Below are 72,089 nucleotides of genomic sequence, written 5' to 3' on the forward strand. Positions count from 1 at the left end.
AGATTAAAGTATCATGTTTGCGAGTTTTGTTGAGAATGCTCTGATTCGAGTTTAAAATTATCGAATTAGAGTCGAATTCGAACCTAAAATATTGTGGTAGATTGTTCACGAGCATAGCCGCTCGCATACTTTTATTTAATATTTATATATTTTATTTATCTTTTTATTATATTACACATTATATATATACATCATAATTTCTCTACTAAAGCAATTAAATATATATTTTTTTTAAATATCACACTTTATTTTATAAACTTAACATTTTGTATCGGTGTTTAACTTGGTGATACTCTCTTTTTTGTTTCTTCTTCATGAATCATTATCTCATCATACCTTCTTAGTCTTCACTCTTCAGTCCTCATAACTTAATCAGTGATAAATGGAAGGAAATCTAATATTTGCGCATATAGCAAGTATAAAGTCTCTCATTTCGTTTATCAATCTCTTACCTTATTTTTTCAATTGAAAGATGAAATTAATGTAAACTAGAATTATTGTGATTGTCGATTGAGAGTTTAAATTATTTCAAGCTATTGTTCGAATTAAAGTTTGAATAATTCGAATCAAATTTGAATTCGAACTTTACTTTGAATCGAGCTTGAACCAAATTTTATTAAAATTTTGAATTTTGAATCGAAATCGAATACCGTTTATAGTTTTCGAATTCAAACTCGAATATCAATTCTCGTGTATTATTCGGTTTGTTTGCACTCTTGTAGAGCTCATGAACTTGTTTTTATTAAATAATTATTAATAAAAGTAGATGATATTTAATTTTTATTTGAAACTCATTTAATGTTGGATTTGGTTTAGTTGACCGATCACATCTTAATTGTTTTTAATCAAATTATTTAATTTATTAATTAAGACATCAAAATGATTGTAACTTTAATTTTATTATTTTTTTTGAAAATTATTCATTTAATAAAAAATTGTTTAAATACAAGATAAAAATATGAAAAAAATTATGTACAAATTGATTACGTTATAATAATTAATTGATCAATCGGGTATCTTAGACTTCCATAAACTTTCCCAACAAAGATCAATCGGGATAACCTTATTGAACAAAATGTAAAAATGTTTCACATGAAAGTTATTCAGATCACACTACCGCATAGAATCTTGAGAAAATGGGTTTAACCCCTTATTTATAACCATTAACAAAAGTTTATCATTGAACATGTTTTCTTCATTGTTCAATCTTCTTTTATATCTAATACGATTAGCAAAATCACTAGACCGAATATTAAACATATATTTGACCGATGAATCTCTACAAATAGAGATAGAAGCAAACTTAGGAAAAACCTTCGCCAAACATATACTATCACACCAAGTGTCGTCCCAAAAACTAATCGAACTTCCATCACCCACAATAAAAATTGAATACTCCCGATAAACCTTCCAAATATATAAATACCACCCCAAATGTTACCCACAGATCTAAAAAAAATTTTGATGAACCAATTTTATAAAATTAAAATTTTAAATATAAAAGAACATTATACTAATTAAACCAACTAAAAACTTAGATAACCAACATTTTGAACAAATTTTTTTCTAAAACATTCCAATAAAAATCTCAAATAACCAATTATACAAGAAAAGCTCTTGAGGTTCATCGTCTTTGAATCATGGAAAAATTGCCATGAAATTAACCAAAAAGATAAATTAATATCATAAGTGATCAACATGATAAAATTAAGTGTCAACATGTAAACATTATTTGCTTAGAGTAAAAGGCACCCAACAGAAAAGTTGGGCGACAAAAAAAATCTATTTTCAGTAAAAAAAAAATATTTATAAGATGGGCTGAAAAGAAAATTAAAATGTTTATAAAAGGAAAGTTAGATTTTTTTTTTCTTTCTGAAATTGAAGGAGTTGTTATCATAGGACAAAGACAAACCCCTATAATTGCAACATAGAAATGCGTGATTTGAAATTTCCAAGATGTAATGAAATTAGTGCTTGTTTGATTCAACTTATTCTCTTCCAATAAATTATTAGTTAAATATATGAGATTTAAAAAAAAATTATTCATAATTTTTCTCTCTTTTAAACATTTAAACAAATAAATTATGAAAAAGTTAGAACATGTTAAATATAACTACATAATTAATAAATAAATTACAATGAATAAAACTTAATCAAACTAACCCTAATGATTAGTCAAGGGGAATTATATAGGGTTTAGAGTTGGTTTGATATGTGTGGTTATATGACTACAATTAAATTAATTTTTTGTTTGGTGAAAAATATCTTATTATATTTTAATTTTTATAAGAGTTAAATAAGAATAATTTAATTGATAAATTAAGTGTGACATTTAAAAAATATAGATGCAATATTTTTTTTTATATAAATAAAATTTAACCACACATAAAAACATTGAATTTTATTTAAATTCTTCAATCATAACATTAGCATAAATCAATTAATCATATCACGAAAGATAGAAGAATTCAAGATTATAAATAAAATTAATAATAGACTCGATACTCGAGTGGAGGCGAGATATTAGGTAAACAAAATCCTACAAAAATAAGGTTATAAAAACTTATCTCAAATGAAGAAAATAAATTTTTTTATAGTCGAATTCTTGCTCGTACCTATTGCAAAACAATGCTTAAAAATGACATTTCTTTCTATTAAACACATTTTTTTAAGGAAAAGAGTGAAAAAAAAAGTTCTTAAAGGGCAGTGTTAGATGTATTTTTTTTTTTAAATAATAAAATATTTATATTAAAATTAACCAATGCTTTGTTAATTTGGAGAAGAAATTGATGTAGAGAATACCATTTAGTATTTAAAATCATTTTTTTGTTATTTGGGTATCCATGTACACAACTTAGTCCAAATTAGAATTTGAATATTTTAATTAATTGAAGAGTTGGATAATTGTAGATAAGATTTTATGAGTTGAATAATATGAAACTTGTTTTATTTATTGTATATTTTTTTTAGAATCATTCTGGCCTAGGAATGGTAGTTGGTTGGGAACACCTTGTTGGAATGGTTGTCTTATTTTCCCATCACTTTGTTTTACATTGGAATATATTCACCTAGAGCTAGTTTGATTTGGATTATTTGTTAATTTTATCCAAATTTAGTAAAAAAAATTAACTATTAAATCGTTTAATTTATCAACTAAAATATTAAATTCTTATTTTACTTTTATAAATTTAATTTAAAAAATATATAAAAAAATATTATAAAATTTAACCAATTAAAAATTCAAATAACTACTCTTTCATTTAAAAAAACACAATAATAACATACTATTAACTATGTTATTAAATACACAAATATCAAATTATTTGATGCTTATATTTATTGAGAAATTAAAAAGAAAAAATTGGTGAGGAAAGAGGATGAAGAGATATGTATAGTCATACCTATCCAGATTGGTCCAACCAAAAGGGGTAACACTTCGAGGTAAATACTATTCAACTTTCATTTTTCTTTCAATAGTTTTTATAATTAAAAAAAAAATTAAAATATATAATATTTTAACGTTAAAATTAATAAATAGATTCAAACTTCAATGTATACATATGTTTCTAGAAGAAGCATTGTATCTCATATCTTAGTATGGTTAATTTATAGAAACCGGATTTTTCATATGTTATTTATTATACCACTTATGTTGGTGTCTAATGAGATTAATCGATTTCTTGAGAAACTCCGAGAACCGAAAGGTGAGGATTAAAGACCATGTTAAAAGCGATATGATTATGATAACATAAAATTAGTTAAATTTTGTTTTCATGGCTTTGAATGATATGCATCATGATCAACTATTTTTTCTAACATTTGTTGTTTTGTTTGTAGTTTATAGAATTGTAAATGTAGCTACATTGCAGATATGTATGTTCATCCAATTCATCGATAAAATTTATCTAACATGTTTTTCTCAAACTAATGGTCCATCACATTTTCCATATCCTTTCTTAGTTCTTCCCACAGTTTTTAGTATAAAAGCTTCAACAAAATCTTTGAAAATAGAATTGAGTATACAACCTACCTTATTTAAACACTTTCTCGAGTTGGATTTGAGATGCAAAATGACCTAATATAAAGACACTTAAGAGATCTCAATCTTTCAAATTCAAGACTCTTATTTACCACTTGAAGGTATCCTAAATGGTTCGAGCACATCTAAAATTTACATAATAAATATCATTTTCAAATGGGCCTCATTGTAAATTATTTCAAAATCAGCATATATGTGGATTCATATAAGATGGAATCCAAATCAACTAGAGAGCTTTGCCATGATGAAACCAACAAACAATAACATACAAAATTAAGAAGCTTGGTGAAATGAAAGCCTACTTGGTGAATCAATCATGATGATAAGCTCATCCTCCGGACCAGAGTCATCACTCGATGAATCTTTTTTTCTAATTGAACTTTGTTGCCCCGGAGCAGGACTTGGTCGTTTCATCTTTCGAACCTCAAGATTCCTTCTCACCGTCGAGGACCCCTCTGACTTAACTGAAACTATAGTTTGTTCTTCATTCGAAGAGACCATAGGATAGGAATGACTGTGAGAGGGATGGCGACCAAAGCTTCTGTCAACCTATTAAACAAGAAATATGAATTAATCGAGCAGGTCTTAAAAGTTGATAACATATGTCTGTTTCAAAGATTGGTAAATTTCTACACACCATGCTTCCATATATGCTTAGTTGCATTGCCCGGGCAGATAAGTGATGTTCTTGAGCAGTTTCTTGGCCGTGTGCATGTTGCTTTGGCTTGTAGAAATGTTCGGGCCAACTCATGAGACCACTGTGCTCTCTAGTGAAGGATCTCGAGGAATGGTGATCGAGCGAGTGTGATATCCTTGACGATGACCTTCTCTGGACCGTTCTGCTGGCTAATTCGTATGCAGCGATGTCGAATGTGATTAATCTTGTTCTGCTTTCCGCTTGATAGTTGCATCCTTGGTGAGAAAAACTTGCTTGATTGTTTCCTGTAATCAGAACAGTTTAGTAAATGGAACAGACGAAGTTATTAATTCGCTCATATGTGTATTCAATGGTTTTGTCATAGAACTGGATCATGATTCACAAATAATCCAAACAAGTGAAACACAAAATTACATTATAATTTGGATCATTACACAAATCAAGGAAAAAAACTTTGTTAAATTTTACAGTTAGAATCAATGACCTGATGATTCTGATCCTAGGAAGCTTGTATCACCATTTGAAGGCAACAATACTGCAGGAGATGAAATAAGGTCTTGAGCTTTCAAGAATCCTTCTAGTAGTATACCAATGGAGTGATGAGGAACTTCTACATTTTCTCCCCTCAAATATATGGTCATTTTAGACCTTTCTGCAATAAGACTTCTCAGATCTTGCATTGTTAGTTTCTCAAAGATCTGGGGAAGCAATATTTTGGCAAGAGAAATTGCACTTTCCTACAAGAAAGAGTGTGTCAGATTGGTCACAAACAAAATACAATCTGATATTTAAAAGGCATTACTTGAATGGATTTTATATGCATGCAAGATCATGATGTTCCTCAACAAACAATACCTGCCACAGGAAATCTTCTAATGTTGGATGAGATTTAAGCATTCCATGTATCCTTTCAGCTTCTATATAGAAACAAAGTAACACTGAATCCGTAATCATATCGCACATGTATGGTTTTCCAGTCAGAGTTTCGTATAGGCCTAGAGTGCTTCCATGGGTAAATGTTGGATGCAACAAATGCTTATGCCTTAGACTCTTAGTCGTCCACTGGTCCAGAAAGATTATCATTCATTAGAAATCCTTGATAAAACTGAAAATTAAGTGTTAGAATACTGAATTGTTGAATTAGAAGTGTTTGAGAAAAAAATGTTGAATAAACTAAAATTAAAGTACTTAATATGTGTACGTTGATTTGATAATCAATCAAATATTTAGATTAAGAGATAAGTTGTGTTAATACTCGTAACAATAGTTATAATTTACCTTGACCACTCCATTGGATATGAGCCAAATACCATTTGGTTTGGAACCCTCCTTATAAAGAGTCATGCCATGTAGTTTCATTGTCTGCTTTGTGGAATCAGCAAGTGGCTCACGGATTGTAGAAGGAAGAGCCCCAAGGAAAGGATGCACATTAATCAGATCACGCAGTTTAGGAACTTTTACCAAAGGAGGATTTCTTAGGAGCCTTTTCATGTCAGCCTAGGAAGTTGCTGGTTAGTGAGACATTAGTTACTTGGTTAAAAGGCATGAAAACGAAAAAAATCATCAATTTACCTGTACAGTGTCATGAAGATGAATCATTTCCTTTTCTTCCAATAACCCAACTTTTTCAAGATTCTCAACATACTTAATTAAATGATTTAGCACTGAATATGTTACTTGCTTTGTTTTCACAATGCGGAGAACCTGGAAATACCCCGGTTTCAGATCCCATCAATTTTCATGGACAAAAAACTATATAAACCATGCAAATTCGTAGCCACAATAAAACAGCTGATGCAGAACATTCACACAAGAAGCATTTTTTTAATAAAGATGCAAACCTGAGGAAATGAAATACGAACATCCTCCAAAAACTTTTTTGCTTCCTCTCCCTCTGCCTCACTTTCACTGATTACACTAGAGGCAATATCACTATCACCTGAAAGAAAAAGAAAAAGAAAAAAGGGAAGCATCTCCCAGATGTAAATGATATTCATGAGAAGCAGTTTAATGAATTATTAGGAAAGTGATTGATCAATGAGTAAAAAAAACATGATAGAACAGAGAAACAAGTTTTCTGTATCATTCATATAGCATCGATAACCAGAAAATGAATAAAAATATAACCAACATGAGTTAGCTATATAAACAGTCGTACAAAATATAGATAACTGTTGATTGCTCATTGAAATAAAGTATCGTGTTTTGCAGCCTGCATAAAGTTACCAAGTCAAATGGGCTGTTTTGATATTAAAAAAATCATGTTGATCATTATCCTAAAAAAATCTATATTTGTTATGTTTGTCAAAAATCACAATAATCTAAAATATAATTTGATTAAGATTAAAAAAATATATTTGAAGCAAGAAGTTCCACTATAATTAATGATCTCAAAAATGATTTATATACAAAATGAAGCAACAAAAATCAGACTATAATCTGGATCATGATCCAAAAATTAAGAAGATCCTGATTGAGAAAATAATCTTTATACGAAAAAAATCACAATGAGTTTTAACTTTGACGATTTGTTAATGAGATTTGATAATGAAATCATGAATGTGACAATGATTGTAACAAATGCTAGTTTCCAAATAAGCTCAATTTATGTGATAAAATTTCAAGCGATCAAATATACTCATAATCTAATATTCAGATCAAGCTTTATTAAAGGAAAACATGTTATACAATCACACACATGCCTGATTAAAGTGAAACAAAGAATGCAAACATATAGAATTTTCGTTACCAATGAAGTCAACTAGTTGTTGTCTAGCAATCCTGTGTGCACGGAGAAATGCAGCACATATGTAACAAGAAGATTCCAGTCTTTCAACAGTGAAGTACGTGACCACTTTTGGGGGGACAACACTTGTTTGGAGAAGCTTGTAATGGTCTGGAAAATTAACATGGGATTTTAACCCTCTCCAATCACATAGAGGCTCATCAGACACCAAGTCAATAGCTTCATCAACAGATTGCATCAAAATATTAGCTGTCCATTGCGTGATCCTTCCCTCATCAAGCATTTCCCAGTAAGCAGCTTGAACACCTAAATCACAATATCAATAACATAACTAAGTTTCCATATCTAATCTCTGGACATAGCCAAAATATGTTAATGATAAAAAGTCACTGAGTTTTTTCAGCTTTAGTCTAAACTTCAGATTAAGACAGTGTTTGATAATACAACTTAATCGGTAAATCTAAATGATTACAAGCTTATTTGTTATTATTTAAAATACCTTAATTATTTAGATCAACTTGCATACTAAGTACTTAAAATTTAGATATTTTCATTTGGTTTATTCATCATTTATTTTTCAGACTTGAATCATTCGGCACTTAAAAATCCATTATTTAGCACTTAATTTTCAGTTTTATAAAAGCACACTAATTTCTTTGACGTGTATGGAAATACATGTGATGTCTAGAAACAAATAGCTTCCTTGTACAATTTTTTATCGCTACTAGACGATCCTTATCAATATTCTTTTGTAGTCTAAAACATGGAAGGATAATATAAACTCTTTGAAGTAGAGTATATGTACACAATCATTTGTTACTGAAAGAGGAGAAAATCAGCACTTACCATTTAAAAGGCGTACCCGAATATCTTTTAAGTTCATGGAGTTCACAAGATTATCATTCTCAGAACCATCATGTGGATGCACACATTCCCCTTCTGCATCATTCAAACATTTAATATATCTTTTCACCGTAGGCCAATCAACAGGTCCTAGTTCTTCATCATCTCCAAGATCACCAAATGCCTCTAATGCTTTGTTCAACATTTCATACTTTGTGTACTCTAGTATACGTTTCTGTGGTAATACAAAACAAAAGATGGTAACGTTATATTGTTGTGGCTGGTGAAGAAGACCAAATACATAATAAGATCAGAAGAAAATTATGTCAAAGGTCGCGAGTTCGATTCCACTTAAAACGCCTTAAGTTAAAGTGAAAGTAATGACGGTGGGGGATCAGACTAGACTAACATTCTTAAAAGGAAAAAAAAAAGTCTTATGAAATAGTACTGCTGTATATAACTCTTTCACAATAACTTTGAAATATTAGAAAAATTCTCAACTAATAAAATAAAAAAATCAGAAAAAAGTTCAAGGGCAATATTCTGATTTTAGAAGAAAGAAAAGTTAGGGGCATATTTGATATTTTCCCATAAAATTGTGTGATATGCTCTTCAATAAAATCTATATATTATGACCTTTATAGAAAATTAATTACCATACCTTTGGCTGTGATAACTTATCCATGCCAAGAAAATGTAGAATGAATTGAGTGGTAGATCCATTAACAATGAGACTCAGAAATACAATCCCACCTGTGTAAAAAACAAACTGGAAAAGAAAATAATCAAGTATAGTCATAAAATTGACAAACAATGCAATAACTGGTTAATCATAAGGTGCATCTTGTTAAGATATATTGATAGGTTTATTAAGTTTGGTTCTTTTACTCACATAGCATTCAATAATTTTATAATTTCATAATTCTCAATTCCAATTTTTTTTTAATCGAAATTTTAATTCAATTTTTTTTTTTATATTTTCCAAAAAAAAATATCTTATTATTTTATCATATGCAACACGATCAAATCAACGTCTTCAATATATATATTTTTTAATTAAGATGTTAAAATGTCGAACCAAAATATTTTTTCTTTTTAATTTAGTATGTTAACATTTTAAACCAGTATATATTTTTTAATTTAAATTTAAAATATCTAGTCGATATTTTATTTTTTTAATTTAGAAAACTAAAATGTCAAACTAATATTTTTTTTGAATTTATGAAGTTAAAATTTCTGAACATGATATTTTTTTTTAATGAGAATCTAACCCTAAACAAAAACACTTAGCTATCATAATTGGTTTTGCCAAATCAATATTTTAATAAAATAAATAATTATATTAAAATTATTTTTATTATATTATTATTTTACACATAATAATTTAAATTAAATTTTTATAATTTTCTCAAATATAAGAATTTGTATTAAATTACAATTTTATAATTTTTCCAAAATAAAATTTTGAATAATAAGTTACTATCCACACTTATGGAATTGTAATTAAAATTCTAATTTCACTCTTCTAAACCTACTCTAAAAAAATAATAAAATAATATGACAAAAAGTTGTCAAGATATCTCATTACTTAAATAAATTAAAATTTTAAAAATTCTCTAACAAATCATTCATATTATTTTGTTTCATATCATTTCTCTTTCAATAATTTTTTTTTTTTAAGAATCTATGTAGACTGTTCTGAACTTAATAAGAAAATAATTTATTATCTACTATAATTTTATCCATCTAAATATTTTAAATTTTATAATAGACTAGTTAGTTTAGTGGTTTTAAGATAAACAATTGTATGTTTTGCCCTTAGGTTCGATTCTTCCCAATGCATTTTTTTGGAAAATTTTTATTTTAAGTGAAGACCCCTAAATTTTATTTTAGTCTCTCTAACTCTAATTCCCCTTAACTGGCTCCGTCCTTTTAATTCGGATGTTTCATTGAACAACTTATCCATCATACCACCTTGAATTGGTCCCTATAATTTAATTATTAACTCAGCCTTTACAGGAGAAAATCAATTGATCTATCTAATATCACTTAGGATAGAGTTAATTTAGGTACTAATGAAGTACATACTATAAATTCAGTTTCCTTGAGTAAAAAGAAATTTATCATGCCAGATTAGAAATTTAAATAACATGATTTTAACATACCAGTGTTCCTGTTTCAGGACTGATGAACGAGTTGCCGCTAGATTGCTGACAACATTCCAAAGAAGGAAAAGAAATTAGTATGATACAAGCAGGGGAAAAATGTTTGCTCTATTTTTGCTAAGGGGAAAAAATGATTTAAATCTTTAAACAGAGGATTTAAACCTTAAATTTCCCATCCATGTATTGACCCCATTTGGAAAAATTATAATTTCTCATTTTGTAATTCAATCCAGATAAGAAATAAATAACCAATAAAATTTTGAATTTGTCTATGACTAAGTTAGTTTACAAATCTGGATCAATAAAAAGTGTTTAAATGAGGTTATTTTCTAGCATGTTCATACTGTGCTTCTTAAAGCTTATTCCCAAAAGATGCTAGCAAAGAAACTTACCTTCACTGATAATGAAAGTGCCAATGCAACAGCCCCTCGCAAGCCAGACCATATGAGAATAATAGCTTCCTTCCAGTCAAGACCATATCCAAGAAATCGTAGAAAGGGATATAATGCTACAACAACTATCACACGGGACACTTGGAGGAAAACATACAGAAGAATGAGGTATCCCCACGAACTTCCTGACTCAAATTAAGAATAGTTTGATAATTGAATCATTTTTGCCAATCTCATAATTATACTAAACAAGTGCATAATGCAAAACAACCAATGATCTAGGATTTGTATGAGTAATGAACAATTTAATTATATTGTAGAGAACAAACACGGCATTATATAAGAAAAAGATAGTCAACCCAACAATCATAGGCATGCAATCACATTAAAAAGTGTAGACAAATGCTGAGCAAGAAGAAACATTTGGTCTAAAGGTTTACCTTGGCTTTTAACAATGCTGTCACTGCTGAGTACTCCTTCAGCTATTACAACTCCACTGCAAAAGGCAAAGAATACTTGCAAAATTTTCAGCATGCATGAAGAAACAGTATTTCCATTATAAGAAGAGTGATGGTAATTGAATTCGTGAAGCTGAAAATATGTTACATGTAGCCCCATTTGGAAACACATTTTATTGAAATCATGGGGCCAGAGTTATGATCATATTAACTTATCTTCAAGAAGGTGTGTTGAAGGGTACTGGAACATTGTAGCTATGCTTCTAGACTTGTGCCTTTGTATTCAAAATTGTATTTTTGAGGGAAAAAGATATATAACGTTCCGATTATGCTATTAAAGGAGATTTTGTTTTGACCTGGCTATTTTACAAAATCGATGACAAAGGCAGAACTACAGACTCAAACTCCAAAGAATGATCAATGAGGCAAGAAAATAATTTTCTTATTGAATAGTGCGTCTTAATGGAAAATTGTTGTCATCACACCAAAAACAAAGAGGCTGAAGATGAATTATTCTACTGGTGTGGATGTATCATTTCCTTGAGCAATATAAAATGGAAAAACTGACAACAATAATTTGTGATGGAAAAAGTCTAAGAGTATGTTGCACCTTAATATGAAGATAAGTGTATTGGCAATATAAGATACCATTTCCCTGGTGCAAAAAACAAGAGAAAACATAAACCAGTGAGGGCAATGGTTAAAAGCTAAAAAGTAATTAAATTATAAGGCCATCTGAGAGGATAAGACCAAACCCTCTTTCCTGTAACTTGTCTTATGGAAACCAGGAAGAGTTGTACACTAACCAAAAGTGATGCAAGCTCTGTTGACCATTACTCTTAAAAGCAGTCCTGGCAAATGCAGCAAAAAACCTGAAAAAAGGTATGATCGTGATAAGAAGAATCTCCGACAAGCACAGACCATGTAAGCACTTGTACTAACATTCCTAGAGTCATCACAGCCAATACACCCGAAACATCAGCTCCTTCCTGTGCCTATAAAGTTGGACACAGAAAGTAAAAGAAATGGATGAAGACAGTATTCCATAATATGTCAAAATAAATAATTGCTCAAGAAAGAATTTCTTAAAGTTAGGAGAAAGAGATCGATCAAAAAATTGTGGTTGTAAAGAGGAGTATGAAAAAATTACTAACTAAACAAAAATTCCACAATAGAACAATGGAAACACTTTTTTGGAGCTGGATCTAGGTCTGAGTTTGGACTAGATCATCCACAAATTTATGATTATATGTCTTTCAAAACCTTATCTCATCTAAATTAACATCCACTAATGAAACACTTGACATAAAAAATGTTTTCAAGAAAAAAAAAATTAAATTCTCGTCCAAACACAGCTCAAACGGTTGGGGAAAGAAAGGGTGAAGGGCTTCTTTCGGCACAAGTTCGCTTCAATCAAGAAAGGAGGTGTGCAAAATGGGACTATTTGGATCATATAGGAATGTAACGTCCTTATTTTGTTATTTTCCTTTTTCCCATAAAAGAATTTCACCTAGAATTCATAATCTTTTTTAATACAAAGTTAACCCCTTTTTTTTATGCTCAAAGACTAACTTTTAGAGGTTACAGCTACATCAGTACTATTAAGACTATCCCAGAAACTCATAAATATCTGAATTTATAATCTCAAGTTTCCCAGTTGGAATGGGTACATACTGTATAATATGCTATGTAGCTCATCATCAATGTCAGCGAAATTTCTATTATTGTATCATTGAAGATAAATCCAAGCCACAACACTGACACTATTCCAAGAGCAAGACCAATGCCTACACTGGACCAAGAAAAGCCTCTTGACAATCATCAATCGAAAAATCATATACGTTTGAAACAATGTTACTTACGCCCCAAGAGAAACTTCTGCAAGAAACTTTATTACAGTTCCCGAGTTAAACCTCTGGCCAAAAATCATTCGATAAAACAGCTGATAGACCACAATCGCCGTCCTGAAAGAATAAATACCCTTAAAAACTAACAGAGATGGGCATTTTCTTCCAGTTGAGCTATAACAAATATTATAGAAAACGATGAGAAAATTGATACCCATCATTCATCAAGGACTCTCCTTCAATTATGGTACTCAGTTTTTTGCTTGCACCAAGCTCTTTCAACAGAGCCACAACAGCTACGGGATCAGTAGCACTCAGAAGGCTGCCAAGCAACAAAGCTGTTTTCCATGTCCAGTCATATGGAAATGTAAGCTGCATCGTGTACAAACATATATGGGTTCTAAGTAACACATATTTTAGGAAAACTGTTGATAGATTAATAATGACCATTAAACTCCCTCCCAAAAACCTTCAAAGCAGCCCCAAGGAAAAAGGTTGAAATAAGAACGCCTGGTCCTGCAAGTAGTACCATTTGTGCCATACATCTCTGCAACATTAAATATGAAGACAGAAAGATGGAGTCACTGCTTTGATAATACACAACTCTAACACTGAGAAAAGGACTTAGGAAAACTAAAAATTAAGTGCCAAATGTCTCTCCGAACGGAGAATAAAAGGATAATCGGACATGAATAAATCAAATGAAAATATTTAAAGATTAAGTTGATTTGATAAAATGTGGAACTTATATCGGAAAAGTTATTAAAGATTATTTTACCTTTATATTGACACAATTTGATTAATTTTCAAGGGAAAAAGTTGTCTTTGAATGCTTTTACTATGTTACCGACTTAAGGCATGCATATTTTACCGAATTAAGCCAAATCATTTAACTTAGTTTGAGCTGAATCTAAATAATAAGTGATTTTAAATAACAATTATCAAATTAACTTAATTTAAATCATTTAGATTAAGTGATAAGTTGTACCAAAGACCACATTATTTCACAATGAACCAACAAATACAGATAGAAATTTGAAATATAAGTTTGTATCATTTTCTTTGTAATCGTTAACATGCGAGTTAGATTTGTATTATGTAGAAGTCAAAATTCCGATGATGGAATAATTCAAGTTGATTAAGAAGAGGGAATCTAGAAGGTATTGCTTCTGCAGAAGAAGTCTGAAGTGAAGTGCACAGGTCTAGATGAGAAGGTTTATTGATTTCAAATATTGTTGATTAGAAAATATTACAAATAGGGATATTTCTGGCATCACGTATGTTAAGATTGATTCATTTGATCACATAAAGTTTCCTCGAATTTCCCATTGACCTCAACAATTAACAAAGTTTAACAGTTCTATCGACAAGTTTTTGGAAAGAATAAGGGGAGAAGTTCATGAAACAGGAAAAATAAATCATCCATTTAACAAAGAAATAGTTGATCAAGAATAGGCACTCAAGTGCAAAAGACAAACTAAAATTAGTACAGAAAGGACCTTTATCTGATGAATTTCCATTGAAAATGAACTCTCAAAAAGAAGAGCAGGTAGAAAAACAGCCAACAATAGATCAGGATTTATGTTTGCCCCTGCACGAACACAAAATATCAACACATAGCTTGAAGTATAGACAAATTGCAGCAGAATGAATACTGTATCAAGTAAAAACAATAAGTAAACCTCACTTACAAATACGAATTCCATTGCCAAACTTCCCCAACTGATGACTAGTACTGTATTCTGTAAGTAGATAATGCCTGAATCTATCAATATTTCGATGAATAACCACATGTGTAATGCAATTTATGAAAAGCTAGTGGAGTTAACAGAATCTATAATCAATTAATCCATTATCAGATAGAACAACAGTCTCAGCAAAGGAGATCAGAAATTCAACAAAACAGATAGAAATGATAATACTGACCTAATGAACCGAGACCGATACCGATAATGAGCAAAGCGATTGTGTAAGGCACTTTAGTACCTCGAAGCAAATGCCTAGAAGCAATTCCTAAAGCCAAACTTACTCCAAAGAAAATCACGGCGTCTGTTGGACTGGAAGGTTTGAACTCCTCCGACGAGAGCTTAGTGGTCAATTGCACTTCCGGCAAGGATTCCATGCCTTTCCAAATCCGAATCCTACCTTGCAGCTGAATCTTCCTTCAAATTTGAACAAACGAAACGGAGTCAGTGATTAGAGAACGATCATCAGAGAGATAACATTGCATTAAGCAAGGTGACAAACAGATAATGAATATAATAGTACTGAGAAGACATAAGTGGGCTCGCTGTGCAGAGTTCATGAAGAACAAGCTTTTATTTCTTTCAACTTTTGTTAAAGTGAATAAAAATCACGGAAAAAATATGCATTTTTTAAACATTTTGTAATTTTCTTTTATACTTTATTAATGTTCACAATAATAATAATAATAATAACAATAATAATAATAATAATAAAATTTAGCTCAACAATTAATACAAAATTTCAACCTCATTCATTCGGAGGGAAATTTGATGCTAATAGCCTTAATTTAAAAAAAAAATCTGCCTGATAATGTTGATAAAATAGGTCTTTTTGCCTTACGAAAAGTCTATAATACCCCTCGCGCCCCTGTTTTACCACTCAATTACGAGAAATGTTATTCACGCATTTTAATCTAAAAAGCGTGAGTTGATTAATGCATTTTAGATGAAAATGCGTGAATTGTATATTTCTCGCATTTGGTATTTCTCGCATTTGGTATATTTCTCGCATTTTATGTGTTTCCTTCCTCTTTTCCTTGGCTTCCTATCGTCTGGATTTAGTAAAGACGACGATAACTCGTCCTGCTCGTGATCTACTCTGCCGGTAACGATCTCCGACGAGAAAACAGAGTCGTCTTCTACCTTAGGCAAAAAGCTGATCGTGGTCGGAAGAATTGATTTCCCAAGGGTTAGATCTTGTCCGAATATTTTCGGCGAAGCTTTTCCCTGGGCAGCGTGATAAGCTTTGAATTGAGATTTAACAATTGAATGATACTTTGATCTTCTGGAAATGATCTCATCGAACAACCCAATTCAACTACACCCGATTTGACAGGAACGAAAGCCACGGTCTGAAACTGCGCCATTTTGGCTAAGAATGATCTGGTTTGATAATGTTCAAAACAACCCTTAAGATCAGAAACCCAAATGGGTCGACCAGTATTAAACGATTGAAAAGGAATCGATGGTTTATCGAATGGAAAACAATAATACATGGAAATCAGATAGAACATCTGCAAATCAGAAATAGAATCAAAACTCAATAAAGATCTATTATTATTATTATCTTGTCTTCCTTCCCCTCCAAAGCAAATCTGTAACTTCTGAAGAACTTGTCTCCTTCGATGATTCAGATCTCCAATTTCACCTCCAAATGCGAGTAATACCAAATGCGAAAAATACAAAATGCGATAAATATATCATTCACGCATTTTTACCTAAACGCGTTAATCAACTCACACATTTTAGATAAAAATGCGTGAATTGCATTTCTCGTAAATAAACGACAAATCAGGCGCGCAAGGGGTATTTCAGATTTTTCGCAGCGCAAAAAGGCCATTTTTGCCAACTTTATGAGACGCGGGCCTTTTTTGGAATTAAGACACTCATGAGGGCCATTTTATCAAATTTCCCCATTCGAATTACCATATATAACACAAAATTTCTCTTTTCATTGTAAACAAACTTCAAAATCTGTCATTAGTTAGAAAAAATTACAATTCTCATTTCACCTAAAATTTTAGAAATTTGTTGATAGTTAGAAAATTTGAAATTTTAGAAATCTGTTTTAAATTTAAAATATTTCTGTAACTCCTTCCCTATCTTTTTATGTTGCAAGATTGCAATCAATAAATATTTGTTGTTTTTAGGTGTTTATTGACATTTTATATGGGTTCTAATTTGTAGGTTTGGTAGATTATTAAGGAGTAAGAATTAAAATTTTGATATAATTCAATCAAATATTATTTTATAATTCTCAATTCTAGTTTGTTTAGTTCAAGATTAAAATTTTAATATTTAATTTTTTATATTTATCTAAACAAAATATTATATTATTTTATTATTTACAAAATATTAACGTGTAGTTTAAGATATTAAAATATTGAATTAATACTTTTTTTTTTTAGTTTAATACATTTTTTTAACTAATTTATTATATTTTTAATTAAAAAAATTAATAGGTTGATATTTTATCTTTTAAATTTTGAAAGTTAATGTGTTATTTATTTTATTCTCAATCAATATTTTAATATTATAAATAATATATATTAAAATTATTTTTGTTGTATTTTTATTTAAACATATAAATCAAAATTAAATTATAATTTTTTATTTTTTAAAATATATAAATTAAATTATAATTTAATGTCAATTATTTTAAAGTTGAAATTAGAATTTAATATTATAAGCATTAAAAATATACATTATAATTTATAATATTTAAAATAATTAACCTATGACTAAAAAAATCATTTTAAACAATTAATTAGGATTAATTATTGTAGTAATTAATTAAATTAATTAAGAGTTAATGAGAAAACAAAAAAATAAAATTATTTGGAATAAATATTATACTCATTTATCTAAAAAAATAATTTTAGAAAAAAAAATTAGAATAAATTGTTATATCCAATTCATCTAAAACAATTATTTATTTAACCTTAAAAATATATTTTTAAAAAATTTGATAAAATATTTATCATATTTATTTTAATATTTTGTATATTTAAAAATATCAAAATTAAAACTAAAATTTGGAAAAAAAAATTAATTTAAAATAAACTCTAAGGATTTAATAAATATACATATATGTGATCCTACGTGGCCAAAACTAAAAGAATTAGTTGCATCGCACGATAGAACCATCGGATGAGCACTAGATTTTCATCCAGCGCCTAGGAAGGAGCCGCGTAGATGGTTGTAGCCAAAGCAACGCGCGCCCGAGGCATAGTGGAACGACTAAATGCCCTATTAGCCAGGACGCTAACGGATCGCAACGCAACGACGCTGGACGGAACGCCCAAAGATGTTCAAAACAACGTCGTTTTGAGCGTCACCTTCGTCTCCAATGCGACGCCAGAGTGGATAAGCTCTGAAGATTTGTGTTGATTTTTTCTTTTTAGAACTCGACCATTGGTCCACCAAATTGACTAATTCAAAGTCTAGAATGATCACCCTATGATGGTGATCATTCCCCCTACAAGAATACAAATGAATCATCCATATTCCGGCCAGTTGACTAAAGAATAGCCAAAACGCCATTAATGGCATTTGGCTGATTCAGTCCACTTGAAACCATCAACCGACTTTGGAATATTATAAATAGCTTCCCTAAGTAATTCCGAAACAAAGAAACCAACTCATAACCTCCAAATCAAAGAAAGTCAAAAATCCGCCAATAAAATGTGAAGCTTTTAGATTTTTCAAAATTTCTGTTTAAGGCTTTAAAGCTTGAATTTGTGCATCCCAAAAAGTTTCTCTAAGGATCAAAGAGTGTTCTTCAGTCTTTGATAAGGTTTCAATCATCCTCTAATTCATATTTACAGTTTGAATTTGAAATTTTTATATTTCAATCTGCACAAGCTTGTATGCTTGTTGTTTATGGTGTTTTATGGATGAAAATCGATTATAGAATCATTTAAAAACTATATGGATATGATAGAACCGATCAATAGATCTAAATAACAAAAACCAAAATTTGAAATTCAAAAATCAAAAAAACGGGTTTGCTATTCTTGGGTTAATTCTGTTGAATCACAGCCCATAAAGTTTTCCAACATGATTGTAATGATGTTGGACAACTATTTGGATCATGTTTTATCTATTTCGATCATGTTTGATAAAAATCAAAATTTTCAAAATAAATTGAAAACTTTAAATTTTTTATTTGGTAAAAACGAACATCTAGTGTTCTTATTTTGATACCAATCAAATATATGTAGTATAAATAAGTTATTGGATAGCTCCTTACACTTCAAAACAACTTTAAAATCAAAAACTCGATTTTTGATCACAAACTGTTGGTCGATCGATAACTTGAGATAATGATCAACATGTTTCCAGGAGCTTTGTGAAGCTACTCAAGCTCTTAGATAAAAAAATTATAGCTAAAATACGAATTAAAAAACCTACACTTAAGTGTTCTTGAGGACCAATTCTTGTTAGCCTAGGACCTAGAATCCTCGGTCCAAACTAAAACTTAGGACCAAGAAATCTGACCAAAGATTTTCACATAGGACCGAGAGGTCCGACCTTGAGACCGAGAATCCCAAACCCTAGGACCGATAGGTCCGACCTTGGGACCGAGAATCCCAAACCCTAGGACTAAGAGGTCCGATCTTGGGACCGAGAATCTCAAACCCTAGGACCGAGAGGTTTAACCTTTGTACCAAGAATCCTAAGCCCGGGATCGAGAGCTCCCATACCTAAGACAAAGGGAATTAGCCTAGAGTTGGCCTAAGACCGAGAGGTTTATACACCTCGACTGAGAAACTTAGTCCTAGGCTAACCTAGGACCAATAGGTTTATACACCTAGATTGGTAAAATCTGCCAAGGACCGAGAGTCCTTAACACCTCGACTGAGGGACTTCGTCACCTAGACTAAAGATCCTCAACCTCGACCGAGAGGCTCTTCGACCCAAACTGAGAGTCTTTTGACCTCGACCGATAAAAACAAACCCCAAGCTTAGGACTCCGGTCCTAAGGCCTTTTGGTTCCCCTTTTTAAAATTTAAAATTATTTTTGTAATTTTGGGACTTCAAATTATTTTTTAAAAATCTCAAAAAATTAGAAAATGCATTTTAAATATTTTTGGGATATTTCCACAAAATTATTTCGACAAAGGCTCATTTGGTGTTTATTTCTAAACCCTAATGCCTTTAAAAATAACTGATATTCTTCAGGTATTTCCTCCTAGTTATCATTCGCAACAGGTACCAGCATTTTAAATATTGTTGTTTCAATATTTTAAATAACGCTAAAATCTAGAAGCATGACTAAGACTGGAAGAATAATCGGTTAAAACTCAAAACGTTATACAACCGATTTTCAAAAGCCAACATTATAAGTAGAGACCGTTTTTAACACAAGTACGGAGGATGAAACGTGAAAATCTTTTCTCGAGTATTACCAAACTACGAGCTAAAAGAAAACTCTAATCAATACGTCTGTATACACATGCCAAATTTTATTGATTTTCAAAAATTAAATTGACGACTTTGTTTCAAAACAAATAATCTTTTAAATTAATTATGTTTAATTAATGTAAACAAATGATTTTCTAAAAATCAAATTGTAATTTGATTATCATAATTCTCAGATTATTTAAAATTGAATCCTGAAGTCAATTATTTTTAAATAATTTCAAAAGTTTTAGAAAATAATGAAATCTTTTAAAAATAATGTTTTATTTTAAAAAAAATCCTGACACGCAAAACGATGTTAAATTTCTCGAACCTCAAACTTTATAGGGAACTTATGCAAAGTTTTTTTTTTGGTTACAAATATCAATTCTAGTTCAATTTGACATAAGAGATTAAAAATTAAGTACATAGATTTGGATTACTTATTTTCTTGTATTCAAAAATTAAAAAATATTGATTTTAAAATAAAATTATGATATGATTTAATCTTAAAGTAACTTTGGAAAAAAAAAAAGGCGCAATTATTGGCACCCAAGGACATTATTGACCGTTCGTGACCGCTAAAAATACCTTTATTTTTTTCTTTTTCGAATGATCAATATCTTCCTTTAACTAAATTGAGGACTTTTTTCTTAGATTAGTATGGGTTGTTTGGATAAGTTTTGTTTGAATAAAATTTAAATTTGATTATGTTAAGTGAGTTATATTTTATTATTAAATTCAATAATTAATATTTCACATATTTATAAACTAATTTTAAAATAAATAATTAAACAAAATCAACTACAAAATATTAATATAATAACATTTTTAAACATTTTTTTTTACTAAACATATAAGAAAAAACAAGTTGTCAATCTATAACACCAAAAAGGAATCAGTCAATAAATCATTTTTTAATCAAATTAACTAATACATAATAATATACTCACGTTTTGAATTATTTAAAATTAATATTACATCACTTATATCTTTGAATTGATTGATAGTTTAAACAATTCAAACCTATCGATTAAAATATATCATCATTTTATTATATAATCATTACAGATATATTTGTGCTTTTTTTTTTTTAACTTAAATAACTAAATTTTCAATAATTTATTTGAAAATAACCTATTATTCAAACTAAGGGAAACATGAGCTTGTTTAATTTTTATTCAAAGAAATAATTGTTAAGTTATAATAAGAAAAAATTGATATTCTTAGTCAAATATATAATTTCTCATAAAATTATAATAAATAATAATTTAAATTTCATTAAAAAATATAGTGTAAATTCGAATTATTTTAAATACAGTAAACTAAATGATAGTTTATTTGCATAAATAATTCAAAAGGTATGATTAAACAAAATATTATCGGATTATTTAAATAATTATATAATTAATTTTAATATTTTAAAATAATATATGCTTTGACATTATTTTTTTATTTTTTATTAATTATAACCATATGATCATTTAAAAGTAAGATTTTTAAAAAAATAATTAGATTATAATAATAAAATAAAAATATTATAATATATATATATATATATGATATAGTTCAAAATTATAACAAAATAATTAAACTACTTAGCCCCCTTCATTAAAAAAAATAAATCAAAATCAAAAATCAAAATAAAATTTTGAATGATTAATTTTTATGAAATCAAACAAGAAGTTATAAATAAAACATTAATATGCCGATAATAAAAAATAACAAATGTTAAATAATATAAATTTACAAATATTAAAATTTTAATAAAAATTATCCAATAATCACTTGACTTCTTTAGAGTGACTTAAAAATGTGAGGTTTATAATAATGAGGGATAAAAAAAACAATCCAAATAAACCAATTAAGCTAGGTCGAAATTAAAATCAGTGAAATTTGTATTTGCACAAATGTTGAAATTTTTTTTGTCAAATTATAATTGACTATTTACAAATATAATCAAAATAATAAGAAATTCATATAAATTATTAGAGGATATCTACCTATAATAAAAAAAAAAGTTCTATATGAAAAATTAATTTTAAAAACTCTTTATTAAAGGATAAAAATAACAAACAAGTTTATACTATATAAATCAACTATTCTTATATATTATAAGATATCATTGAGTTCAAATAATAAAATAAATAAGGTAACCAAAATAATTAAATATAAAATATGTTATTATCATTTTCATTTAGCTTAATGTAGTTAAATAAAAATAAGAGTATTAATATAAACTTTTTTAAGAAAATCATATAATTGTGGTAGAATTAAGTATTAATTCGATTTCTTATCTTCAATTTGAATATTGTGGTGTATATTAATATGTATATTGATCCACCAATTATCATACTCATTTATACTGATATAAAATTAAAAAATAAGTCATATAATAATAAATAATTAATTAAGTATTATATATATATATAAATAAACAACAAAGATGCAACGAAGAAAGTATGTATTATCCTTAAAATAATTCAAAATCATCATTTACTTGTTATAACATTTAAAACATTAGATACTGATCATTTTTTTATCATTTCAAATACACATTTTGTTTACAATTAAGTTTACTAATATATATTTTTTAAATCCCTACCTCAAACAACCTCTAGGACACATTTGTCCTTGCTAAATTATGAAAGGAAGACTTATTGTAAAAAACATCTTCAAAATCAATATTCATTAAGCATAAATAAAATTATTGTTTGAAATGAGTTTATTCTTAAAAACTCAATACTAACTCAAGTGGATATTAATCATTAGTTTTTTATTCAAATTAAATGAGTGTCAAACTTTTGATTATATGTTTTTTTATTTTGTAGGCTTTTCATGAATAAAATTATATGTGTAGATATTCTCTTGGTTAATGCTACCATTACATGTAGTACTTATATCCCACTAATAAAGTGACACATACATAAAAGTGAAGTATTATCTTCTTCATTTGTTGATTTTTTCTCTTTGTACAGTGAATACATGCACTATATATAAACTAACCATATTCTCTTAAATAGTGATAGGATAACCAAAACAAAGTCACCAATCTGGTTAATTCAATGCTATCAGGACATGTAGTGCATGTATCCATTAAGAAAGCGACACATGTATAAAGAAAAAAAATTAACAAATGAGAGAGATAATATTTCACTTTTGTGTATAGGTGCAACTTTATTAGTGACATACAAGTAGTGTTATCACTTCTATAGGAGAGAGAAATAAAAAAATTCACCAATCTTATGTGTCTTATCACTTCTATAGGAGAGAAATAAAAAAATTCTTTAACATTGCCATTTTCCTTGTAAAAAAATTATTTTTTTTCTCTGTCTTGCATCATGATAAAAATCTCCCAAACATTGATCATTTCCCCCCAAAAAAAACTTCCCTAAATAAAAATTGCCCGAACATTGACCATTTTAATGAAATATATATATATATATATATAATTAATTAGTTTTTTCTTCTGTGGCAAATTACGTCGCATTCATAATCTTATTTTCGTTATAATTTTATTGCACCAAATCATATTTATTAAAGATAAAGGGTGAGAGAGAAAAAATGAGAGAAATTTTGTTATTTTGTGCCATATTATTCTTTCCCATATTTCCTCTCTCAAATTCCATTTTCAATCATTTCTCTATATTTATTTACCATGATTTTAGGTGTAGCATTAAAATTTGTAACTTGTAAGTCAACAAACATTTATAAATTTAAATAAATAGGGACACAAAAAAAGCATTTTTTATATTATTATTTTTAAAAATGATATATTTTTAAATATAATATATATATATCTTGGAATATAACACTTCATCCAAAGAACGAGATATTGAATGAAATTTTTGACTCCCAAAATTTTTCCAACAAAAATTATATAAAATTATCTTAACGAACAAATTATAACAAATGCCCCACAGGGAAATTATCCATATCTTGTTAACGTATAACGTCTTGTTCAGACGGTGACACTTACTTACGTCCTACCAAAAATATAACTCCATTATGGGACGAACTGTCCTTAATGTTTAATCTCCTTCTATATCTAATTCGGCTAGCGAAATCACTAGACCGATGATCAAACATGTCATTAACTGTGACATTTTTACACATAACAATAGAAGCAAGCTCATAATACGACGTAGCTAGATTTTTGACACTACACCAATTGTTGTCCCAAAAACTAATCGAATAATCATCTCATAATGAATCTAGACTGTTCTCGAAAACTTTTCCACATATAATAAATTTCCCTCCAAATGTTTCACCCCTCTAGATAATTAGACATTTTGGTGAATTAACTAGATCAATCATGATTATACTTACATTTGATTATTGATGCTCAAAGACTATTCGATTATGTTGCAAATCTACTATACTATTTTGATGAAGAATCTTATTAAATAAAATAAGATCTCGAATATCCAGACATACTAGATCTTTAAAACATTTAACATTATCACAACTAACTAATTGACCCTACGACGAGTTTGAAGAACCCCATAGAAATTTACACATTATTTTCTTTATTTTCACTGACACACTCTTGGGAAGAATGAATAAAGATATCATATATGTGTGCATAAATGACAACACACTCTTAATGATGATTAACTGACCCCCTTTCAGGATTATTTTACTTTTCTACCTAGACAGTTTACATTTCATTTTAATGATAATCGGGTCTCAAGAGACCTTGGATCGTAATTTAGCACACAATGACATACATATGTCGATGGAATACTACTGATTATAAACCCAACACATTTGTCAACCTCATCATTCTTCTATTCGAAACAAAATATGAGAAAAAAGATATTTAACTTATTAAGATTAACTCGAAAACCAAAACATATACCGAATTACCATAAAATATCTCGAAGGTATTTAAAATCCATGTAGTCAATACCTTCTTTTAATCATATGAAAAGTATGTCAATATGATATAATATAATTTCATGTGATCCATTATTATAATTGAACATAAAATATATCACTATGTTAGATTATATGGTGACCAGAATGAGTTTTGATTGGGGCCTGGACCTAGAATCGCAATATAATAAAAAAACACACACGAAATATTTGTCATTATTCTTCTCTCTTTAAGTTGTAATTTTCTACTTTAATCATAGTGAATTTTTCCTCCTCTACTCGTGGTTTTTCCTGTCTTGGGTTTCTACATAAATCTTGTGTTATTTATGTGTTTTCTTGATTGATATTCATCTCTTCTTTATCTTGATTAGTCTCAAATCCATATCATGTTTTTCAACAATTGGTATCAGAGTCTTGATCTTTTTTTTTTAATTCTGAGATTATATCTATTTTCGGAGGTTTCAAGTATGAAGTACAATATTCCGTTATTGGATCACAACACTATATTTTCTTTATGGCAGATAAAGATGCGAGATTTGCTCACTCAGATGGATTTGGATGAAACTCTATTAAGGTTTGATAAAATGCCCAGTTCGTGGATAGTAGAAGAGAAAAAGAGAAAGGATATCAAGGCCATGTCTCATATATATCTACATCTATCAAACTATATTCTACAAGATGTTCTGAAGAAGAAGAGTATTGTTGGGTTATGCCTGAAGCTATAAAAACTATGTTTAACAAAAAAAGTCTTACTAGTAAGCTACATCTAAAGTAGAATTTATATTTTCATTGTATATTTGAAGGTACAAACAGCTCTATAAGAGCATTTATCAGCATTTAAAGAAATTATTGTTGATCTGAAGGCCTTAGAAGTCAAGTATAACGATGAAGATCTAACTTTAATTTTATTGTGTTCGTTGCCCCCATCATATATATCACATTTTGTGATACTGAAAAGTGAGAAAGTGTGACGTGGGGTACTAACAAAGTATTCGTAGATCTTACTTAGGGGTAAAAGTAGGAACATTTATTAGTCCGTATCGTGGGTCTACTTGTTACAAAAGGCGAACATCCCCATTCCAAAACATTCACACATATCCTCAAGAAGAGATCAAAAGGGGGAGTTGTTAGTCATCAGACTTATCCACCAAGGGATTCGTGGAATTTCTATGGATTGTATTGGGGAAAATCTACCAAATCTAGGCAGATAGATAGACTCCTTTCCTGCTTCTAATGGAAAAAAAGAAATAAAATAAAATGTTTTCTAACTATCAAACTTTTTGATGAACTAAGTATTAGTAAATTGAAGTTTTGTAAACATTACGTCATCAACAATTAGAAAAGAGTTAGGTTCTCTAAAGTAATCCACAACACTAAAGGAACATTAGATTATATCCACTCTGATCTTTGGGGACCGTCTAGGGTGCTTTCTATGGGAGGTGCTTATTATATGTTGACGATTATCGATGATTTCTCTAAAAAAGTTTGGGCTTTCTTCTTGAAACAAAAAAGTGACGTGTTCTCCAATTTTAAGGAGTGGAAGACTATGATTAAGAAATAGACAGAGAAACTAATAACACGTTTACGTACTCATAATGGTTTAGAGTTATGTTCTAAAGAATTTAATTCTCTATGCAGAACTAAAGGAATGGTAAAGCACCACACAATGTCTAAGAATCCACAATAGAATGGTGTAATAGAGAGGATGACTAGAAATTTGATGGAGAATGTGAGTTGTATGCTCCTTAATGTTGATTTATCAAAGTTTTTTTAGGTTGAAGTTGTAGATTTAACATGTTGTCTCGTTAACACTTCTCCGTCAACTACAATTAATAAACAGACTCCGCAAGAAGTATGGTATGATATTTCTTCTAGTTATTCTAATTTGAGAATTTTTGGTTGTTCGGAGTATGCTCATGTTGATGAAGGAAAATTGGAGGTTCGATCTATGTAGTGTATGTTCATAGGCTACAAGTCCGGTGTAAAAGAGTATAAGTTATGGTGTCTTGAAACCAGAAAGATTATAATTAGTCAAAATGTTGTTTTTGATGAGACACATATGTTACATGCGACACCTCTTATATATTCTTGTGAGCAGATTGAGCAAAAATTTAACCAATTTTGAGAAAAAATTTAACAAGAATTTAGCAAGCAAGTGGAGTTTAAGAGTAGATCAGAATATGAACCTGCAACGTTACCGTCAACTATACCAGAGTTGTCAAATACTTTACCACTTGCACCACAATATCATATTGCTAGAAATAAGCCCATATATGAAACTAGACCTCCTCGGAGACTCGATGAGGAAGGTTATAGTCAAATTTCAGAGATTGATTTTACTAACATATTTTTTTCAGTTATGAAACATATTTTGATTCGAGTATTACTTGGCATCGTGATGATGTATATTTTAGAGTTTGAGCAACTAGATGTGAAGACAATATTTATACATGGAGTTTTAGATGAAGACATTTATATGCATCAACCTAAAGGATTTACAGTCTTAAGAGAAGATGATTGTATTTGTTATTTGAAGAAATTCATTCATGGTTTAAAAAATTCGTAAGGCATTGGTATAAAATTTTCGACTCTCTTATGACCACTTATGACTTCAAGAGAAGTGATTTTGATAGTTTTGTCTACTTCAAAATCCTTTATGTGTTCAACTTTTTTTTATACTAGTTTTGTGAGTTCTCCATTTATAACTCACTTTAATCTCTCTTCAACTATGTCACCTCTGTTTGATGAGGATATCGAGTATTTGTTACGAGCTCCATATGTCATTGCAATTGGTTCACTTATCTATGCAATGGTTTGTACTCAATTAAATTTGACATCTTTAGTAAATGTAGTTAGAATTAGTAGATACTTGATAAATTCAAGTAAAGAGCATTAGAGAGCAGTTTAGTGGATCTTACGTTATTTAAAAGGTTCAACGGATGTTCACCTATAATTTGATAGGACTAGAGATGAAATTGTCGGTTATATCGACTCTAATTATCCCAACGATCTTGACAAAAGAAGATCGCTTACATGTTTTGTTTTCTGTATTGATGGTTGTGTGATTAATTGGAAAGGTACTCTACAAGGTATACTTGCGCTGTCTACTGTAGAGGCATAATACATAGTCATTACATAAGCTTGTAAATAAGCTATTTAGCTAAGAGGACTATTCGGGGAACTCAAGAAGGATTTACAGATGACGATAGTCTTTTTTATAGTCAAAGTGCTATTTTTGGCGAAAGATCAGATGTTTCATTAAAGAACTAAGCACATTGATGTACAATATCATTTTGTACGTGATGTTATTGCTCGTGGTGATATTGATGTGAGCAAAATTAATATTGTTGATAATCATGTTGATATGATGACGAAAACGCTCTCTATTGCTAAGTTTGAGCATTGCTCGAACTTAGTTGATCTTGGTTGTTGACGCGCATAGAGTTTTTAGAAGAGGTGGAGACAGTTATGGTTATTGTCTATATCTTGAAAATCAAATTTTCTTTTAACATACTGGATTTGTGTCAAGATGGAGATTGTTAGATTATGGTGACCCAAATGAGTTTTGATCGGGGCATGGACCTAGGCTCGCGATATAATAAAAAAAACACACACGTAATATTTTTCATTATTCTTCTTTCTCTCTAAGTTGTAATATTTTACTTTAACCATAGTGAATTTTTTCTTCTATGCCTGTGGTTTTCCCGTCTTAGGTTTCCACGCAAATATTTTGTTACTTACGTGCTTTCTTGTTAATATTTATCTCTTTTTTTTTATCTTATTAGTCTCATTTCTATATATATCATGCTTTTCAACCCACTCATAATTATTTGTAGAAAATTGAACTCATATTCATCATTTGAAAAAAAAAAATTCAAAGTGTGTTAGTGCTCCTTACCAAAAAGCTCCTTTTGATTCTTCTCTTTTATAATGTTCCTTTTCCTTGTGTCCAAATCTCTCATTATCAAATTTTGAAACAATGTAACCTAATTGTTATTTTAAATTATGCTAGTTAAATTTAATAATTAATTCAGATTTTATCTGATCAAACAAAACTTCATATATAGGATTATTGCTGAATTATACATAATATCAAAGTCAACAAGTTATTATTGCGGTAATTTGACTTATAAACGCAAATAAATCCTGATTTTGAAATAAGTTATTACAAGTTTGAGCGAATAAGTTAACTCATATAAATAATATCAACCATTCTTAAACGAGTAATTAAATAATTTAAAATAAATAAGAATGATAGGTTAAAACGATTAAGCCTAATCAAAGTATCAAACTATATTCATGCGTATATTTAAATATTTAATTAATAAACTGAAACAGATAAGTTATGAATAAACACAATCAAACTAACTTAATCTTGAACACTTAATTTATTTCAAGCTGAAATTAAATGTTTTTAAAGTCATTTTCAAACATCAATCAATTTGACAAAGTAATTCAATTTTATTAATAATAAAGTTTAATAATAATAAAAATACAGATGGTTAAATGCAATAGTCAAATAATAATTATTAGGTTAGGTTGTGATTAAGATACAAAATATTGATTAAAAATACAACCTCTTGTCATGTGACGCCTTGGAAGGAATTTTTAATTATTTTCTCCAATAGTTTTGTACTTTTGTTGACATCAGGGTGCATGCTTATTAAAATTTAATAAAAATTAATAAATAAGGTTCTTCTTCATATTAAAATGTCTAATTTCTTAATAATGTTTTTCTATGTAATTAAAAAATATAGAAACCAGCCGTACAATAAGATTAGCCAAGTGGCAGAGGGTGATTGGGTGCCAGAGATCTAACAATTGATCATATGAAAAGTATGGCTTATGGAGATATTTTAATCTCTTTTAAGAATTATTAAATATTAAAGTATGGTTGTTGGAATATTTTAATCTCTTTTAAGTTAAAAATTAACCTGTCATATTCTCATTTTCCCTTTTAAGTTCTTTAATCAAGACTAGACAATTGGTATCAAAAGACTTGATTTAAAGAGTTTATCAATTATAAGTAACCATTCAATTATGAATGAAGATATCTTCTTTGAAATGAAATGAGATAAAAGTTAATTATTAATGTGTTATTTATGAACTGACCCAAACACATCTTCAAAAAAATAAAATCAATCTATTTTTGAAATCAGACAAGATTTAAAGAGAATTAATGTTACACCACCGATATGGACAGATCTAGAAATTCGTATTAGGGTGGACTTACAAATATTTGGGGTGAGTTTAAAAATATAACGAGAAAATTATGGATAAAACGAAAGTAGATAAAAATAAGTTTTTCTTTTTCTTAAAAAAATTAGATAAAAAAAGTAACGTATTATATAAAAAAAATTAAGAAATTAGAGTAATGTCATATTTGAATCGTAAAAAAATTATTATTTTTATTTTTTTTTGGTGGACTGCCCCCTTAAAACTAAACTAAAAAGTTTAAGTTTTAAAAAATTATTATTTGATTTTTGTTAAAAATATCTTAAATTGAAATGGCAATATAAACTTAACGCATTTAAATTGAAGTTATTGTCCTGTAATGTTACTACGTTGTAGTTTAGAAAAAATAAATAGATTATGAGAAGAATTAACTTTTGAAATAAAAATAGTAATAATTTATTAACTTAACTAATTAGAATAACTCTATAGTGACTCATGTACCGATTAAATGCCTCTTGTATGATTTTCAAGTAAGAAGTCTTAAACTGAAATGAGAGGATAATTCTATTTTATTGAATAAAACAAAAAATAAAATAATTTAAAAGTTAACAAAGTGATTCTTTATTAATAGGCAACTTTATGCAGATCACAAACATAAATAGAAATATGCTTAAATTTTTAGATGCTAAATGTGAAGAAGCCATTATATATATCCCTTTTCTATCTTTTTTTCATCGGTCCATGTTATAGAATATGTGAAGAAAGGAGAAGGGTTGAGAATTTAACCAAGATTGAGAATATATGGAGACGAAATTCTTAGGTCATATGATAATATAGCTAGCTATGGTGTGAGAATTATTGAATGGTTGTTAATTGTACAAAGCACTCTTTTTTTTTTAAATAAAGTTTCTTTTTAATTTATGAAGCTAAAACAACCCTACATAATAATGATAACAATTTAAAAAATAGAATCTTATATGTTAAACATGTTATCTTATCTTTTGCACAATAATCAAATTGCCGTTGCATTGCCAAAATGATTTGTTATTATTTTAATATTGGAAGTTATTTAGACTCACAATCATAATATTCACTTCAACTTAAAAGATGTTTTAATGAATATATTTGTGATTTTGATTTCTTAAAAATCATTATTGTCACTTGAGTTATCTTAATAAATTTCATGTTCGGATGGTTTTAATAGTACATTAATAAAAAAAAAAAATATATAAATTGTTTCCACCAATTTAAACACATTATATTATGTTTTGGGGAAGATATATGGTTTGTTATATATATTATTATTATTAAGATGGAGAGACACACATTTATTGAAAAACATATTGTGTATTAAACCTGTTATATAAAAATTAATTTTATAAATATTTAATTCTTAATAAATGAATTTTCAAATTGAGTATATCTGATTTTTTTAAACAAAAAAAAGTCAATGAGTGTAGTAAGATATCAAGTCATAAATTAAATAATATTATAATATTTAAATTATGACAGAATCATTATTCTTATATTATATAAATTAAAACTAGATAAATTGTAATAATTTTCAAATAAATTATAAGATCAATTAAAAAAAATAATAAAAAAATTTAAATGAATTCAAAATAAAACACTACAAGTCTAATTAAAAAATGTTTTATTGAGAGATGTGTTAGATCTAAAATGAGTTATTTAAATAATAATAATAATAATAATAATGTAGGATGATAGGAAGGAGTGAATATTTTTTTTAAGTAATTAAAAATATTTACAAAATGTATTAATATATATTAATAAAATAATTTATTTTATAAAATATAAGATAATTTAGTATTTTGGTTAATAAATTAAATAATATTATAAATAAGAGTTAAATTATGTATAATTAATTAATTTTAAATTATTTAAATAATTTCAGCCTATCTTTATGAGTTCTAAACCAAATCCAATTTTGATGGAAAATCAACTGTGTTATTCTCGATTCCAAACAAGTCTTATATTTTTGTTTTGTAATTGGGTTTAAAATATTTAAAATCGAGAATTTACGTAAAAACGTTACACCATTGTAAACTTGAATCGTAAATTATTAAAATTTATCTACAAATAATATTTAACTATAAAATAATAAATTTTCAAAATATTTTAAACTTTATAAATAAAAATCATTCTTTGTAATAATCCTTCCAAATATATTAAAATTTATTTAATATTTCAATTAATATATAAAATATAAATAGATAATTTAAATCAAATTAATATTAATTATAACTGTATAATATATTATTAATTATAATTAAATTCAATATACTAACAATTATATAATCAAATTATATATTTGAAAGGATTCATCTTAAAAGATTATAATAGTTAATAAGTTAATAGTAGTATATAAATAAATTAGATTTTATTATTAATAAAAAATCTGTAGAAAAAATACTACAAAATCACTACAGCAAGTATTATAGACATTAATTATAGACGGTGGAGACGTCTAAAGAAGGCAAGTTTCTCTATTTTTCAACCAAGAACATCATCAAAGTCTGTCTAAAAAGTTGTAAAGTTTACAAATCTTTTATAATTTCAAACAATGAATATGAAATGATTTTAAAGAAGTTGAATTAATCTTTTTAAATTCTGATATATGAATTTTATTTTTATTTTTTAGAAATAAGCAAAATTTTAGGTTTAGTTCGATTATAAAAAATTTAGCGAGTTGACCGAGTCAACTCACTAATTAACAACGATTTTACACTACTACGACTTTTTAACACTAGTTAATCAATTTCCTTATCTTGAATCGCAAGCTCGAACAATTTTGTGAGTTGACTCACGAGTTTAACCGCGTTGATTGGGTTGATGTCTATTACTATCTTTAACATTGAAAATGGGCCTGATATGTGAATTGGGTTGATGTCTATGAAATCTGTAACTATCTATATCAATGGAGTAAAATAATATTGCAGTTCAAGTATAACATTTTCAATATGTTGTTTTACAATTCTAAAAGATTAAATATTACCCAAAAAACACAATATGGCAAAGAACTTCTTAGAATTCGAAAAAATCATATTATTATCGTAATGACAAAGATAAACTAGAGGCAACATGATGGGAAGAAGTGTAGCCTTTGGCCGAACTACGAGATTTCACAATGTTATGGCAAAGAACTTCTTAGAATTCGAAAAAATCATATTATTATCATAATAACAAAGATAAGCTAGAGACAACATAATGGGAAGAAGTGTAGCCTTTGACCGAACTACCGGATTTCACAATGTTAAACCAATTAAATTAAACTATTTATGTCAAATATAATATAAAATTAAACCTAAAAAAATATGAACAATTTTTTTCTTATTTAGGGTCACCCAAACTTAGGGGTGGCCCTGAATATGTTTACCCTTTCTTTGGTCATATTTAGCTAGGTCTATTTAGGGTTTCTGAAATCAAGTATCGAATAGGATAATTTTGTCTTGCTAGAAGAATATTTGTTGAATCAAATCAAAGGAATGATGGTTAATAAGTATTGTCTAGCTAGATTAATCCTTAATAGCTTTAGCAACTCTAATCTAAGGTTAATATCTACACAAACTCTTTCTTTTTATTTGGTCATCAACTTTCAAAATGAGCTATAATTTTATAAAAAAGAGTTTAATTTCTGTAACCCGAGGACTCCTCATATGTAGTTAGCACGTGTCGTGGACACATGACTCGAGGTTCGATGTGTTTCAACCTTGGTTTACGTGTCAGGCTTCTTTTAAAAGAAAACATTATTTTAATTTTTTTTTTAAATGATACCTGAGCTTTGGATTAATTATGTAAAAATAATTAATTATGTTCAAATATTTTAATAATTTGGGTTCGGGAGGCTCGGTCCAAGACTTGGGAGGCTCGGTCCCAAGTCAAGTTCATCGGTCCTAGTCCTCGGTCCTAATGTTAGAGGTACTCGATCATATGTTATGATGGAACTCGGTCCTAGGGTTAGAAACATCGGTCCTAGGGTTAAGAGAGGGCTCAGTTCTAGGTTAGAAAACTCGGTCATAGGTCTTGGGTATCGGTCCTAGGACTCGGTACTTCCTCAAGAACACTAGTCGTCGTCCTCAGTCCTAGTTCAAGAACATCGGTCTCGGTCTTAGTCCTAACTCAAGAACACCGGTCATTGGTCTCAGTCTGGACTGAGGATTCTCGGTCCTATTTCTCGGTCCCGATCTCATAGGACTCGGTCCTAGGACCAGGTGTTCTTCATTTGGTATGAAGAAGTTGCATGTGCTATAACTTTTGATTCAGATCACGGAATAATGATATGTAAGCTACAATTAGTTCATATGATCATGAAGAACAAAAACCCTAACATAAATCACGATTATTGGATCTTTACAAAGATCAATTTCTAAAATCATTTCTAGGTCAAAATTTGAGATCTTTCAAATTAGGCCATTTCAATGTCTGATTTTTGTTTCATTAGCTTTAAAATGATGAATATAGTTGAACACAATCAAAATAAGAATATCGTTCAAACATTAAAATGGTTTTTGAAGATTAAATCAAAATCTAAAAAATTTTAAAAACTCAGTTTGATCAAACATGATCAAAACGATGTTACAGTCATTGGGAATTCATCCTAACATGCTTACAAACATGTTTCACAACTAATTGAATAAAAAACTAGATTAAACTCAATGACACAAGTTTTTAAAAAATCTAGTTTTTAAACTTAATTTTTCAAAAAATTTGATTCAAGTTGATTTGATCTGATTTCCTTTAACAGAAAGTTCATACATGATATATGGATTATTTTATACAAAGAAATCACATAACAAGACCTATAAAGATCAAACCGATCAAACTAAAATAATGAAAAAAAAATCAAACTTTTAATTATAAATCGAAATTTAAAGCTTCTGGATTCATACCAACAGCTGGAGAACATTCCTTGGATGTGTTGGAGGCTATCTAGAAGCCTGGATCGAAGTTGTGATGACCGAAGCAAGTCTGCACAGAAACTGTTCTTGGCCGGAGTCTTCAATCTTCGATTCAAAGTGTAATTTGATGTAATTGTTTGATGTTGTTCGATGATTCGGTGTACAAAGCATTATGAACTATTTATAGTAGAGGCAAGTCAGTTGAGGAGGGGTAATTTAAGTCGAAATTGGCCTCCGATTAACTTATCCCTAATTTATTATTCATTCGTGACAGCCTGAGGCTAAGGTGGCCTTCTTAGCTATAAGGGTTTTGTTGGCGGAGATAAGGCGAACACGTAGACGAAATTTGGAGGGATAAGGATGGTGAGCTAGAGCTTCTGAAAGAAACTCCCGGTGACGATAGCGAATACGGCGAGCGCTCCGTTCCTACAAAGAAGAAGATCGAAATAGTGTCATTTCACTTAACGGGGCGTGAAGTTTCGTTGCATTCCGTCTGTGGTCAGCGTCTTTGACTAACAGGGTTAGTCCATCCTATTAATTGTTCCGGTGTGGACAGCGCACGACTTCGTTATAGCGGACTGCGTGGCGCGTTCATGAACGTCGGATGATGCATGTGCGCTCATATGATGGCCTAGGTTCCTACTACACTTAATTATTATATTTAATTTGTATAAAAGAATTATTTGAAATCGATTTTTAATCCCTTTTTCACGTTTTTCTTCACTAAAAATTTCACAAAAAATATTTTTATCAACATAATAAAAATTATGTTTATATTTTTATTTTTTTGGTACTTTTGGAAATTTGAGGGTATTTATTTAATTGTTTTTAAATTATAAATCATGATTCATAATTAAATATTTTTAACCCCTTCTTTGGCTTAATTTGGGTAAAATAAATATAATATTTTAACCTCAAATTATTTTTGTATTTTTAAATATTTTTTTAATTAGAGTTTAATTATCACAATAATTAACTCTTAATAAGGTTTTAATTTTTCTTTTGAATTATTTTGAATTTAAAATTCAAAATATTATTTTAATATTATTAAAAATAATAATAATTTTTATAAAATAGGGTAGGTCAAATTTTTATTTTTACACTTTTATTTTTGTATGTCTTTTACCATTAAAAACACTTTTATTTTATTTTTATAATTTTAAAAAATAATTGGGGTGGTATAAAATAAAGCTTATAAAACACTATCAACATGAATTTGCCCTTCCTACTTCCTCAACATTTACTTACTTATAGTAAGGATGTTAATTTAAAACCACTATGTGTAATCTAAAAGAAATGTTCTATTTGTGACAGTTTTTTCCGGATTTGACCGGTAGTTGATCGGGAATGAGGCAGGGATGTTATTTGTGTTTTTCGTCCCGATTTCATCATGATTTTATCCTGAACATTATAAACACAATTAAATATATAAAATATTAAATATATATTTATTCATTATATTTTATAAGAGTTTTAAATTTATTTCTTTAAAATAATATAAATTTTTAATATATTATAATATATATTATATTAAAAAATCCGTTTTAGAAAATATATGATATAAACGGTGTCCCGGCATTCCCCGCTTCGAACCGTTTCATTGTCCCCTAACTTATTATAACATCAACAAAATTCTTACTTAATCTTATAGTGTTTCTTACCTATAACTTAAGCTCAACTTAAGCTCCTTAATTATCATTTATAATTCTTGTGAGAATCTAATTAATATGAAGAAAACGAGAACGAAGTTAAAGAGAAAAAAAGTGCCAATTTTTTTTTAACAAAAGTGAAAATTAAATAAAACACATTATAATATGCAATATAGAGTTAGCATAACCTAAAGTTTTCAGCCAAGACCAAAGAGATTATAAAGAGTGAACTCATAAATATTTAACTGTCTCAAGTGACAAATCTAACAAATAAAAAAAGAAAAGAAAAATAAAGGGTTAGAAATTGAATAATGTACATCCAAGTCATTCAAAGAGCAAACAAACTCTAATTGACAGGACCATTTTTCATACTAGAATTGACTATATTACCCCTATTAAATAAATGCATGGGTGTGCTACTCTTATATCTCTTTTGGCTGATATTTTTGTGAAGGGTTATTTTAGACAAATTAGATACCAACTATCATCATCCTATGGCGGAGTTGATGTTTCCAAATTGTTGCACCTTCTAACTCTCAACCGAACGACTTCTGTTGTCTCTCCATCTTTTTCGTCGATTCCCTCGCAACATTGACGTCTTGGCGCCTAAAACATAATATTATCGATTTTCAAATAAAATTCGTTACAACAAACAATTCAATAACAAAAATACTTACCTTTCTCCACACGTTATCTCCAAGGATCGCGGACGATACCTCCACAAACTGAATCTTCGAAGCTTCAACATAGCTCTTCTCTTTGCATACTTTACCTCGTTTCATCACAAACTTCTTGTACATAGACCGAGTCATATTCTTCTCGGTCCCTTCAACCGGGCCATCTAGAAAATAAATCACGGGCCTTTTACATGGATCCGCACTTATAGGTCGAGTTTCAAATGTAAATGGTCCTCGACTTTGGCTGCTCCATGTCCTGAAAGTTTGGAATGGTTTAATTAAGTCCCTTGGAGCTACTGAAAACGGGTATAATTGTATTGTATAGCCCCATGAAATCGAGAAAGTCCAGTTTTTTCTCTTGTTGTAGTAGAAGCTTTGTTGTAGAGCCCGGTTTGGATCGGATTGATAGGCTTGCATTAATCTTTTTATCGAGTCGGATCGGTCCATGCCTGGAAAAATAGGCTTGACATAATCCAAATGGTGCAATGATACCAATGGTGTCAAAGGGTGTGCTGCTAGCATACCATATGGTTCACCTTTTATGTCTACCTGTGAAGAAAAGAGAGAAGTTAAAGAATTTCTAGTTATGGTTGTTTTTTTGAAAATTAGGTCATTCAATTGAAACTTGTTTTTTCTTATGTATATAGATATATTTTTCGTTACAATATATATTTGTCTCACTAAAATAAAACTTCATAAAAAAACTATCTATCGACGTTAAACTAAAACGGGAGAAACATACAAATAGAGTAAAGTTTGATGTAACCGGAAAAGTTCAATTCCACCATGACCTAACTCGAGTAATAATTTGTATCTTGTGAAGTAACTTATAATTATAGTTATCCTTTTGCTAAAAATTTAATCAAACCCACAACACGAAATATATTGATATTGGATGAGTAATTGTATTGTAACTTCTTCTTTTTTTCATTGCATGCCATTTAAAGACTTTAATGGTAAAATATTATAAGATCAAAGAAAAAATGTTAATATTGGGTGATTATAACTTATAAGCAACCTAAATCTATTTGATTTGTATACATAATTTAAAAATAAGTTTCTATAAATATAGGTTAGAAGATATTCTCAAACATTATTACTAGTGTTAATTAATATCTAAATTTTAAATTAAAGTCTAAAATCACAATATTAACTTCCTAAAAACAAAAATAAATAAACAAATCTCAATGGAACTGTTCAAATAAAAAAATATATATTCATTAATATCCTCACCAAAAATAGCCTCATTAAATTCTGAATTGACTCAATATTAATTTCAGATTTTTCATTAATTCATTCTCCATAAATATCACATATAATTAAGATTCAGTCTTTCTTTATTTTCTTTTATATAGTAAGTTATTTTTTTTTCTTAAACCCAAGTAAAAACAATTATAAAGTAAAAATCAATTAAACTACTTTCCTTAAATTCAATACAAATCCCATCATAATAAGGAAAAAATAATTATAATATTGGAAACAAAATATTAACTTTACTTTTCTTTAATCACTAAAATCTCATAATTATCAACTTTAATATTATATTTTTCTTAATTTTTTTTCTTTTCCTATTCCTACGATATTGTAACGGGTTTGTGTTGATTTTATTCAATATTCAATATTTTATTTTATAAAAATAAAATAAAAAAAAAAACAAAAACAAAAACAAACCTGATGAAAACCCTTTTCTCTAGTAACAGGAACACCAATCTCCGCCATACAACCTGCAATTTTCTGATCAGAACCATAAGAAGCTGAATATCTATCAATACAACCATCAAGAACCCTAATTAGCTCCTTCGCAAGTGGATAACTAATAGCAAATCCACCACCTCCATACGCCATTTCATAAGAATGAACCATATTTTGTTCAACACTTTCTGAATTTCCACCAACATAATACATTTCACGATGATCATACTTTCTTAAAATAGTAATCAAATTCTCCACAAAAAAAACAGTATCATCATCACCCATTACAAACCAACGAATACCCTTCATTCCAAACTCGAAACTTTCCTTCACAATTCTCGCAATTCGAACAGCCGATCTCGACCCATATTTACACGTGTATTTTAAATGGGTTGTGTTTGATGAAACCCGATACGGTGGTGATGATTTGGGCCATGATTTCGGGTTTTCATCTAACCAGATGAAACCTTTAGTGATGTTGTTTTTCCAATAGAGGTTTGAGTAATGTTGACGGTTTACCCATGATTTGATTGATGATCCGATTCCGAATTGAATGTGGGATATGTTGGTTTCGATTATATTGATGTTTTTGGGTTTTGATGTTTGGGTTAAGAGACGAAGGAATGGGGTTTTTGGTGGGTTGAAATGTACGGCGTTGTGACCCGATAGAATTGCATAGAAAACTAGAGAGAGAGAGATAAGTGCAGAGATTGAGAGAAGGGTTTTAATGGAGGAAGAAGAGTAAAGCTCGAGTTTTGGAATTGGAAGTAAAAGCTTCCGCCGATAAATGGACATTCTTGATTTCTATTTCTCTCTCTATATTTGAGTTACTCTCTCTCTATATATACATCAAAAGAATTGATCACAAGGATTATTTATATATATGTATATGTGTATATGTTATGTGATATTATATATTTATATCCTATTTGAAATGAAGATAATAAAAAAGGAAAAAAAAAGAAAGAAAAGGGAAATAGATCAATTCATTAATTAATACTATGAAACTGACTACTAATTAATTCTAATAAAGGATAACTAACTCACCATTTAAACTCTTACTTTCCTTAATTTCCTCAACTATTTAAAATAGTTATTAATTATTATTATCATTATACAATTTATTAATAACATTCAAATTTAATCAAATACAATTTGCTATTATTTTTATATTTTAATACATTATTTTTTAAAAGGTAAAACGAGTTTATGAAAAATATATATAATAAAAATACTTTTACTGTTATGTTTTGTTTTTGTTATGTAAAGAACACAAATGATTAGTTTGGATATTGTAGTTTAGAAATTAGTATGGATTGGGCCTAACCAAAACTTTTGGTTCTGGTTTGAGTTTGGGTCCTATCCAGAAGTAATATTATACCGTAATAATAATGTTAAAACCTCAATTAAATTATTTTGAAATAAACTCATAAATTAGTTTTTTTTTTTAATTATAATTTTACTTGTTTATAAATTTAAAATAAATATTATTTATTCAAATAAATGAATTAATGTGATGTATTTGATAACAATGAAATTGAATTTGGAATTTGGATGTGTAGTTTTAATTATTAAGTTTGAAAGAATATTTAAGATTAAAAATTGCAATTATATTAGAATTTGAATGGAATTCAATTTTTTTTCTAAATAAAAATATTTTAATATTTTATTATTTACAATAATGTTGAAGAAATATTTATGTTTTGAAGAAATATTTATGTTTTGAATTTTAACGATAAATTAACTGGTCCTTTAATTACTCATATATTTTAGCCCTAAAATTATTTTTGGAAGACAAATAGTCCTTTAAACTTTTCAGAAATATCACGAATGCCTTCATGTGAACTTTTTCGTTCTAACTAAATATTAAATATATATATAAAATATATTTATTATCTTTAATAATTAATTTTGTATTTATATATATAATTATTAAATCTATTTTATATATATATATATATATATATATATATATATATATATATATATATATATATATATATATATATATATATATATATATAATTATTAAATCTCAAAGCAAATTATCTAAGTGACTTTTCAATTTACTCACTTCATTCTCAAATTATGTTTTAAAATATATATTATATATATATATATATTATATATATATATATTATATATATATATAATAGATTTAATAATTATATATATAAATGTTTAGATAAATTATGTTTAACAAAAAAAAAAAATTATAATTTTTTCAAATATAAAAGTTAAATTGTAATTTAAGATCAATTTCATTTGTGCAAACATATTCTAATTGATTTTATAATTATAATATTTTTTATCACTTATTTATTTATTATTATTAAATTAATTATATATGTAAATAATAATAATAATAATAATATTCTTTTAAAATAATTCTTACCATTTCAAATGATTCTTTATTTTACAAATTTATAAATGCTCAACCATAAACTTTCAATTTTAATGCATGGATAGTAATAACTAATTTTTTATATTTTATTTTTAATTTAATTGTCATATTATTATCTAATCAATTTGACAATAGTCTATTTGTTTAATTTTTTTCTTACTTATAGATTACACAATATATCTCAAGCTTATGACATTTTATGATTCATTAATAGACTAAATTTATTGTTAATCATACTAATATATAGTTTGCAAATTAATTATCAAGAAAAAGTCAAAGTAAGTGCATGGATCATTGTACAAGCTGATACTGAAACAAGAAATCAATTCATATTATTGCAGAAATCAACTAGTACAGGTAATCAACCAACAATAACATTGTTTCTTGCTCACAAACAGTAAGAAGATTGAGTGAGATATGAATCGGGTTGGTACCTGATTGGATTATTCATCTTCAGATTTAGAGACCGTGATGATGATCATTCTCCATAGACCATTGCATTCTAGAATTCATTGATGAAGATTGTTGATTCTTCTGCGAACTTATCGATGCATGTTGAGATCCAGGGTGTCCAAGCTGGATCACTTCTAAAGCAGCAGTCAGATTAACATTAGGAAACGGTGCAGTAATTCCATGTACAGCAATCTTCAAATTATACAACAAATCAAGTCTCGCCATCTGCACGTAATTGATTCTCATTGGCGTATGTTGAATTCCTCCATTAGTAGTCACCATAAGATTATGTCCATTATGCATTGTTGGAAGAATTGTACCAGCAGGTAAATGCTCAAGTTCTTCAGCCAACAACAATCTATTCGGTACAACATGGAATCTAAAATCAGTAACAAACGATTGTCCACTTGAAAACACAGACGGATCATCCAAAGCAAACACAGTGAATGAACTGAAATCCATCAACTCTGCATACTTCACTTTCAATGCGATTGCTAGTACTGTATAACCGCTGATACGTAGACGAAGCATAGCGTCTCGTAACATTAATCGCATGACAAACGCTTCCGCTTGAGGCGGTGGAGGAAGGAATGTTAGCGATGTCATCCGTTCAATACTGCACGAGAATGGAGAGAGATGAGAAACATAACCTTGTAGTCCATGAACTACAACTAAACCGTTATTGAATAGATCTGGATGCGTGACTTCAACGCCACCGACGAATATACGAGAGGAGTTGTTTGTTGAAGTTATAGTGAGGCAACGACCGGGAGCTAGGGTTTCGATTTTGGTACCGAAGGCTAATGTGCTGAGATAATGAATCGGAAATAGTCCAGGAACAGTGTGTTCCTGGAGAAGGAGAGGAACAGAACAAGAAGGACATGTTAGGACTGATGAATCTGTAGCGGCGAAGACAGTAATCGGTCCTCTCCATACGGTGGATGTAGATAGAGATGGAGCAGCAGCGGCGAAATCGGCGAAACCTAGATCTGCTAGAATTGGTCCGAAGAGAGACATTGGAAGTGTATTTTCTTGTAGCAACGTCATTGGTGAACTAGCTGGTGATGGAGAAAGCGTTGAGAAGGCGGATTCGCTGTCGGAGAAGCTAGTGCCGGCGGCGACGGTAGAAAATGAAGCTAATATTGAGATGAGAATCATGATTCGAAGAAGAGTCGCCATTGATTGATCGGAGAAGAAAGAAACTGGTTTCTAGAGAGAGAGAGAGAGAGGATTTAGTTTCTGGAGGGAGATGAAGAAATGAGTATTTTGCCGCCTGCTGTTAATATAACTAATTTTGAGCGCGATAACTGCCAAAGTTTGTTATACAGCTCATCTAAGTAATATGACGAGGCTATCCTTCAATTTCAAGATGAATTACATATTTGACACTGATGACGTGTGTCTTTTTAAATATTCTTATAAATGAAAACTTTTCTCATTTGTTAGTTATTTAATTATTAAAGCATCGTTTGTTATTTCACTTATTATTGTCAACAATAATATATGTTATTCTAGTTCAGGCTTCTTAAGAAATGTGAATTAACTTGTTTTGTGGTGATTCGTCTAGTCTTTTGAAATCCACTTACCTTATTTTAATAATTTATGGTGTATTCATGTGAATTAATTATTTGAAATGTGAAAAATTATGATTGATTAGAAAATAAGATGTAATTAGGATGTTTGAACTTTGAAGAGTATTCTTTGAATAATTTAATAAATTAGTTTAATTGAGATCGGATTTCACTCAGCATCTTTAGGTATGAATTCAATTCTCGTGAAAGATAGGTTGTTTTGTGGAAAGAATTTAAGACAATGTTTATTATGTCTGTTAATAAGTGTATTAGACATTTAATTGAGAAAGGAATATGACGACTCATTGATGGTCGATCAGTTAATATTGAAAATCATGTTGTAGAGACCAAACATAACATAAGAACGCTCGTAGATAGGGAATGTACATGGATTCGATTGTTTGGGATGACAACAGATATGTGGAATCATGATCTTCTTAGTCGGGTCGGTAATAATCTTGGGAGATTTATTGAACTCGATGAGGAAAAGTAATTAGTAAAGGAGAACGGTTGTGTTAGAATTAAGGTGTGTCATTTTGATCTACATAGTCGCTACCCTGAATATATTTAGGTTGATAACGGGACACATGTATATAAAGTGATGGTGTGGCTTGAACGTCTTATTATCGTGTCTCCTTCTCTGAGATCTTCTTCATCATCAAATATGCTTATGTTGGAGGCGTCAATTTCGTTTGGACTAACAAGTGATCCAATTATTACACATTTTTACGTTGATCGGATCTGTATGACTAGCCTTGTTGATGTTGAAATATTAGTTGTTGAGATAACAAATTCGGGGAGATTTAATATGGTTGGGAGGGTGGTTGAGCAAGATGAGGATGGATTAAATGATTCAATAGTTTCTCGTGAGGATGAGATGAAGCATCCGTCTTCACACACCTCGTGTTGCGATGATTCCCCGAATGTCAAAAGAATGGAGAATATGGAGGTGGTGGTATATCAAGAGGTGAGTTCATCAACTCCTCGTCATATTTCAAATTTGTTATCCGAGAAAAACGATTGAAGATGTAGAAAATAAATTTTGGTCTCCTGTATAATATAAATTTCAATTCAATCTTATTAGAACAATTTATCCTATGATTAATGTTCTTAAATCATCAGTTTTCATTAATGATGTGTCTGATGAGGATTCAGTGGATTTTGAGTCAGATTATGATGTCAACGAGAATATACAAGTAGAATTCTCAACACATAATATGAAGATGGATGAAAACAAATCTCCCATGATAAAGATCCTTGAATTAGAGACTGAAGTGTGGCCAATGACCACGAGATTTCACCCCTCCCGTATACTTTCCACACAAGTCTTTCTTCATCGAAAAACTACCAACATTTCCAGTTGAAGAAGTTAAATGATCTATTGTAGGGTTATATACAAATAGGAAAGTGTGTCTCGAAGCCGAGAAAGGGTTATTCCTAAGGATGGCAATTTAAAACCGCCCCGCTAAAACCGAACCGAATTGCCCCGTTTGGGACGGTTTTTCCCCGAAACCGAACGGAGATGGGGCGGGGATGGTATTTGTGTCCCCCTCCCCGAACCGCCCCGAACCGCCCCGATCTCACCCCGACTATACCCCGAACACTATAAAACATAATTAAATATATTAAATTTCCAATATATTTATTTTTTCACTATATTTTATAATAGTTGTAAGTTTATTTCTTTATAATAATATAAAATTTCAATATATTATATTAAAATTTTTTTATAAAATTTTTTTTTTATTTTTTTTTATTCTTTTTTAATTTTTTTAAAAAATATTTTATTAAAACGGTGCCCCGCGGGGATCCCCGAAACCGAATAAAACCGAACGGGGCGGGGATGGTATTAAAAAAATCCCCGAAATAGAAACGGTGCGGGGATGGTAAATGTATTCCCCGCCCCGAACCGCCCCATTGCCATCCCTAGTTATTCCGACTAGGTTTTATCAATGATTGGAATGCTTGGAACGTTTATGGATTATATAATGGTGTGAAGAGAGGTATCATTAAGTAACTAATGGGAACTCTTGGTTGTGGTATATATTGTTTTAATGAGACAAAAATTTAGAAGATGGATTAGTGAGTCGTTAAAAATTTATGTAATTAACGGTTGTGTGGTTGAGAAACTCTTGATTCTATAGGGGCATCATGTAGAATTATTGTTAAATGAAATGAAGATATATATGAGAAAATAAATGTTAATTTTGGTAGATACTCGGTTAACGTTCAATTAAGAAATTGGGAGGATAATTTTCGATAGATAATTTATGTAGTCTATGGACCTGCTCTTACACAATTTAAAACATAATTCTTTAATGAGATGAAGAACGTGGCTAGTCTCTAGGACTTACTAATTATTTTTGTGGGCGACATGAACAGAGTGAGATTCTTATCTGAAAGAAAAGGGCCAATAAACATATTAGCCTAATGCACGAATTCTCAGAGACAATTGAAGAACTTGAACTTATCGATTTACCTTTGGAAGGTGGTCAATTAACCTTTAGGAGAAGAAATAACAATGATGGTCACATTTATCCTCGTATTGACATATTTCTAATTAGTGAATCAATTTTTCGATGATTTTCTAATATATTTTAAAAGGTCATTCCATGAATTTGTTTAGATTACCAACTGATCTTGATGGAACGCCGAAAGATAGAGAGAACATGTCAATCATTTAGATTCGAAAATAAATGGTTGATCAAAGAGGACTTTATATCGCGTGTGCAATCATGGTGGGTGAATTAGTCATCGGGTGGTTCTTCATCGAGTAATCTCTTTATAAACTTAAGGAATCTGCGTAAAATTCTCAAAAGTTAGTTTGTGGGAGATCGTGCTTTATTTTGTGCTAAAATCAATGATTTATGTAATGAAATTAATGTCATTGACGAGAATGAGGAGATTTGTGAACTTTCCGCTGAGGAGGTTAATTCTCGGATTCACATTGTTAACAAATTACTCGATATGTGTAAGGAGGAAAAAATTGGGACACGCCAGCAAAGTAGAGCTACATGGTTAAGAGTCAGAGATAGAAACACCAAGTTTTTCCATGGAATCTATAATACGCAAACAATAAATAATGTGATTAATTTGATCTCGATCGAGGGGGAAGTTTATGATAGTGAACCTAAAATCTCTACGAGTATTGTCAAATTTTATAAGGGTTTGTTTAAGGAGTAATTTAAGGTCAGACCTAAATTGAATGGTATAATTTTTTATTCAATTAGTACAACGCAAAAAATATGTTGGAAGCTCGTTTTACATTGGAGGAGGTTGATGAGGCCATTAAGGGGTGTAGAAGTGATAAAATGTCAGTATGCGACGAGTTTACTTTTGCGCTTTTTAAGAAAACGTGACATTTCCTTAGAACTGAAATTATGGAAGTATTTGATCATTTTTATCGATTTTCATCATTAGATAAGAGTTAGAACTCTATTTTGATATGTCTCATTTGTAAAGCTTCATGAACTATTGATGTAAAGAATTTTAGGCCAATTAGTCTCGTTTCGTCATTCTATAAGATTGTCTCAAAATATTTGGTCAGTAGATTGCAAAAGGTGTTAAAGACGGTCATATCTAGTAATCAAATGACATTCATCAAATGTCGTCAAATCTATGACACCGTATTAATAGTCAATGAGTGCACTGACTCGATTAATTTAAGAGGTGCAAAATGTGCTTTGTCAGGTTAGACATCGAAAAAGTTTGTGATTGTATCAGTTGGGAGTTTTTATTTGATGTAATGAACAAAATGAGAATGGGTGCGAAATAGATTGGTTGGATTAGATTTGCCTCTCGACGGTTAAATTTTTTGTCATTGTTAATGGAAGTCTAGAGGATTTTCCGAGAGCTCTAGAGGAATTAGACATGGTAATTCACTCTCTCTCCTTTTTTGTCATTATTATAGAAGCTCTCTAAAAAATGATGACTTTCGCAGAAAACTCGGGACTTATCCATAGAGTGAGTTATGGGTCAAGTCGATATCCTTTTGCCATATCACATTTGCTTTTCATAAATGGCACGCTCTACATGGTTCAGACTACTTATAGAAATTTTAAACACATTCGGAATGTTTTATGATTATTTAGTGCATGTTTCAGTCTTCGAGTTAATCTTAATAAGTCATACAACTTTTTTTCAAATTATTTTTTGCATAGAAGAAGGATAAGGTTGGAAAATGTGTCGAGGTTCAAAATTTGTGATCTTACATCAACATATCTTAGTATGCCATTAAGTTCTAAATTACGATCCAAAGTATCTTGAGACCCAATTATCACTAAAATGGAATGTAAATTGTCTAGATGGAAAAGTAAATAATTTCGAAACGGGGTCGACTAATCATCATTAAGAGTGTGTTGTCATCTATGCCCACATATATGATGTCATTATTCATTCTCCCCAAGAGTGGCGGTAAAAATGTAGAGAATAATGTGTAAATTTCTATGGGGATCCTAACTCATCGTTTTGTCATCAAATTAGTTGGGATAATGTTAAATATTTTAAAGATCAAGGATGTTTAAATATTCAAGATCTTATTTCTTTTAATAAAGCTCTTCTATCAAAATTGTGTAGTAGATTTGCAATGGAGCATCGATAATCAGATGTAAGTATGATAATGATTGGTCTTGTTGGTTCACCAAAATATCTAATTATCCAGCGGGGTGTAGCATTTGGATGAAATTTATTCTATGTGGAAAAAAATTTGTAAAGAGTCTAGATTCATTATGAGGGATGGTTCTTCGATTAGATTTGGGGATGGCATTTGGTGTAGTGTCAAATGTCTAGCTACGACGTACCATGAGCTTGCTTCCATTGTTATATGTAGAAATGTCATAGTTAAGGACATATTTGATTCTCGATCTAGTGATTTTACTAGCCAAATTAGATATAGAAAGAAATTAAACATTATGGAGACTTCGTCCCATAATAGAATTTTACTTTTGGTAGGACACAAAAAAGTGTCACTGTCTAAACAAGGCATTATGCGTTGACAAGATATGGATAGTTTCCATATGGGGAATTGCTACAAGTTGTTCGCTAAGATGATTCCATGTAATTTTTGTTGGGAAAAACTTTGAGAGTCAAAGATTTTATCCAAAATCTCGTTATTTGGATGGAGCGTTATTTATTATGAAATTCTAATCGATGATATGTGCATGAAAAAATGTTGTATTATGGCTAGTCGTATGTGTCAAGAAAAGGTTGAATCGACAACTCGCTTACTTTTGCATTGTCGAGGGGTGACTAGTATTTGAAGTATTTCGTAAAGTATTATAGGGATTCATTGGGTGATGTCCGAGTTTTTAGGTAGTTATTGGAAAGTTTAGATTGATGCGACTGATATAACATACCTATGTATTTGAGTTACCATCATAATTATTCTTTGGTGAACTATCTGGTTGGAAAGAATTCGTCGAACTTTCAATAATCTCAATCGTCTGATGTGTATCATTCATAATATTATTATTATAATGATTTTGAGATTTGTTAAGGAAAAAACTAATAGAGTCTGTCGGGAAGTTAATCGTTCTTCTCAATAATTTACGAGTCCAATAACTTATTAAGTACTGTTTTTTTGTTTTTTTTTTATTTTCATGTCATGTTTTGTTGTTGTGCTTAAACGATTATTTTTCATTTTTAATATATATAACATTTTTTCAAAAAATATAAAAATAAATTAGTTTATTTAAAAAATATTTTACTTAATAAATTATTCAAATATTTTAAACTAAAGTAAGAGAATTTAATTCTCACTAAAAAAATAATATTTTAAATTAAAACTCTTCAAACCAATAAATTATAATTTCAAAAATAATGTATATATATTTTTTTCAAAGTCAGTCATCAATTTTTCATTTATATTTATTATCACTAGGTGTTGCGAATTCTAGTTTTTTTTTTGTATAATATTTTTGTTCCTCACCTATTTTTTTTATTTGAAAAAATAATTATATTTCATTTATATTTAAGATTTAAGTAGTTTAAGTTTTATAAATTTTAAAATTTAAATTTGGTTTATACTAAAAGTTGAGTTAGAGTGAGTTATACTAGTGAACTCTAAATTAATTTTAAATAAAATAATTAAATAAGTAGTTGAACTCTTAAGCATTATTGTATACATTAGTAATAACACTGCACTTTTAATAACTTAACTAGCATAATGTCTCGCTATGTAAGGATAAATAAAAATTATATTTAATACTTAGCTCTTTTTGGTCGTTATCATCATCGTTTTATCGTCTTCATTATCTCCTTTATCATTAACATCTATGGTCTAAACATGAGGGGACTTCAATGATTGAGACAACTTAGTGATCAATTTTCTCATTTCATTCATCGTTATTTTCGTTATTCATAAAAAATAATAACAAATTTGACATGACATTCATTTAACTTTTTTTTCACCAGCACTAATTTTTTCTTCTTCGACCTCTTACTCTCATTACTCGATTAACCAACAATATCATTTCTAACTTAATAGACCTCTCATATTACTATTCTCGTGACCTCACTTCTGCACTCAACCATATCAATAGTGTCAACATCTTTTACCATCACTTTTGACAAACCAACCATCTCATCATATAATGTATATGCAAAAAATTAGCATGTAAAACTATTTCTTTAAGTATTTTAGTAAATCACATTATAAGTCTTTACTACGGTTTATATTATTGTGTAATTAGTTTTACATAAGGGTATAAATGGTTTTACATAAATGAGTATGATTTTATATGACAATTAGTTGCATATATTACTGTTTTCAAACACTTCGGGTCATATTTCTTGTACATAATTCAGTTTCAAGCATTAAAAATCGTATTTGAACATTAAATCAAGCATTATAAATGAGTTTAACAAGTTTTGCTATCATATTTTATTTTTTAAGCACTTCGGTAAATCACATTACAAGTTTATACTACGATTTACATGAATGTACAAAGGATTTTACATTAAGGTATAAATGATTTTACATGGATGTATAAATGATTTTTTATGACAAATAAGTGCATATATTTCAATTTTCAAACATTTCAAATAGTATTTCCTATAAATGATTCAATTTTCAAGCATTTCCAGTAGTATTTCTTGTATTTATTCAGTTTTCAATCATTATAAATCGAATTATAAACTTGTTCATATAAATCAAGTGCCATAGTAATAAGTCTTTTCAAACATTTCAAGTAGTATTTCCAGTGAATCACATTATAGATTCATATAAACCAACTACAATATTAATCAATTTGCGTTTTACATGAAAACTAACTACAATAGTAAATATAAATATGTACATTATCTACTTTAAATGAATATTATATAAATAAATGAGTTACCTCGTAGTTTTATCTGTCAGTGTCGAATTCTTCTTCGATTTAGTAAATTAAACTATTTATGTATGTGATTTATGATTATCAAATTAGAGATTAACGTAAAGCTTCAAAATAAATAAGAAATAAAACGTAAAACTTGAAAAATTAAAATGAGAAATAAAATTGGGCTTCAGAAAACTCTTTCTTACCATTTTGACTTCACAATACCCGAGTTTCAGAAAACTTTTTTTAAAAATGTTTGATATCGAGCAAACGGAGAGCAATCAAAAGAGAAGCAACAGAAGAAACGAGAGCAAACGAAAGAGACGCAAAATGTAAAGAAAGGTGACATGACGCGTTGGATACGCTACTTTGTTCCTTGGCTAAGTAGTGTATGAGGGTATAGACTAGATTCGTTACGTTTTGTTAATTTATTTATATTATTTAATACTTTAACTATACTTCAATTTTGTCGCCCTTCTCATAAGAAACGGTCCAGCATTTCACCTCCATTCTCTCTTTTCTACAGGTTTCCATTTCATAGTAAAATTGGTTTCTCTCCCTCCATCTCTCTCTCTTTCTCTCTCAACGATGATGAAGAAACGAAGGACGCTTCTCTTGATCGTCGTATTCATCTTGTATCGTATAAGCCAAGTGCGATCAGATGCCTCCGATCACCGCTACCAACAGAGCGACTCCGTTCCGCTCTATGCTAACAAGGTCGGACCATTCCACAATCCTAGGTAGGTCTTTTTCTTCATCACTCTGAGTTGCATTTAGCAATTTGTTGCTGTTCTGTTTACTAGTAATGATTGGAAAACGAATTTGTTTGATTGAATTATCGATAGGATTGGTAATGTGGATCCGAATGTTGATCTGAATGAATTCAATAGAGGATCTAGTATTGATTATTGTGTAGCTTAACCGCACGATCTAGTATTTGACTGTTTCTGGTTGCGTCAATGCATAAGTGTAACACGATTGTTTGGCATTGTCAGAAATATGAGTGTTAGATAATCTTCTTTTTTTTCCTTTCATTCAATCCAGATATGTCTGCTAACTTTGTTTGTTTTGATTATTTATAGCGAGACGTATCGGTATTTTGACCTTCCTTTCTGCTTACCAGGTACTTTTCGCATTTCTTATTGGATTTCACTGCATGCTCTTCCATTCTTTCAGTTTACTCTAAGGGTGTGTTTGATAGCCCTGGAATTGGCATTGGAATTGGAATTGGAGGGTCCAATTCCAATTCTTATGTTTGTTAGACACTTTAATATTAAGAATTGGAATTGGAATTAGAATTCCAATGGAATTCAATGTAGTGTAATTTGATAGTTCTCAATTCCTATCTTTTTAGGTCGGAATTGTAATTCCAAATTAACACGTTTTTCATGTTTTTGACATATTTAACACGTTTTTCACACATTAAACACGTTTTACACGTTTTTAACACGTTTTTTACACGCTTAATATATTTTCATATTTTAGCACGTTTAACACGTTTTTGGCACGTTTAATACGTTTTTGGCACGTTTAACACGTTTTTGGCACGTTTAACACGTTTTTCACGTTCTTGACACGTCTAACACGTTTAACATGATTTTCACGTTTTTAACACGTTTAACACGTTTTTGGCACGTTTAACACGTTTTTGTCATGTTTAACACGTTTTGACACATTTAACACGTTTTTCACGTCATTGACATGTTTAACACGTTTTTAACATATTTAACACGTTTTTCACGCCTTTGACACGTTTAACACGTTTTTGACACGTTTAACATGATTTTCACGTTTTTAACACGTTTAACACGTTTTTGACACGTTTGACACGTTTTTTACGTTTTGGCACATTTTGCACGTTTTGGCACGTTTAACAAGTTTTTCACATATTTAACACGTTTTTGACGCGTTTAACACGTTTTCACGTTTTTGACACATGTAACACGTTTTTTTTACGTTTTTGACACATTTAACACGTTTTTTTACGTTTTTGACACGTTTACCACATTTTTGACATGTTTTACACGTTTTTCACGTTTTGGCACGTTTAACAAGTTTTTCACATATTTAACACGTTTTTGACACGTTTAACACGTTTTCACGTTTTTGACATATTTAACACATTTTTTTACGTTTTTGACACGTTTACCACATTTTTTACACGTTTAACACGTTTTGACACGTTTAACAAGATTTTCACATGTTTAACACGTTTTTGACACGTTTAACACGTTTTCACGTTTTTGACACATTAAACACATTTTATACGTTTTTGACACGTTTAACATGTTTTCACGTTTTTAACACATTTAACATTTTTTTTACGTTTTTCACCCGTTTACCACATTTTTGACACGTTTAACACGTTTTTCACGTTTTGGCATGTTTAACACGTTTTTCACATGTTTGGAACGTTTAACACGTTTTTGACACGTTTTCATGTTTTTAACACGTTTAAAACGTTTTTAACACGTTGTTGACACGTTTCACATGTTTTTTACGTTTTTCACGTTTTCACGTTTTTCACACGTTTTAACACGTTTAACACGTTTTAACACGTTTAACACGTGAAAAACGTGAAAAACGTGTTAAAACGTGTGAAAAACGTGAAAACGTGAAAACGTGTGAAAAACGTGAAAAACATGTGAAAACGTGTTAAAACGTGTAAAAAACGTGAAAACGTTTGAAAACGTGAAAAACGTGAAAAACGTTTGAAAAACGTGAAAAACGTGAAAAACGTGAAAACGTGAAAAACGTGTAAAACGTGTTAAAACGTGTGAAAAACGTGAAAACATGAAAAACGTGTGAAAAACGTGTGAATAATGTGTGAAAAACGTGAAAAAACGTGTGAAAATGTGAAAAACGTGTTGTAATGTGTGAAAAACGTGAAAACGTATTAAAACGTGTAAAAAACGTGAAAACGTGTGAAAACGTGAAAAACGTGAAAAACGTGTGAAAAACGTGAAAACGTGTGGAAAACGTGAAAAACATGTGAAAAACGTTTGAAAAACGTGAAAAACGTGAAAAACGTGAAAAACGTGTTAAAACGTGTGAAAAACGTAAAAAATGTGTGAAAATGTGAAAAACGTGTTAAAACGTGTGGAAAACGTGAAAAACGTGTGAAAATGTGAAAAAATGTCAAAAACGTATAAACGTGCCAAAACGCCAAAACATATTTTAAAAGTTAACATTTTGAACCGATATTTTATTTTACAAACATTGGAATTAGAATTGAATTACAATTCTATCATTTTCCCAAACATAGGAATTGGAATTGAATTATAATTCTATCATTTTTCCAAACATAGGAATTGAATTGTAATTCAATGCCAATTCTCATGGAATTGGAATTAGAATTCCAATGCCAATTCCAATTCCAATTCCCCATCATCAAACACACCCTAATGGAAATGCAGTTTTGTGTGCACAATTTCATTAAACTGAGCTCAATTTCAGTCTGGTGTTATTTATGTTATTGTGTTTCTGAGTTTATGATGTTAATATACGGTCTAGTATATATTGTGTTTACTTTTATTTTTGACAGCTCATTTGAAAGAGAAAAAGGAGGATTTGGGTGAGGTGTTGAATGGTGATCGTCTTGTCAGTGCTCCTTATACTCTTGACTTTCAAGTTGACAAGGAATCTGTGGTTGTTTGTAAAAAGAAGCTGAAAAAGAATGAAGTTGCACAGCTCCGGACTGCTGTATTGAAGGATTACTACTTCCAGATGTACTATGATGACTTGCCTATTTGGGGATTCATTGGAAAAGTTGACAGAGAAGGGAAAGAAGACCCGAGTGGCTTCAAATATTCCCTTTTCCAGCATATTCATTTTGATGTCTCTTACAATAAGGATCGTGTGATTGAGGTCAATGCCCGTATGGATCCTCACTCTGTAGTTGATTTGACTGAGGACAAGGAGGTAGAAGTTGAGTTCACATACACAGTAAAGTGGAGGGAAACAGACATACCTTTTGAAAATAGAATGGACAAGTTTTCACAGACTTCTTCTCTTCCACATCACCTAGAAATTCATTGGTTTTCAATCGTAAACTCTTGTGTTACGGTTCTTCTCTTAACTGGTTTTCTAGCCACAATCCTCATGAGGGTTCTTAAAAATGACTTTATCAAGTTGGTATCTCTACATTTTTCCCTTCAATTTTCCATAATCTCCTAAAGTTGCAAAAAGTGTGGCTGACGTTTTCTTTTACTTATCGAACCCATTGAAGGTATGCTCATGATGAGGAATCACCCGATGAACAAGAGGAGACAGGATGGAAGTATACTCATGGAGATGTGTTCCGATTCCCCAAGTATAAGTCCTTATTTGCTGCAGCTAACGGCTCTGGTACTCAGTTGTTTGCTCTGTAAGTAGCTGACTGAATATGTAGACTACTTTTGGAAAATGCTGTTAGCTAGTCTAGTTTGGTGGTCTCTTTAAGTGCAGTCACTAATAGTTTGACACTACTCTACAGGACTGTTTTCATATTTTTACTTGCTCTGGTGGGTGTATTCTATCCTTACAACCGAGGTGCACTATTTACTGCACTGGTTGTTATCTATGCTCTTACTTCTGGAATAGCTGGATATACTGCTACCTCCTTCTATTGCCAGCTTGAAGGAACCAACTGGGTATGCTTTTCCAAATACTTATCTTTATGTTTTATTTTCTAGACAGTTATTATTTTAAAAAATAAATTGTGGGCACAAAAAGGCTAATGTCAATCCAGAGAAGCAAAGAAGCTGCATGCATGCCCACAAGAAAACAGTTTATGTGTGTGGAAATATAAAACTATTCATTTTTCCAAAGAAGACATTTGTCTTCCAACAACACTTACTCCAAGTGGTTGGAGTTGTGTGTCTTACCAACACAAGTTTAATACTTTCTTCATTTATTTGATTGATTTACTATTTTAGGAAGTTGTTCTTTATTTAACTAGCTTCTTTTATATTTGCCTATAATCTGTAGTCTCCCATTGTAACAGTAAATCAATCAAATATATGAAGAAATCCTCTTCCCTATAAATTCCTACATGGTATCAGAGCTTTAGGTCTCTATTCTTCTGTTCCCTCCACCGATGGCTGTTGTAGCCATTGGCGAAGTGCTTCAATAGTCTTGTCAATCTTATTTCCTCTTACTGTTTATTTATTCTCTGTTGAAACTCCAACCACTTGGAGTAAATGTCTGCTGAAAAGGCAAAATGTACTTTGTAATAAGCCTAATTTGATATTTCCATATTCAAATAAAACATAAACATGCAGAAAAATGAAGAGAGATAATAGATTGATATATTTTGTGATTGATTTGGAATGTTTAACCATTACAATGGAACTACAATTTATAGAAAAATAGAGACTAGTTAAATAAAGAACAACCTCCAAGATAGTCATAAGTGAACATTTTGTTGGGAAGACACAACTCCAACCACTTGATGTTAATGTCTTTTGGAAAGACAAAGTTGTTTGGAATAAGTCCTAGTTTGATATTTCCACACAGAACACCAATCCAAAAGAACTGCAATCAAAATATAGTTGTTGATCATTTTGTCACGATGTTAAAGTCCTCTCAGCCTGAGAGTTCCTCTTTTTATGAAAGAGGAAAAAATGTGAATACAATAATTTTATTCTACCATGGCTTAGCATCTTTCCTTCAAATGCTCTGCCGTTTCTCTCGCTCATCTACCATGAGGCAATTAGAAATTTAGAATCATTCTACAGTCCTTTCTAAGTTCGATTATTTTCACCCAACCAATCCACTGATCCCAAAACTTCACCCAACCAATCCATTGATCCCCAAACTTTCCAACTGAATTTGGCATAACCCAATCAATTTTGAGTACATCAAATCATATTCTACAAAATTCTAAGGAGAGGACAAAAGATTGATTGATTCTTTAGATTGCTCACTTGAACAAAATCTATTAGCCAATCATTATTACTGATCATAAATACTGGTCTAGTGTAATGTTTTAGGAATATATCATGTCTAATGTGCCAGCAACGACTTGCTATATTTCAATACAGGTGAGAAATTTGATGCTTACTGGAGGTCTTTTTTGTGGGCCTTTGTTCCTGACGTTCTGCTTCCTCAATACTGTTGCCATTACTTATAGTTCTACTGCCGCTCTTCCAGTTGGGACTATTGTGGTTATTGTGCTCATATGGATGCTAGTAACGTCACCATTGCTTGTGCTTGGGGGAATAGCTGGAAAGAACAGTAACGTTGAATTCCAAGCTCCTTGCCGCACAACAAAGTACCCAAGAGAAATTCCTGAATTGCCTTGGTATAGAAGCACAATACCTCAAATGGCAATGGCAGGGTTTTTGCCTTTTAGTGCTATCTACATAGAGCTGTACTACATATTTGCAAGTGTTTGGGGTCACAGGATTTACACAATATACAGCATTCTGTCCATTGTCTTTGTTATTCTGCTAATCGTGACAGCATTTATAACTGTGGCATTGACATACTTCCAGCTTGCTGCTGAAGATCATGAGTGGTGGTGGAGGTAACTTTTCCTTCAGATCACTACTTTTGTATTGCTCATCTTTGAGAAGTTAGTTTCTTGTTTACTTAGGTAAATAACTGTTTTCCTACAGCTTGATTGATTAGTTTTTTATTAGTTTTGTATACAATAAAATCAGGAGCTTGTTTGATGATGTAGGATAATTTGAAAAAAAAAACTAATTTGATGAAAAAGTGATTATCTGGTATAATGACTAAAATTTCCTTAATATTCAATATTTTAAAATGTTAGAAAGAATAAAGTAATGGTAATTTAGTGTTTTGGTTGATGATTTGATTGAAGAAGTGATGGTTAGTGAGATGGTGATTTTTTTGCGAATAATCCCAAATAATTCACAAAAAAAAGCTCACGATTTAAAAAAAATTGTGTTTGACTAAAAGATGGTTTATTTGGATCAAATGGCCAAAGTATCCTTAATATTTTACAGATTTTTCTATTTTGATTGATGATGGGATATTGATTCATAGAACAAGTTGCTAGTAGTATTAGAAAGCCAATCAATAGATGGTTTATTGTTTTTGTGAGGTATTATTACTTTTCAAGTTATTTTCTATTCTTTCAAAGAATGGCTTCTATATCTACAATATGTTTATGTTTTAGAAAGTTATTTAGACTGCACAATGCTATAAAGAACATTCAGCCCAAAGTTATAGTGTTTATTTAGAAGATTTGAATATAAGAAATGATTTAGAAGGTAAACAAATTCAATTTTGGGAATTTCCAAATGATTAATTATACTATTAGGCTCTCTGCTTTGTCTTCTGTTCAAATGGTCCTCTGATATATGTATGTCCATTTTGACTTGAAACAGGTCATTTCTTTGTGGTGGATCGACCGGTCTGTTTATATATGGTTACTGCTTGTACTATTACTATGCAAGATCCGATATGTCAGGGTTCATGCAGATATCGTTTTTCTTTGGGTACATGGCCTGCATCTGTTACGGTTTCTTTCTCATGTTAGGGACTGTTGGTTTCCGAGCTGCATTACTCTTCGTTCGCCACATATACAGGTCTATCAAGTGCGAGTAATCACTGGCAATGAGAAAACTGCTACCTTATACAATAGAAGGCCACTGGTTTGGAAAAAGAAAGCTACCTGAGGTTAGTTTCTCATAGTAAGATTCTAGATGTACATTAAATTGGAGGTCCTCTTTATTTATTCTAACTAGGAGAGTACACTTTATAAAGGGAGAGTTCGAGTTTTTATTGGGAAAACCCGAAAAAACCCAATTTTTTTGTATGGATACCATTGATCTATATAGAATTTTATTCACATTTCTCAAGAACTAAACCGTCTTCTCCATTTTGATAGAATGAGTTAACTATTTTAAAAGTAGTTGTTTAATATACCGAATGAAAATATATAAATTTGAACTAATGGTTTTTGTGATGATCTTATTAGATTTATGAAGTTAAGTTATGCAGAGTTGATCAATCTAAACCAAATGAATTTTATTCAAAGAAGCATAATCCATATTTTTTACCTTATTATTCTTCCTTAGGGTCTTGTTTCATCTCCTTTTCTCGGGAGTGATCGTGTTCTATATATATAAGGAAATGATCGAAATGAGTTGTCTTATAATGGGTGGAGAGTGATATGATAACTCCTATTTTGTAGGATGGTCCTAACTTTTGACCCTCGATGTGTCTTTTCTTGAGCATCTTTTTGCTGCCTCCCACTATGAAAAAGAAAAGTTTGGACTCAAAATAAGGCTTTCCAAACTTCACGGAAAGATAAAAGATGAAAGAATTGCACTTCCAATTATATTAAATAAAGAAAAGAATAACTGTAGAGGCAATTTGATTAATATTAAAAAAAATGGAGATAAAAATGTCAAAATGGTCACATATATAAGGTAGATAGTAGTAAAGAATTCAGATTCATCTGTCTCTTACTTAAATCACTCAAAAATCCTCCTTTGCTTATTAGTGTTAGTAATGTTGCTGTTTTAACTGATCCATATTATAATTTTTCAAACAATGTGCATTCAATCTGTTTTCAATTGAGTTGAGTTTTAACGGAAAAATGTCTAAATTCTTGGGTAAATATTTCATGTTCTGAAATAATATTGTTTGGTGTGTCCTCTGTTTCTGTAAGGCCAAACTCAATTTTGTTTGATTGGGCTTGTTTATTGAACGATGTAGATCATTTCCTTGACAGGTTTGCATTTGGCCAGCGAACTATTCAATCTCCAACTACGTTTTTTTTTTTCTTTCTAGTTGACGCTCCTTTGAGTTCTTCCTCGATTTTGTTGACATATATGAAATCAATGGCTGCAATACAATCTAGTTATACCAAGTACAAATCAATTTGGCTGAATCCAAATTTGAAAATTGGATAGATCGAAAAACTAAAAGAACAGATACATCATAGCTATTAGACTGAAAAAAAACCAATAGTATTCACTTAATGGTGCAAAAGATCATACAAACAAATTGAGATTTATTCCGAGTTAAATGCTTTTATAGGAACTATATAATTTTTTCGTTTTTTTTTTCATTTAACTCAAAGTGCTTCCAGATGGAGTCGAATCCGTGACCTTTTATCTCTTTAAGTCCTTATCACTGATAACATTTCGTATATAATTTTTCGTTGTAATTATAAAAAAAAGAATTTACACAATCAACATTTAATAAAATAAAAAGAAGTTATATACCTCCTAGCCATTAATTCATCCTTCATTTCCAATCAATATAAAATATGCTTTTCAAATATTAAAGCAAATATGGAAAACTAATTATAAGAGGTCCTACAATTAAAGTAATGAAAACATATATAATTTTTTTTTACTAACACTAAAGCATGTTGGTATGATGAACCCATCTTGATTGCATGCATGACCCATAATTCCTACCACTTAATTATAAACTTTTATTGATATATATTTTTCAATATATATCATATAGAAAATTCCATTCACTCCATGTCTAACAAATTGCCCTAGAATGAGGTCCACTTTTTGATTTATAGTAAGGGCACCTTTGTCTGTTTGTGTACAATTTTGTGTGCATAATGATCAAGTGTAGATCTTCTTAATGGGGAGCAATAGCCTCTTCATAATGTTTAAGGGCACTTTACAATTTTGCCCATATAAATCCATGACAGAATGGCACCATCTCCTAAATGGAAAGGAGGAATCTTTAAAAGTTCTTGGCTCCATATATAATAATGTCCTTCAAGTTCAGCCAATTTGGGTATGTATAGTCAACAATTAATTAATTTATTAACTATGTGACAAGATAAGGGTAAAATATGTCATTTAATTTTACCAGGCTCCATTCAAACTCTGTCAATAATCTAAATGATCTTAGAACTCGTTAATGATCGATGGAGTTCCCTGCCTCTTTTTCGGTCTCTCGGTTGTAAAGTTTTTCCTTCTCTTTTTTCTCGATGTCGTGTTTTATCTATTTTCTCATGTAATATTTTAAAAAAAAAAGTCTATTAGATATTCCTTCAAATGACAAAAAGGCAGAAATCTATGGCATCACCAAAGGGATCACAAGAGGGGACATTATATGTCCTGAAAGTCACTTTTTTCCCTAAACTTCACATGACTCATGTCTGCATTCACATAATATGTGCTCACAACTTGGTTAAATCAACTTTATTTGTTACAGACAATATTATTGATGCCTTCAAAACCAAAATGCCCTAATGAGCTTGTCCTTTCTTTTCACTTTCTTTGATAGGAATCAAGTGTTATAAATAGAAGGTTTTTTTTTAAAAAAAAAAAAATAAAGGTATATAAAATTATTTCATTAATTACATAATCTGAATTTAAAGATCCTAAAATTTAATTGGAAGGTTAAATCCGTTATACAAAAGAAAACTAATGACCCTATTTCTCGAAAAAAGAAGACTCTTAAAAAGAGAGAATTAAACATCAATGACCAATAGCGTACCAGTACCATGAGGGAAAGGTGAAAAGAACCTTATTTAGGGTACCATGAGGGAAAGGTGAAAAGAACCTTATTTAGGGAGTGCAATAGAGAACTTGAGATCCGATACAAACAATCAGTCTAGAAGGAGGTGTCATTGATCACGAAAGGTAAATACAATGGCCTTGTGTGCTCGTATTCTGCGTGAGTCTGGTCTCTTTCGTCATGAGGTCTGTCACATCTACACATTCCGATGCAAAATACAACATAAGTTGGTCATAAGGTTAAGAGATCTCACGTAATCATTCACCTCGCCTTTGCAATAGTTGTAGCATTCATATTATATCGTTTATTCATACTGAATTGATTCTTTCAAGTAATACAAACATTAAAGCACAATAATTAAAGTATACCTAATTTGAAATTAACAAAACTAATTTATGTAATGACTTTTTTAAATAATACATAGTCAATGGAAAAAGACTAACCAAAAGGAATTAAATTACATTGTTGATGTAATAATTAAGTTTAGTTACATTATATTTCATTATTTAAAATATTAATATTACAACAATTTTTCATCAAAACTACAACAACAAATCAAATACAATTTTTTATAAACATTTTTTAAATATAAAATATTAAAGTACTTATGTTAGTTGTATACACTAAACAAGAAATAATAGAATTGATCCAGCCCATAGGTTTAATTTCTATTTGGTTTTGGAATAATGACAAACTTTCCAAGTTGGCCTCTAGTTAGATGGAAAACAGTTGAAAATAATAAAGAATGGAGTATGAGAATTAATGTTCTTTAATTCTTCCTTTAATTTGATAGGGAATTAATAGTGATACAGACTCTCAATATAGACAAGTTATTGTCAACAAATTTATGTAGGCAAAATATGGTATGAAGGAATAATCATATTTCCTTTCAATTATATATGGAATAAATTTTGATAGGATGATTTGGAATCCATCCTAAAACTTTCAAGTATAATATATTTAAATATTAAGAATAATATCATTTGATTGGATAATATTTTCCACAAATTACAAATGTTAAGTCTTACATTGGGGTTTCTTCAATAACTAGAGTTTAATTTTGCACAACTTCTCTTTTTCTTTTTTTAAAATTTCAACAAACATTATTATTGATTTCGAGTATTCATGATTATTTTCAAAAATGAATTTGGGCATTAATATTTGCAACACAATGCATTAATTGTATAACTCATGACATGTTAGTTGATGATACTTTATGTATGATGGAGGCATGTCATAAAAAATTTAGGGTTGGTCTTATCTTCTTTGAAGTTTAACTGATTTCAATGTAAATATTGCGAATTTGCGAATCATGTGGTTATAAAGGGATCGTGTTATCGAGTATCCAAATTTTGGGATTTAAGAAAGTTATTTTCCTAGCTAATTTTCTTATCCCAATCTTTCATTTGGGGTTTGAAGTTTGGAGAAAGGAAATGTGGAATATATATCACTTATAAGATGGAGAATAATTGAAAAAGAAGATTTCCAAAAAGGGGAATTTTAGTCTTGAATAATTTTTTTTAGCTTTGTTATCTAATCATATATCTAGAAGGCTTGTGCAAAACTTCCTTGGGAAAACTAGACTTTTTCTCACAAGGTGAAAGCCCCTAATACAAACATCTAGCATGTAGGTGTAACATTTACAACATAATGCTATATTTTGTAAAGTATTCTTTATCATCTATTATTGGTGATTGCCTTATAATATGTAACATTTTGGGCAAAGAAAATACGTGTCAATTATATGTTTTCTTCTTTTTCGGTATCAATAATTCTATGAATTTCTAGAAATATTGGTGTTATGGAAATGTTTTTGACTTTTATTTAAATCTGTTCCATTTAACAACCTATTAAAATATTAGTGCGTGATATTAGTTAGAAAAACAAGAAACTTTACAACTCAAAAGTTTTAACAAAAATGTGACAAGCTCATTAGAAAAATTCTTTATCGTTTTCTTTGTAAGAATGTGGTGGGTAATATCTATGATAATGTGAAATAATGTTCGAATTTTATTGTCGTTATTATCTTTTTTATTATTATATAGATTTTGTCAAATAGTGAATGATAATGTAACCGTTCCTATTGGACTCTTAATATATGCCAATGGAGATTTCATCATTAAATATTTCTATAAGATATTTTAAAAGGAATTGCATTATCTTCTCTAGTCTCTTTTTCTTGTTAGAAACCCTAATTTGTTGTTTTCTTTGAAAGCTGCTTACTATGGAGTGAGTGAGGCCAAAAGATGTCTTGTTTGTTTATGAGTTACTTGAGTTAATAATTTCCATGTAAGAAAAATGTCTAGTATATATCACATGACTAATCGTCAATGGTAAAAAGTGAAAGTGGTGAAGAGAAAAAGTAACCAAATCCTGAGTAAATCCAATTCTATGACAACTCCTCTTTCCCTCTCGGTGGCAAGAGTGCATGTGTTCAATCTTAAATAAATATTTTATAATAGTGATATAATAAGTTTAATCAAATATCATTAACTAATAAAATGAAACAAATAAATTTTGAATAAGTTAAATGATATGAAGTTATTAAAACTAGAATCAATTTGCAAGAGAGCCCAAAGACAGTTGATATGGAGTCGATCAAATGAAAACAAAGTTTGCGAGTATTGAGTTTGTGTCTATCATTTTCGTATCTACTACCGGGAAGTTTGTTACTTCAAGAGATTTGATTAGGGCATACGCTTCATGACGCATGTTGAGGATCAAATCAAGCGATTAGATCATCGAAAAAATAGATGATGTTTCACTGTCTCATTCATTTATTCTAGGGTAATTTATTACAATTAATATTGTAATTTGTATTCAAAAAATAATTTATTTTGCTGATTTATTATTTTAAAAAAGTGGTACCAGCTTGCATTAAAGGTGGTAAAAAAAGGGACACACGTGACCCAGGAGAAAAGGCAGCAATCCAATGGCCTATATAGGTTCACAATCAAGTCCCTCTATTATGCATCTTTCTTCATCATTTATTCATATTGATATTTTTATATAATATATAATTTCAAATTTTAATATAATATGAAATTAAAGCACGTTAATTTCATTTTTTTAAGATTTTTTTGGATTACCCAATTTTTATAAATTATGATCACATCACTATCATTCTTACCATTCAGCTCAAATTTTAAACTAAAAAGTATTATAATAATTAAAAAAAAATTAAAAACTCAAATAATCTACACACTTTCACCTAACAAAGTTTTCTGAACCAAAACCCCCAAAAAATTCTTCAAATAACCAATACCTAACAAATCCAAAGAGTCAGACGAGAACAAACCCTAGAATACTAAATTAATGACCATATATAAATACACTAATCATATTAATCTTAATATATATGATATGATATCACTACTAACAAATGTTTTATTAACTTTTATGGGTTTGTATTTCTTTTATTATTAGTATAGCTAGGTTAAAGTATTTTTCAAATTTTAACTAGATAGACTCTTTGTGGCCTGTTTGTGTTTGTCTTGATGCCATTGTCAATGAAACAAGATTGAAAACAAAGAGACCTAGGCCTTCTATAGCTAGTTTGATGTGGCTTTTTTTATAAAAATTTTTGGGATTTTACCCTATTTTTAAAAATTCTCTTTTTATCTTATCACTATCATTCAAACCCTATTGTTAAAAAGATTCAAATAACTTATTTCCTTCTAACAACAACTAAAACAAAACAAAAACCCACAAATAAACAATATAGAACAAACAAACCCTAATGTTAAAAAAGAATAGAGAAAAAGGAGAAAGGTTGTGGTTTTTTGTTAAAGAGAAAAGATTTTTTTTTAAAATGGAAGAAAAAAGCATTAAATAATTCATGAAAAGGGGTCGACTGTGGCACCTGCTAAGCTGTCTAGACAGATTCTGAGAGGAGAGAGAGAGAGAGGAGAGAGAGGAGACGGAAGGATATATGTTTGTGTGTTGTTATTTGTCTTTGAGAGAGACGAGTGCCTGTCATTTAACCATTTCAACTGTGGCACTGAAAAACATGGCGTTTTTAAAAGCATTTATATAAGGAACAGAAGAATACTGAAAACGACTCTTTCTCTCTTCTATAACGCCATTATTCAAATATTAATTAATTAATTAATTTGCTTGTGAATTAGCTAGCTCCTCATTATTACTTCTACCAGTTTCCTCTTTCTAATCCTGCAAACCGGATTTCTTCATTCACCTTCTTACTCTTGTTTTCAAATCTTTTTCTTTTTTCAATTCTATTTGTAGAACTTTTAACTTGGTTCCTATTTGAAAGGAATTGACTAAATCAAACGTGTCTTAACAATTTTTACGAATTATAATGTCACAATTAGCTCTATCTATGTGCTAAATTGGACAGAATAAGTTAATAAAAAGAAATTTAACCTAACGATAATAAGAGGTGAATATCCACCCTAAGGTCATGGGTTTGAGTCTGTCAAACGGCAAACGGCAAGTTCTGCGTCTAATTAAATTGTTAGGTGTGTTTATGAGGCTACATTCTTAATCCGTAAAAAAAAACTAGTCATAAAAAAAGAAACAATGCTCTTATGGTAGAGATTAGGGAGATTAGGGTATAGTATGATTCTGTTTTATTCACTAATTATTCTTTGGAAGCATCAATAATCATTTCTAAGTTTTTCTTTTTCATGAGTTAAATTTGTTTAAAAGTTTATTAGTCTAAAGGTTATATGACTAGATAGGGTTATATTTGATTCAAACTAATAATTTTATTAAATAGGTTATGTTAGTCATAAAAAAAATAATGTAATTATTTTATTTTTTATTAGAAAGAAAGGGAGTTAGCTAGGCAGATGATTCTCTATGAGGTTGTTTGATTTGAGTTATTTAATATTTTTATTGGATATTGAAAGATTTGTTTTGTTTGATTATTGTTTGAATTTTTAATTTGTTATTATAATATTTTTTTTGTATTTAAACTATAATATAATTGGTATTTTAATATTTTATTAAATGAATTGAGAAAATTTAACTAAAAAATCATAAAAACCAACATCAAACCTTAGAGTTTTTTTTTTTTTTTTTTTTTTAATTTTATCTGAATTTTGAGTAAATTCTTTGTTTGACTTAATTTTTTTAAAGTTAAATAATTGTGTTATACAAATATGGAAAAGATAGAAAGATGAGAAATAATATATTAAGTACAAGAATTTTGATATTTTGATGGATAAAATGAATGATGAAATGAAAGGAGAGAAAATATTAGATTTAATTTGGGTAAAAAATTAAAAAAAAAAAACTAATATATATCAAACCAACTCTAAGAATGACTTAGAATATTTACCAGATCCAAACAAAGTAATATTTGTCTTTTCTATTGTTTACAACAAACATTAAACATGTTATAAGTTACTATAGTTATATAATTATTTACTATTTTCAAGCAATTAAACAGTGATTTGTTTTCTGAATTTGTTACTTGTTACTTTTTTATTTGTCTTGTTGTTTTGACTGATAATAATCAGATTCAAACTCTCTTTCTAGATAAATCTGGTACATTCAATGTGGATGATAGATTTCCAGTACTATTTATATATGATGATAATATATTATCATCATGATCTATAATTTATGAATATCAATCATTCACATACTGTCCAAAATCATGTCATCATGCAATTTAAGTCTTATTTGGTTAATTTTAAATAATTTGAAACTTACAAAAAAAAAAAAAAAAAAAAAAAAGTCACTTTTTCAATATTACCGCTATCATAGTTTTTTCAAATAATCCAATAAATGTGACTCCATGGCCTATTGAATGTATACACTATAGTTGATGAAAAAAATGAACTTTTTTTTCACACGTAGTTATATATTATTTTACTTTGCACGGAAAGAGAGAAGCAAACTGTAAATACAGTGTCTATCAACTTCATCATTTATCTACCTAGTTTAATTGCACAATAAATGTCATATCTTTAATTTGCATAATAATGTATCATATTCATTAACTTTAACAACAATTTCATTATTATTGACAAGTAAAAAATATCTTAGGGCTGGTTCGTTTAGATTTATTTGAATAAATCTAGATTATTTTAAAAAAAAATTGGTTAGTGTTGGTTTTGAGAAAATAGTACTTATTAATTAAATATATGATTAAATATGAATTATTGGGTGAATATTTAATAAAAATGTAAAAAATATTTTGATTGATTGGATAAGTATACGAATTTAGAACTATATAAAATTATTTAAATAATTCTTGCCAAAATAGTCTTTATAATGATGTGGTTTTTGACCTGGTTTATTTGAGGATTTTTATTAACCATATAATTATTTAATTTATCAATAAAATAGTAAAATATTTCTATATTATTATTATTATTAATATTATTATTATCTGAGGGATTTTTGAAAAAGGTCTTTTAGTGAGATGTCATATTAAAGAAGCTGGAAAAGGGCAATATGGGTAAAGGGTAGATACCAATTTCAAGTTGGCTGACTGCACTAGCTAGTACAACTCATTCAAACTTCATCATAATTCAATGGTGACTCTAATTGACCCTACTACCCTTTATTTATTTATATATATATATTATAACTTCCATGCAACTCAATAATCCTCAAAAGAGATTAGACTTGTCACATAAATATATTATTTTTAATGAAAATGAAATGATAGACTTTACACCAAACTAAGGGTAATTAATTAATTGATCAACCTACTATATATATGTATCATCTTTATATATCTCTATCTTCAAAAAATCATGTATTTTCCATAGTAATGATATCTCATGCTAATTCATTATAGTATATGTAAGTCTCTATGCCTATTACACTTTTTTTTTTCATTTCCCATTTGATTGAAAAATGTGTAAGTACATATCTAAACAACCCAATTCATGGTTCTATTTCAAAATAATTTATAATGCCCCATCTCTTTCATATATCAAACACAATACTAAAGTATTTATATAAAAAAAGACATACATGACTATAGAGAGCTCAAAATTAAAAGGGTTTGTATAACTTCGACTTTTGTTATTCGTTGAGTTATTAAGCCCTACTATTATGATTCCGCGTTCTATATTATCTTTTCTTCTTAATTTGTTGTTAACTTTTTTTGGTATTTAAAGGAGGGATTTTTGTTTGTTTGTACTGTTGATGTATTGGAGGTTTCTCTCCATATTTCTTTTCACGATGTTGCGATATTTACGCGGCGTGATTGAAGAAATAATCAACATAAAATTATTGAAATTCAAACCCTTTGCATGCAAGCTTTCTTAATTACATGTGGGTATTATGATTACACTATAGTAGCTCAAACTCTAACTATGTTTCATTTTAGCTTTTGACTTGCTTTTGTGCTTCATATTTGTTGTTTATATTGTTAGTTGTTGGTAAAATATCATTTTTATGCAATACCATATTATTTGAAAAATATATATAATATTAAAAGATATTGATCCATTTATCTCATTTCATATACAATTTTGAACAACAAACTATGAAAGAAACAAACAAACAGGACTTATATATGGAACAAATTAAAGATCCTATTTGAAGTGACAAGTCATTTTTGAAATGAAGCTTCTCTGATCTTTATGATAGCTATGGAAAATAAAAAAGGAGAAAAGTAAAAAGTGATAAAAGGAAAGCTAAAGAAATTTAGACTAGTATGATTTAATTTATAAAAGTGAATAAATCGCGATTACATATAAACTTTGCAGTAATTTTAGTGAATAAGTTATAACGAATAAACTGAATACGATTATCAATATATCGACAAACCATAATTTCACTTTATAAAATCGAGAGAAATGTTCACCACACAAACATTAAATTACCTTTTCATCCCCATATTAGATTGATATACAATCCAACACCACATCTTCTTCTTCTAGCATACCAACTAAACATTAATTAATTATATATAACTCATATACGAAAAATAATTAAACACATTAATAAAATTCCATAAAACCCAAAAATAATATATAATTAATAAATAAAAAAAACCCATATTATTCTTGATCTCCTTCTTCACCCTCAGTCATGGCTGATGATATGTAAGATGTATCATCACCTAATTGAGGCATACTACTTTGAAACCTTTGCTTACAAGCATGACAAGTGATTTCCATTATAGCTGAGCTTATTTTCTTAGTTGCTTGTTCTTTCAAATGTTGAGCTTTTTCCACTTCAGCTTGAGCTTGTTGTCTTATTCTCTTCGCATTCGTAAATTCAGTTTCCGCCAATTCGATCTGTTTCTTCGCTTGTTGTCTCGCTTCTTCCGCGTAAGCTTTCTCCGCCATCGCAAGTTTCAACTGCTCGCTCGCCTCTTCCTTCATCCTCGTCGCCACATCAACATTGCAAGAACCGATCGAGAGCTTCAAATGTGTCGAAGTGTTAGCATTTCTTTCCTTGGTTTTTGATGGAGAAGCGGCGAAATTTGTTGAGGACGATGGTAATAGTTGGAGTTCTAAGATTGGATCGGTTTGATTGATTATACTTGATGGAAGTGGAAGAACCCTTTGAAAGTTGGTGGTCATGTTTAGATTCGTGTCGCTAATTGATTGACTATTGCTTGATGCGGTTCTAGATGAACATGCGGGCTGCAACGCTTGATGAAGTTCTGGACGGATTCGCCTTTGGACCACGCATGTGTCTTGGTGTTCGATAAAACTCTCTACTCTGAAAAAGAATTAAACACGAATATATATAGTTGTTTAAAAAATCTCGTGTAATCTAAATAAAGAAGATCAATGGGAGAATAATGATAATTTAACAAGTTCATCAACCATGCATATATAAATTTATGTGTTCAATGACTTCCAATGTTCAAGTAATCCTAGATTTCAATGTTTTTATTATTTTATAAGAATAACTAAAGAAATAATAAAGACTAAACAATTCTTATACTTTAAATAATAGAAAGTGAAGACTATAGCTAAATCCATAAATTAGAGTTATGTTTTGAATATTAAAAAAAAGAAATAAAATGACTTGGGAGAAAGAGCAATTGGCATTTTCTTCAGAAATGATAAATCTTATCGGGAAATGAAATTATTCACAGGTCTTGAACTCCCATTAATTCACTGCCAAAAAACATTCTTTCAAGCTTAGAAATTCTAAAAAAAAAAAAAACAAACTCAGAAAGAATCTAGAAAAACCCATTTTATATATAAGTTAGTGATGATGATCAGGTGATCATAACAATTTAAGAAATTAGGGTTCAAAAGGATCAAGAACAACTAACTAACTATATATATTAAATTTCCAAAAAAACATGTTTTTTTGAGAGGTTTTACTAAAATTTGAGATCTTAATAATAATATATATACCTTGAGAAAACGCGGCCGCAATCGCAAGAATGTCCCCTTGTACCACAAGTCTTAATATGAGCTTTATAATCCGATTGAACTGCATATCCTTTAGAACATTTCTCACAAACCCATTGTTTATTATTACTATGTTTCCGGCGATAATGTTTTTTAATTCCGACAAGATCTCCAAGAGCATGACAAGGATCATGATGTAAACAGCTCGGTTCTGGACAAACATAAACCCTTTTTCTAGTTTCCCCAGCCGGAGATTCCCTCTTCAAAAGTTTCCACGGCACCTTATGTCGGCGACGATGCATCTGGAGATTCTGATCTCTCTGAAACCCTTGATTACAGATCTCACAAACATATCTATCAGATTCAAGAAGTGTTTTGGGCGACAGAGAAACAACTTCCGCATCCGGATCTGTATCAGACATTATATTTAGTTAATTAAAAAGACAAACAGTTGGATGAGAGAGAAAATGATATATATATACCGGGTGTACCAGCCGGACGACGTTTCCTTTTATTGGCGGTTTCAGAAGAAGAAGAAGAAGGACCAGTAGTAATAATAGTGGTGGAATCCAACATGGCTTGAGAGAGTTTTGTTTAGTGATTTGAAACAGTGTAATCTAATTTTATGATGATGATCAGTTGATCACGATCTCTTCTTTGGTTTTGGTTCTGATCAGACCTGTTGAAAGTGGGAGTTATTTCATTCATTCAGCTTTATTATTACTCAAATGAAATGGTGTAGTGATAGAGAGAGAGAGAGGAGAAGAAGAAGAAGAAAGAGGGGATGGGGGAAAAAGCTAGAACTTGCTTTGTGAAAACAGCAGCTTTCTTTTAAGCTTTAAGCTTTTTATCTTTTTCTATGAACTTTCTTGCTTTCTTTCTCTATACCCATTTGACCCCCACCCTTCAATAGGTAAGGTTGAGCTAAGTCTTCTATATAAAGATTATGGGTGAGTTTGATTAAGTTTATTCCTTCATTTTTCTAAATGTATTTCATACATCACATATATATAGTTATTATTGAGTATGATTGTTAAGTTGGAATAAACATGTTTTTATGATGGTTTAAATGAGAATCAAACTCAAATTTAGAAAATACAATCTAGAAGAAAATATATAAGAAGCTTGATCTTATAGAGCTTATTTATTCTTGATTTTTTTTTGTTGGGTGTTTGTCTTAATTTTTTAAAGTTTAATGATAATTTTATTATTTATATAAATGAGATAGAAAAATGAGAGAGAATATATTAAATAAATGACATTTTTGTATTTAAATGGATAAAATGAATAATTGTGATAAAT

At 29.5% G+C, this 72,089-nt stretch overlaps 5 protein-coding genes across 6 annotated transcripts; 1 reads left to right on the top strand and 4 right to left on the bottom strand.

The window, feature by feature from the left end:
• Positions 1-4,104: 4,104 nt before the first annotated feature.
• LOC124933858 (sodium/hydrogen exchanger 8) lies at positions 4,105-15,401 on the bottom strand. The gene is made up of 23 exons (XM_047474299.1): positions 15,075-15,401; positions 14,840-14,890; positions 14,648-14,739; positions 13,618-13,695; positions 13,363-13,520; positions 13,164-13,265; positions 12,976-13,093; positions 12,244-12,296; positions 12,108-12,173; positions 11,912-11,956; positions 11,284-11,339; positions 10,844-11,028; positions 10,452-10,496; positions 8,948-9,055; positions 8,290-8,521; positions 7,447-7,749; positions 6,539-6,636; positions 6,270-6,401; positions 5,976-6,194; positions 5,553-5,759; positions 5,182-5,434; positions 4,677-4,981; positions 4,105-4,588 (listed from the first exon to the last, which is right to left on the bottom strand). Exons 1-23 carry the CDS (start codon positions 15,268-15,270, stop codon positions 4,313-4,315), a joined length of 3,378 nt encoding a protein of 1,125 aa, XP_047330255.1. The 5' UTR covers positions 15,271-15,401; the 3' UTR covers positions 4,105-4,312.
• Positions 15,402-16,083: 682 nt separating this feature from the next.
• LOC124935350 lies at positions 16,084-40,081 on the bottom strand. The gene is made up of 3 exons (XM_047475786.1): positions 39,266-40,081; positions 37,595-38,143; positions 16,084-16,407 (listed from the first exon to the last, which is right to left on the bottom strand). Exons 1-3 carry the CDS (start codon positions 40,079-40,081, stop codon positions 16,084-16,086), a joined length of 1,689 nt encoding a protein of 562 aa, XP_047331742.1.
• Positions 40,082-42,149: 2,068 nt separating this feature from the next.
• On the bottom strand, positions 42,150-43,322 carry LOC124935351 (fasciclin-like arabinogalactan protein 21). The gene has a single exon (XM_047475787.1). It carries the CDS (start codon positions 43,320-43,322, stop codon positions 42,150-42,152), a length of 1,173 nt encoding a protein of 390 aa, XP_047331743.1.
• An 8,234-nt stretch (positions 43,323-51,556) lies between these two features.
• LOC124934278 (transmembrane 9 superfamily member 3-like) lies at positions 51,557-59,277 on the top strand. 2 transcript variants are annotated; one of them, XR_007099061.1, is made up of 8 exons: positions 51,557-51,770; positions 52,113-52,153; positions 54,575-55,160; positions 55,259-55,396; positions 55,505-55,661; positions 57,054-57,538; positions 58,368-58,659; positions 59,177-59,277. XR_007099061.1 is itself a non-coding variant. In XM_047474783.1 (7 exons), the coding sequence occupies exons 1-7, from the start codon at positions 51,619-51,621 to the stop codon at positions 58,585-58,587; spliced, it is 1,779 nt and encodes a 592-aa protein (XP_047330739.1). In that variant the 5' UTR covers positions 51,557-51,618; the 3' UTR covers positions 58,588-58,831. The 2 variants fall into 2 exon arrangements, 1 of the variants encoding a protein (XP_047330739.1); XM_047474783.1 differs by lacking the exon at positions 59,177-59,277 and having other exon boundaries at positions 58,368-58,831.
• Positions 59,278-69,228: 9,951 nt separating this feature from the next.
• Positions 69,229-71,719, bottom strand: LOC124935814 (zinc finger protein SHOOT GRAVITROPISM 5-like). The gene is made up of 3 exons (XM_047476242.1): positions 71,270-71,719; positions 70,791-71,196; positions 69,229-70,140 (listed from the first exon to the last, which is right to left on the bottom strand). The coding sequence occupies exons 1-3, from the start codon at positions 71,361-71,363 to the stop codon at positions 69,471-69,473; spliced, it is 1,170 nt and encodes a 389-aa protein (XP_047332198.1). The 5' UTR covers positions 71,364-71,719; the 3' UTR covers positions 69,229-69,470.
• Between the last annotated feature and the right edge of the window lie 370 nt (positions 71,720-72,089).

The sequence above is a fragment of the Impatiens glandulifera genome, chromosome 4, assembly GCF_907164915.1.
Source record: "Impatiens glandulifera chromosome 4, dImpGla2.1, whole genome shotgun sequence".
Taxonomy (NCBI): Eukaryota; Viridiplantae; Streptophyta; class Magnoliopsida; order Ericales; family Balsaminaceae; genus Impatiens; species Impatiens glandulifera.

Bases quoted from the DNA above. Each gene is read 5' to 3' on its own strand.
- LOC124934278 (XM_047474783.1), top strand. From the start codon at position 51,619: ATGATGAAGAAACGAAGGACGCTTCTCTTGATCGTCGTATTCATCTTG. The intron at 51,771-52,112 runs GTAGGTCTTTTT...GATTATTTATAG, and splicing joins GGACCATTCCACAATCCTAG to CGAGACGTATCGGTATTTTG. The intron at 55,397-55,504 runs GTAAGTAGCTGA...ACTACTCTACAG, and splicing joins GGTACTCAGTTGTTTGCTCT to GACTGTTTTCATATTTTTAC.
- LOC124935814 (XM_047476242.1), bottom strand. From the start codon at position 71,363: ATGTTGGATTCCACCACTATTATTACTACTGGTCCTTCTTCTTCTTCT. The intron at 71,197-71,269 runs GTATATATATAT...TGTCTGATACAG, and splicing joins TCGTCCGGCTGGTACACCCG to ATCCGGATGCGGAAGTTGTT. The intron at 70,141-70,790 runs GTATATATATTA...ATTCTTTTTCAG, and splicing joins TGCGGCCGCGTTTTCTCAAG to AGTAGAGAGTTTTATCGAAC.
- LOC124935350 (XM_047475786.1), bottom strand. From the start codon at position 40,081: ATGTCCATTTATCGGCGGAAGCTTTTACTTCCAATTCCAAAACTCGAG. The intron at 38,144-39,265 runs GTTTGTTTTTGT...TTTTCTTCACAG, and splicing joins GAGAAAAGGGTTTTCATCAG to GTAGACATAAAAGGTGAACC. The intron at 16,408-37,594 runs GTAAGTATTTTT...TCTGATTTGCAG, and splicing joins GAGATAACGTGTGGAGAAAG to ATGTTCTATCTGATTTCCAT.
- LOC124935351 (XM_047475787.1), bottom strand. From the start codon at position 43,322: ATGGCGACTCTTCTTCGAATCATGATTCTCATCTCAATATTAGCTTCA.
- LOC124933858 (XM_047474299.1), bottom strand. From the start codon at position 15,270: ATGGAATCCTTGCCGGAAGTGCAATTGACCACTAAGCTCTCGTCGGAG. The intron at 9,056-10,451 runs GTATGTTAAAAT...TTTCTTTTCCAG, and splicing joins GTCCTGAAACAGGAACACTG to TTTGTTTTTTACACAGGTGG. The intron at 7,750-8,289 runs GTAAGTGCTGAT...ATTGTGATTTAG, and splicing joins TCGGGTACGCCTTTTAAATG to GTGTTCAAGCTGCTTACTGG.